The 67,797-nt window shown below is 64.1% G+C and overlaps 3 protein-coding genes across 3 annotated transcripts; 2 read left to right on the top strand and 1 right to left on the bottom strand.

The window, feature by feature from the left end:
- The first annotated feature begins 13,527 nt into the window (after positions 1 to 13,527).
- On the top strand, positions 13,528 to 23,033 carry CTSD (cathepsin D). The gene is made up of 9 exons (XM_046017341.1): positions 13,528 to 13,685; positions 15,585 to 15,744; positions 17,642 to 17,765; positions 18,194 to 18,312; positions 19,452 to 19,678; positions 21,251 to 21,373; positions 21,731 to 21,875; positions 21,965 to 22,063; positions 22,142 to 23,033. Exons 1-9 carry the CDS (start codon positions 13,618 to 13,620, stop codon positions 22,307 to 22,309), a joined length of 1,233 nt encoding a protein of 410 aa, XP_045873297.1. The 5' UTR covers positions 13,528 to 13,617; the 3' UTR covers positions 22,310 to 23,033.
- Positions 23,034 to 25,056: 2,023 nt separating this feature from the next.
- Positions 25,057 to 34,295, top strand: IFITM10 (interferon induced transmembrane protein 10). The gene is made up of 4 exons (XM_046014650.1): positions 25,057 to 25,164; positions 26,607 to 26,801; positions 27,677 to 28,129; positions 33,655 to 34,295. The coding sequence occupies exons 1-4, from the start codon at positions 25,057 to 25,059 to the stop codon at positions 33,802 to 33,804; spliced, it is 906 nt and encodes a 301-aa protein (XP_045870606.1). The 3' UTR covers positions 33,805 to 34,295.
- A 21,968-nt stretch (positions 34,296 to 56,263) lies between these two features.
- On the bottom strand, positions 56,264 to 57,569 carry LOC123948151 (basic proline-rich protein-like). Its single transcript, XM_046014649.1, has 3 exons — positions 57,501 to 57,569; positions 56,908 to 57,164; positions 56,264 to 56,555 (listed from the first exon to the last, which is right to left on the bottom strand). The coding sequence occupies exons 1-3, from the start codon at positions 57,567 to 57,569 to the stop codon at positions 56,264 to 56,266; spliced, it is 618 nt and encodes a 205-aa protein (XP_045870605.1).
- Positions 57,570 to 67,797: the final 10,228 nt, after the last annotated feature.

Here is a 67,797-nt window from a genome sequence, read left to right as displayed (position 1 = left end):
TCTGCGGCGAGTTGGAGGTTAGCGCGCCAGAGGGACGAGGAGCCTGACCCGCCCTGGCTGCCCTGCGGATGAGAGGACCGCCACGGTGGAAACGGGGAACCCCGGGCCCGCTGGGAGGGGGTCGCCTCAAGCAGGACCGTGTCCCCTTCCCTTGGCCAACATCCAGGCCCAACAGCACTCCAGCCGCCCCCACACAGCCTGGCGGTGGGGAGTCCAACGTGGGTCTCACTGGACTGAAATGGGGGCCCCAGGGCTGGCTCGCCTGCAGGCTCGGGCCACAACCCGTTCCCAGCCTGGGCCACCTTCTGGGGGCGCCGTACTCGGTGCCACAGGGTAGCGGCCAGTGTCCTCCGCCTCTCCCTGTCCCTGGCCCTCCTGCCTCCCTCTCATCGGGACCCTCGGGACTGCGGCGAGGACGCACCGAAGCCGTCCGGGACGCCCTCACTCAGGCTCACCTGCCAAGTTCCTCTGCCCCGGGAGCCACACCCTCTCGTCCTGGGGATTAGTGCGCCGCACCAGTCAGGGCTCTCCAGCGAGACCACCAACAGGACGTCTGTTTCCCCGTCTATCTGTCCCTCTATGTATCCACCATCTTACAAGGAATTGGGTCTCATGATTACGGAAGCTGCCAAGTCCCAAGAACTCCACGTCACCAAGCCGGTGCCCCAGGAGACCAGCGTTGCAGTTCCAGTCCGCAGGCAGGGAAAAGCCATCAGGCAGGAGTTCCCTCTTGCGCAGGGGACGGCCCGCCTTTTGACCTAGTCACACCTTCAACTGATTGGACAAGGCCCCCCCGCCCCGGGCAAACACATCTGCTTCCCTCAGTCCACCCACCACATGTGAATCTCACCCAGAAACACCTGCACAGACACACCCAGAATCACGTTTGACCTGACGTCTGGGCTCCCCGGCACCCGGCCCTGTTGACCCACATACCCGACCCTTCCAGACGTGGCATCTCTTGGGGGTCGGGCGCACCCGTCAGCCCAGCACAAGGACACAGGGACTGGGCTCAGGGATGGGGCGAAGCAGCGCTCTTGCTCTGTCCCCCAGGGCTGGACTCTGCGTGCTGTCGGGCAGGTCCCGAGACCGTCGGTGGTGGGGGCTGGGTGGCAGATGTCCGGGGTCCCAGCAGCTGGGAGGACAGGCGGGGCCACCCAGGAGGCCGTGGCCTGTCGGGGGGGAACTGCGGGCCCAGACGGGAGCCGCAGGGCTCATGGGTCGTGGCCTCTTTGAAGGGCCCTCCGGAGCCTCTGTCCGGCGGAAAGGCACAGGCCCCCAGGGTCAGGGCACTGGCTGCCTCCCCCAGGCAGCGCCACACGGCCGTGGATCGGGCAGGGCAGAGGGTGCCCTGGGGCCCAGACTGGTCTCCCACGATGGCTCCCCACTCCCCAAACACACACCCCGAGCGCAGACGCCGCCTGGGAAAGGGCAGGAAGTTGCTGGCTGCGCCTGCCGACCGCACGAAGGCCTCTCATCACGAGCTCAGAGGTCAGCAGGGCCCCGGGCCTTTCCAGCGGCCCCGTGCCAGGCACCCAGGGACCCCACAATCACCCCGGTGACCTGCCTCCTTCTCTCTACTCTCTCTTCCCCTGTAGGGCTCTCACTGGGGATGCTTCTCCCATGTCCCTGGCCTCACACTCACGTCCCTGCAGGCCGCGTCCTTCCAGGGACCACAAGAGAGCCGTTGCCCCTGCCCCTCCTCTGTCCCCTCCTCGCCGCCCTCCCTAGGGTTGGCGCCGTCCCCCTCCTCTTCCTGTCCCTGCCACACCAGGAGCAACTCCAGCACCTCATAGCGGCTCCCAGGCTCCATGGTGGGGGGCCCCTACCCCCCCAACATTGTGGGCCTTCCCACTTGCTGCCGTGTCCCTTGGTCAGGACGCTTGTCCCCAGTGGTCAGGAGGCTCACTTTCTCCCTGGGTCATCACCCTGACCTCCCATGTAAGTTGGGACAGGCCCCAGCTGGAGCCCTGTGCCCCTCCCTCCGTGGTTCCTGACGTCGCTGTCCCCTCCCGACTCAGTTGTTCATCCCTCGCACCCCTGCCCCAGCCCAGGCCATCCGGCAGGGAGGGCGCGTCCCCAGCCCCGCGTGGACGCCGCAGGCCATCTCTTCTCTGTGGCTGCCCCTGCGGAGATTCTCGGGCCCCAGGTCCTCCCAAGGACACTACCGTGGGGGACCCCCACAGCCCAGCCAAAGGGAGGAGGAGCAGATGCTCCCCGGGGACCCCCGGAGGCCTCTGTCCAGGGCCTGAGCCTCCTCTGAGAGCACCCCAGGGAGGGGCCACCGTCCTGGGAACCTCAGGGCAGACCGGTGAGTGGTGGGCTGGGGCCAGGAGAGGGGGTCTGCTTCCTGGCGGCATCGCCTGTAAACCGGCTCAGCCCCTGACTTCGGCCCTCCAGGCGCCTCGCAGTGCCACGTGACCCGCCCGTCCGGCCTCCGGATAGGCAGCCCCCCTCCCTCCATGCACCCTCCGTCCCAGCCCAGCCAGCGGGAGCCGCACAGAATTCACCTGCCTGCCCTCGCGGCCCCCCCTTCCAGCCCTGCTGCCCTTCCCTGGAGGCCAAACTCCCTGGCCTCTGAGCCCCCGAGTGCGGTCCCCACACTTCTCCCATGCTCGGGGTCCTCCCTTCAGCCTGCGGCCAGAGCCGACGAGAAGCCGGGATGCGGGCTGCGGGGCCACTGGCTCCAGGCCCTCCGAACGGCGTGGGTCAGCGGCTCGCGCCTCACAGAACCCGGAGGCAAGCAGACGAGCCGCAGTGACAGAAGACAGGGCTCGATTCCCGCCAGGCGCCTCCTGGGAGGACCGCGGACCGCCCCCTCGGACCCTCCCGAGCAGCAGCGACAACACCCACCCGCAGTTTTACGTGAGGAGAACCTGGGGCGGGGCTGCGGTCTGTGCAGGTGCGCGGTCGAGGGGCTGCGGTCTGTGCAGGTGGGCGGTCGAGGGCGGTCACTGCCTGGGGGGCAGTCGCACGGGTGTCCCGCTGACTCGGGTCGTCCTTGTGCTGGAGGGTGCGCTGTGGTTCCCATCAGGGCACGCTTCCCCAGGGGTCTCTGCCCGCGTTCCCGGATGGGCCTGAACGAGGAGCTTCATCAGCTAGAAAGTACAGGGCGGGGTGGGAAGGGAGGGGTCCCCGTCCTCGTTTGGACACAGCGGGGTGGGCCGCGCCTGGCGCCAGGGGCGGTCAGGGTCACGGTCCCATTTCCCAGATGGGAGGCCAAGGCTCAGCGAAGCGGAGGGTCTGCCTGAGCTCTTGCAGGGGTGGGGGTGGGGACGCGTGTGTCCCTGCAGCCGTAGCGGGCAGTGCGTGGGACAGCCCTGGGTCCCCTGCAGGGTGGGGGCTCACGTCCCTGTCCCTCCAGCACTGACCGTGGGGGCGGGGGCCCATCCTCCCGCAGCTTCTGGACCTTCTGGGCCAGTCTCCAGAACACCGTGCCCCCGCCCTGGCTGGGGGTTCACGGAGGAAGAATTGGCCCATTGTTCATGGGACACAGGGGCCACGTGCCCCCGCCCACCCTCCCTGCCCTTCTGAGTCACTGCTCCACAGGGACGGGGCGCTGCAGCCCCAGACCCGTCTGTCCGGCTGTTTGGGAAGGGCTGGGTGCCGGAGGGGAACCGGCATCCCCCGGAGCAGGAATCGACAGCCAGCCCTGGGAATAAGGCGGGCGGCCCTGCCGGCCGTGGGCAGAGGGCGGAGGGCTGCTGCGGCGATACCGTCTGTTTCCCGGTCAGGCCAGGGCAGAGCAGGTTCTCCCGGCTGTGGGAGCGAGCTGGGCTCCGGCCCCCGCCCACCTGCGCACCCACCAGGAGGTGGTCCCCTGTGGACACCCCCCAGTGCTCTGCTGCAAGGACATCTCTGGGAGGGCCACCCCCCACCGCACAGCCGGCCCAGCGTGACCTCCTCCGGAGAGAGTTCAGCGGCGGCCCACTGCCGGGGGGTAGTCTCTGACCCCGGGGACGGGGCTGGCTGCGGTGTTTGGGCAGCGCCCCCTCCCCCATGGCATCAGCCTCCAGCTGCCGGGGCACAAGTCACACCTTTGTTCTGTGGGACACTTGGAGGCCAAGGATACTTAGGGGAAGCCACAGGCATCGCCAGGTTCTTCCTGACACTCGCAAAGCCCACCCACCCAGTGCAGCCAACTTGGAACAGACGGTCCGGGCACCGCGGCCATCCCAGCTCAACCAGCCTGCCCGTCCCACACAGTCCAGGCCCCACGAAGCCCTCCTGCCCCCACCCGGACCCCATGCCCTCAACCCACCCAACCCATTCCCCACGGCCCCATCCCCACCTAGCCCAGCCCCAAGGCCCCAACCCACCCAACCCGGCCCCCGCCCATCCCATCCAACCTAATCTCTAAAGCCCCGTCCCATCCAGCCCCGCCCCACGGCCCACCTGCTCACAGCCCTGCTCCACCTCCCCAAGCCCAGCCCCCACCCGTCCCATCTCCACCCCTCAGCTCAGCCTCTCTCCGGCGTCCACCCTCCAGCGTCCACCCTCCAGGGTCCATCCTCCAGCGTCCACCCTCCAGCGTCCACCCTCCAGCGTCTACCCTCCAGGGTCCACCCTCCAGCGTCCACCCTCCCGCGTCCACCCTCCAGCGTCTACCCTCCAGGGTCCATCCTCCCGTGTCCACCCTCCCGCGTCCACCCTCCCGTGTCCACCCTCCAGCGTCCATCCTCTGGCCCCGGGCTCCGTCATGGACCGCTCCGATGCTCCAGGATTCAGGCTCTGTCCCTCCTCTCACCTGCACCTTTGCCAGACCTTTCCGGCCTGTGCCCCCAGCAGCCCCTGTCCCCGACAGCCTGCCCCCACAACTGTCCCTCCCCTGCCCAAGCTCTGACCTCACCCCTCACGCCCAAGTGCCTCAGGGACGCCGCTCCCCGCAGGTGCAGCCGCCAGCAGCCTACACTCTTTGGGCCCCAAACTGAGCCACTTGGCACCGTGGCGTTCCCCATTTTGACAGGTGTCCGCAGTGGGAGGGAATAAGGCCTCCCCAAAGCCATCTCCGTCCCAGTCCCCCGAGCCTGTGCACGCGGGACCTTACAGGGCAAAGGGGTCGATGACCTTGAGACCAGGACGTCTTGCATCACCTGGGCGGGTGCTTCTCAGGGGAAGGCGGTCATGGCGCAGGGAACCCACAAGGCTCCTGGCGGGGAGGGTGGAGGCGGAGCCAAGGAATGCGGCCCCCTCCCCCCCTCCCCCCTCCCCCGCGTTCCAGGAACCAGCCCTGCCGCACCTCCGTATCAACCCACGAGGCCGGCTTCGGATTCTGGGGCCTGGGGAGCTGGAAGAGAACACTCGCGCTGCCAGGAGTCACGCAAGCCGTGGTACCTTGCTGCAGGCCACAGGCCACTAACAGGCGGCTCTGTTTCTCCAGTGACTCACGCCACAACCAGGCTGACTTCCTTATTTTCAGGAGGGCCAGACGGGGAAACAGTGAACCCTGTCCTCCTCCTCTTCCTCACCTCCTAGCACCTGACTGGGGACCCCGACCTGCCTCCCGAGAGCCCCCGAGCCGCTGTCGCAACGCAGGCTGATCGCTGGCTCCTTCCACGTCCCCCGCTGCTCTCGATGGACCCTTGCCGGGAGACCGGGACCAGACTTCCAGTCATCTCCGTCCCTGCGGGGGGGGGCTCCCCCCTGCACACGCAGCCCGGTCACCGCCCTCAGCCTGGCTTGCTACGCATCTCAGGGGCACCCTCCCCAGGAAGGCTCGCCGGAACCCGCTCTCCAGAGAAACAAAACCAAGAGGACGTGTTTCTCTCACCGTCACAGGGCTGAGTCTGTGGCCTGCAGGCCGGAGACAGGGAAGAGCCCACATTGCTGCTCCGGACCGAGGTCATCTGCAGCCAGAATTCCCTCCTCCGGGGCGGGGGTGGGCAGCCTGGGTTCTGAAGGCCTTCGACTGATTGGATGCAGCCCACCCACATCGTGGAGGGTGATCTGCTTTACCCGATGTCTGATTGGAAATGTGAATCACCAAAAACACCTTCACGGGAATACGTGAAGTGATGTGGGCCAAAGCTCTGGGCACCGTGACCCGGCCGAGTTGATACCGGGTCGCCCCTTACAGCGTCCCATCAAGGGCAGGTCTCCTTTCTCCTCTGCCCGTGCCGACAGACGGTCTCCAGGCTGCTCTGCACATCCGCCCCCTGGTCTCCTTCCGTGGGTGGCAGGACGGTCTCCATCCTCACGCTCCCAGATTCACGCCCCAGCTTGTCGCCAAGTGGAGCTCAGAGAGCGCAGGGCTCGGACAGCCTCCCTGGCCGGCAGGTCCCAGGAGCAGGCTGCCTTATCTCTGCGCCGACAGGCAGAGCCCTGGATGAGCCCCAGGCAGCTCCACGTACGGAACCCCAAACCCACACCCCCCCTTGAACATCTTGGATCGCCCAACCCGGGTCGCCACCACGGCCCCACGTGGCCCTGCGCCCCAGCACACACCCCCACGCCCCGCCACAAGGCCCGTCCGGGAGCTGGGTCCGCAGGGGGGGTTCAACACCTGCAGACCCCATCCTCCCGTGGGGACGCAGCTTGTCTCCCCGGGGAGTCAGAGCTGGGCCGGCCGTGTCCTCCCGGGGCCTGGCCACAGCACGCACCTCCTTGGGCGCAGCTGACCGACCGGGTCCCGGTCACCCCTCTGACCCCACTTCACGCGTCCTTCCTGCCTCCCCGAGCCCCAGGGGGCTTCTCTCCATCCTTGGAACTCGTGGGCTCAGTCCCATCTTGGGATCTTTGCACATGCTGTCCCCAAGCCTGAAAGGCTCTCCTGCCTTCCCCAGCCTCCAACCCCAGCCCACTGCTGTTCCTGGGGCGGCTCCTGTCCATCAACCAGTACCTGCTGTGAAGACAGCCCCCCTCACCCTGGAGCAGGGGCCCCAACGGTCACGCAGCCCATGCCCGAGTCCATAACTAGGCCCTCTGTTGTTAAGGACTTGGTTTGGGTCTAGCTGCCCCAAGAAGCAGGTTTGCGGCGGTCCTGCTCAGCCCGTGTGTGCCGCAGTGTCTGGTTCGGTGGCTTTTGATAAAGAATAAAGAGAGGGGTCCCCAGCCAAGCCTGGGGACCAGAGAGTCAGCACACAGTCATTCCAGGTCAGGGACACGACAAGCCCTGTATGGGGCTGCTGAGGAAGGTCCCAGACCCGTGGGCCCCGGGGACCCTTCACCGCCCCAGGGCTGTGGTGATGGAGGAAGACCCCGACTCGGGACTCAACCCTGTCTGCTCCGAAGGGCTTGTGAGCCAGGGGGCCCTAACTGTGCCCGGCACTCCCCGTCCTTCTTCCTGGGCCCGGTACTCGCACCCCGACTGCTTCCACCTGGGCCTGGGCAGCCCCTCCCCCACCCTCCCTGTGCCAACCGCTCCCGCCCCCCCACCAGCTGTCCCAGGTCAGCTGACCTGCAGCGAATTTCCTCTCCTGGCCTCCCGCGCACCCTAGCAGGGCGAATAGCCTGGGCCGGTGGCTGGGGCCCCGGGCGCTGCACCCGCACCCTCCCTCTGAGGGCCGGGGTGACTCAGGCCCAGGAGGAGGGCGGGGCGGGAGGACAGCGGGGGCAGGCATGACTCAGCTTCTCAGTTGCTCTCTTGCGGCTCTGTGGGAGGGCCTGGCGAGAAACCACTTCCTGCCTCATCCTCTCCCTGGGGTTCTGCCCTTTGGCGAGTCCCCCTCAGCTCCGGGTCCCCCTCTGAGCTCCGCGCTCAGGACCTGCAGACCCTCCTTCCCCGCCTGGGGCGCCCGGGAAGCCGCAGGTGCAGCGCGCCAGGAGAGGGAGTGACAGACAGGGCAGCTTCCCTCTGGGGACTGTCGGGGTCTCAGGCTCCCAGCGACACCCAGGCCTGGGGCAGGGAGACCAGGGCAGTGCAGGGCCAGCTAGAAGCCCCCGGCCTCCTCCCCCTTGAACGGAGGGGTGGGGGCGGGGGAGAAGGGCCTCGGGCGCGATGCCCAGCTCCGTATTTGCGGGGTTCCTGGCGGGGCGCCCGGGGCTAATTCGTTCATTCTCAAGGCTGCGAGCCTACTCTTGTGTCCCAAATCCTCTATCCCTTCTAGGGTCTCGGGGACAAGCTTCTCCGGGCTTTGGGAAGCTTTCCCGTTTGGGGCTGTTGACGGTGCGGCATGTGTGTTCTTGTCCCTGACGGGGTGGCTGGGGGCATTTCAGGGGGTGTGTGCCTAGAAAACATGCCATTGGCCAAAGACAACTCGGGACTGGCTTTAGTGGACAGGCCACACGGTGAGGGTACCGAGGGCCATCCCGCAAGCTGGCAAGGGCCAAGTGCCCCGCGGTCCTGACCCCGGCTGCGGTTCTCCGGGGTCTCCTCCGTAGCCGTCCCCACAGGCGCGCAGGGTGCGGACCTGGGCTCGCGTCTGCACTTTGCTGCCGGGCGTGAGGACAAGCACGGGGTCATGGGCTTCCTCTGTGTGGGTGCAAAGTGCCTGTCGGCATGGGGATCGTTTCCTTCTCTGCTGGGTGGCCCGCCTGCTAGGCTCGCGGTCCCTGTGTTTCAGGCACTCGCAGCCGCCACTGCACTAGCAGGTGCAGTGAGGGTCCGCTTCCTCTCGCTGTGGCTTGGCTCCTCAGGCCTTCACAGGGTGTGTTTTAAGGACCCGAAGTGGCTAATTTTCGTGTAGTCTGATGGATCCGTTCCCCCCCAAGAGACACTGACGCTCCTCTTTTGCCATTAGGAGACTTTAATTTCTAGATCGGGTTTACGCTGACAGAAAGACTGGCTGATGGCAGATGTGTCCCAAACCCATCCTTCCTACCCGCACGGTTTCCGCACTGTGGACGTCTCTCCCGGGGGGTTGTTTAGGCCGACCCGCCCGTGCTGCTCCCCTGTTCACCGAGGTCCATCTCTGACGGCCGGGCTCACGCCCCGTGGCAGCTTGTGACAAGTGTAGGGAGTCCCGCATCCGCCTTCCAGTCCCACACGGCGTAGTTTCCCGGCCGCGAGATTCTGTCCTCCTCCTGTTCCTCTCTCCCCTTCCCTTCCGAACCCCCAGCAACCAGGGGTCTCGTTACTGTCTCTACAGTTTGCCTCTTCCGGGATGTCCCCACGTTCAAATCACACAGCATGGGGCTCCCTTCACGTGGTGACAGACACGTAAGTTGCCTCCGTGAAACTTCACGGCTTCATAGCTCACTCCTTTTCTGTGCCGAACGGACCACGGTTCACCCGTCCACCTGCCGAAGGGCCTCTCGGCGGCTTCTGAGTGCTGGCAATCACGAGGACACCTTCTAGAAACATCCACGTGCAGGTTTCCGTGGGGACATCAGTCCTCGATTCCTTCGGGTGTGTGCCATGGAGCGCGATGGCCCATCGCACGGACGCGGATGTTCCGGGCTGTGCCTCCCAGAGCCGCTGCAGCATCTCGCGTCCCCAGCAGCAGTGGACGGCCGTGTCCGGTTGCTTGTGTCCTCACCAGCATTTCGTGCTGTCCGGGGCTGGCCTGTGGCCTTCCTAGGAGGCGTGTAGTGTAGTTTGAGGTGCATTTCCTACGTGGCGGGAGCGTCTTCTTGTGTGCGGATGTATCGTCTGGACTTTTCTGAGGCCACGTGCCCGTTCAGGCCTTTGGCCCGTTTTTGAGTGGGCTGTTCGTTTTCTTATTACTGAGTTTGGAGAGTTCCTCACATACTGTGGAGATCGGTCCTGTACCAGACGTGTACCTCATAGCGGCCTTCTTCTACACGAAGGTCGTCTTATTCTCTTTTTACGTCTTTGTCGGGTTTGACATTCTTTGTGTTTCCTCCTTAAACAAATCTTCGTTGGTTAAATTCATGATTCCAAGATCAAGAAGACATATCGTTGCGTCTTCTTCCCCTGAGAGGAGTTCCCGCTGGCGTTCGGGTCTCTGACCCCCTGGAGTGGACGGCCATGTGTGGTGTGAGGGCGGGCTCGACATCCTCCGGTCCACCGGTCCGTTCGTGGAGAAGACTCTCCTTCTCTGCTGGTGTGACTCTCCGCTGTCCAAGACGTCTACTTGTCTTCGCTGGGTCAACACCACGCTGTCTTCATCACGGGGTCTACACCCGGGCCTGAAACTGCTCTCCTCAAGGTCAGGTTGCTGAATCCAGGGGCCGGTGTGCTGTCCCATCCTCCGCCCGCTCGGCGATGGGGGCACGTGGCACGCGGGCTGCAGTGTCCTCCAACGGCTCTCTGCTGGCTTCCAGGCACCCCCTCCTGGTCTCTCCTGCCCCGGCTGCTCAGGCTCAGTCTTCGTCGCTGCTCCGTCTCGATTCCCTCACCTCTCAGACTGGAGCAGCCCGGGGGCCTGCTGGGTCTCTGTCCACACTTAGCCCTGGCCACCTCCAACCTCAAGCCCCAGCTCCCGCAGCTGCCGCCCGTCAACAGCGCCCCTTGCATGTCCAAAGGGGCACGAGCTCAACCGGACGCATCCAAAACAGCTCCAAGTCCTCCTGCCAGGTCCCCTGCTCCTGCCTCCCTTCCGGGCTCTGCCAATAACACGCTATCCCTCTGCATATTTTGCCCAGAACCCAAGTCAGCATTGACCCCTCGATCACACACCACTTGTCCAGCCCATCGGGAAATCCTACCCCTGGCCTCAGAAATGGATCCTGAAACACTTCTCCCTGCCCCCTCCACCACCGCCCCGACCCACGCACTTCCCGCCTCCTGCCCCTCCCCCACCAGCCCCCACCCCGTCTCAGAACAGTGGCAGGGAGATGCTGGTCAGGGCCCGCCTCTGCATCAGCGCAGGACCCTAAGCTCACCCCCCTCAGAGGCACACCAGGGTCCTCCCAGTGGCTGCAAGCCTGAGTGCCCCAGCGGGCTGGCCCGTCTCTGACCCCTTCCCCGGTGCACTCAGCTGCTCTTCCTTCCCCAGTCTGCTGACCCGTCACCCGCTGACTCGGCTCACATGAGCTCCTCTCATTGCAATGTGCTCCTCCTTGTCCCTCTCGTCCTCCCTGTGCCCCAAGTCCCCTGCGCTGTCCCCAACATTTCCTTGGTGCCCAGAGCAGTGCCTGGCACACGATGGTGCTGGACGGTTGCACAGGAGAGAGACAAACGGGTGCACAGGGTCCCGGGGGCCTGACCCGTGAGGCGTGGGAGTAGAGGTCAGACGGATGTGGCTTCTAACCCACTGTCATCCTCTGACTCGCCCAGGCCTACCCTACCCGTCGGGGCCTTGGCTCTCCCTGCTAGAGAGTCCCGGGTTGGGCGGGACAGTCCCTAGACCCTGGCCCCCACCCACCAGGAGCCAGGGATGCCAGAGTCGTACTCTGGGCTCCGCTTTCCGGGACACTCCGCACCTGCTGAACAGACCTGGGGGTCCCGTTCCCCCCAGGTTTGCCCTGGGCACCTGGTCAGTGAGCACTGGAATGCCCTTAAGCCTGTAGTGCTGTGCTGGGCCCACTGCCTTTGGTCCATCAGGGGAGTACGTCTCCCTGGCCTTGCCTCACATTCGGCAGGGGCAGGGGCCTTTAGGGACCTTTGCACCTGACTGAGGCTAGCGGGATTCGGGGCACACCGGGCCCCAGGCAAGAGCAGCTGTGTAAGGTGGGACATGGCTCTGTCTGGAGCTGGCTGGAGGAGGCCCAGTAGCGCCCAGATATGCCCACCAGGGAGGGAGCCCCAAGTTGCCTTCTGGGGAGCAACTGCAGGGTCAGGGCCGACCTCTCCCACTCCCTTTCCACCCCAAACCTCTCCTGGGTATTGGTGAGGTAAGGAATCAGGGCATCACGGAAAGTCTTGGAGGGAAGGAGCGCAGAAGTCAGCCAGGAACCCTGAACACCACTCAGGACCAACGGACTTGGTGGGCGCAAGACTGGGTCTAGGGGGCCCGTGTATCTCTCCCACATACCACTGCCCAGGAGCGCCCCCCACCCCGTGCCAGGCCCTGCTCTGGGTGCTGGGGGGGGTCACGGGAACAGCGCAGAGACAATGTCCTCCCTCTGTATGGAGTAGCCGGACACACAGTCTCCCCAGGCTTTAGGCCACCAGCCATCACTTCTCTGCTCAGGGAAAGCCCAGGGTCTCCGCCTGGCTGGCACCTGCCCCAGCCGGACACAGCCAGCTGCCGTGGCACACTGCTGAGCCCTCTCGCCGTCCACACTGCGGCTGGCTTTGTAAGTGCCCCTGTGGACGAAGCAGGTGGCCCCCTCCGAGGCTGTTTTCTCACATCTGCATCTGAGCGTCACGGGACATACGTAGTCTTGCGGGCAGTGGGGACCCAGGGGGACACCAGCTGGGACCACCTTCGAGTGCGTGCGGTGTCCAGCCCATCGGAGCCCAGCTGCCCCGTCTGAGATAGCGGCCCACCAGCAGGGAGGTGATAATGCCCGGAGTGAGGGTCCCACTCTGGGGCCCGCACGGTGCGTGAGCAGATTCCGAAGGCAGGGGTGTTTGCCGACTTCCCTCCTGGCTCCAGTCTTCACAGCTGGAACCAAACCAGCTGAATCCAGTACAAATGTGGGCAACGGCCGGGTGTGGAGGCCGGGCAAGGCCGTGGTCCTTCATCTGTGGCCATCAGGCTGACCGGGGTGGGAGGGTGATGGCTGGGGTCAGGGTCCTGATTGATTTGGTCACAGAAAGGATGGGGATTCGTCCTGCCTGCCATGGGCCACAGAACCCGTTTGCCCGCCTTTAAGTGGGGTAGCCCACAGGACCACTTGAGAAAAAGTGCCGTATAAGCGAGTCCCTTGAGGAAATTTCCTCATTGTTCACATCCTGCTCAAATGTCACCTTCCCAGAGGGGCCTGCTCCCAGCGAGGGTCACTTTCTAGCACATTCTCAGCATGGACCCTCTGCAAAGTCACCTGCCCAAACTCCCTTCCTCTTTCATGCCTGCCCGGTCTCTGCGTGGAGAAGTGGACAGGGCCCTCCCCTCCGACAGCAAGCTGGCATGCTTTAGTGACTGGGGGAGGTGGGTGGTCCTGGAGGGCCGAGGGTCACTGTGGCCTCAGTAGGACTGACCACTGGCCCCAGGGAGGGACTCTCCCGAGGGTGTTGCAGACGACACCAATCGCTCAAGGTGAGAGACCCGGCTCCTTATGGGATCCCGCCGCCCAGCATCCTTGGCGATGGGCCTGGAGGGGACCGTGGGCCCCCAGAGGACAGAGGACCCCGGGTAGGGTCAGGCGGGTGCTGCTCTGGGGAGCTGGAAGGGGGGGCCTAGGAACACGTGGAGACAGGATGAGGTCTGCAGGACCCCGGGTCGAAGAAGAGTGGCTGGCGGGGGTGGAAGAGGCGGCCTGGGCGGAGGCCGGCGCCGCGGCAGGTGCAGTGGGGCGGGCGGGGGCGTGGGAAGGGCGGCGCGGCCTCGCGCGGTGCACAGCCCGCGGGTCGGGGGCTGCCCGGCTGCCGGCCTCCAGAGTCCCAAGCCCGGTCCCCCGCGGCCCCCGCCCGCGCCCCCCGCCCGCGCGCCCCTCGGGCTGCGGCGCTCCGGGATCCGGCCGGCCTGCGTGCGCGCCCCCGAGCGGCGGGCGCAGCCCCGCGGGGGGCCCGGCCCGGATGGCCCCGCCCCGGCCCCGCCCCGCGCACGCCGGCCGCGGCCCGCGTGACCCGCCGGTGCGAGCTGCGGTCAGCTGACTCGGCCGAGTGCGCCGTCATCCCGGCTATAAGCGCGCGGCCTCCCGGCGCTCGCTCCGACCGCCGCCGCCACCATGCCGCCCCCCAGCCTGCTGCTGCTCGTCCTCGGGCTGCTCGCTGCGCCTGCCGCCGCGCTCGTCCGGTGAGGCCCCGCGCGCCCCCGGCGCCCCCCGCGCGCCCGGCTCCGGAATGCGGCCCTGCGCCCGCGCCGCCTCCTGCGGGGCCCCCCCCGCACGCCCGCGCCGGGCCCCTTACTGCCCTGCCGCCCCGCGGTGGGCCGTGGGGGGCGGGCGGCTGCGCGAGCGAGGGCGGCTGGGGCCCGGGCCGGCCGAGCGCCCCCAGGACAGGTGCATCGCGGCCCCTGCGCTCGCGGCCGCGTGCGGAAGCCGGGACCCCCGCGTGCAGCCCGCACAGCCCCAGCGCGCGCTTGGCCGCCTCCTTTGCCGGCTGTGAACTGGGCGTGGTTGCCCGGTCTGTGCCGGGGGCTTTGCGGCGGGGGACCCAGTGGCGCGGGGAGCCCCCCAGCGTCTCAGAGACAGAAGGGAGGTAGCCCAAGGGGAGGGTCTGGGTGGCCAGGCTGCAGCAGCCTTCCCCACCGGCCCCTGCCCTCCTGAGGACCACACCTTCCTCAGGCCCGGGCCCTGTCCCCGGTACCAGGGGAGTCCATGCACCGCGGGGCCTGGATGCGGCTGAGCCAGGGCGAGGACCAGCACGGCCACCGCCCACCCTCCCACTCGTGCCAGGCAGCCTGCTTTCCCAGATGGGGGGGTGCAGAGGGCCAGCCCCTTCTGGTCCCGCACCCACCCTCCCCCCCCCCTTGGTGCCAGGCCTGGGAAGGCATCCTTGCACCTCTGCCATGGGCTTTTGCCCGTGGGCAGGTGGGTGAGGTCACAGAGCTGTGGGAGCTGGCCGCGGGCCGAGTGGGACTCACCCTCGCCAGAAGGCCATTCGGCGTAGGCTTTACCACGGGCTGTGGCTTGGGGGCACGTAGCCCCAAATGGAGTCTTTGTGGGGAGGCAGCTGTAGGGCTGTGCCTACCCCGGTACCACCCACAGGCCTCCCCGCGGGGATGGGTGGCTGTGGGGAGCGGAGGCTGCGGCCCTGCGGGCTGGGCAGCCGGACCAGAGCCCCTCACACCTCTTCCCCGTCCTGTGGGACTGATGGCACCTGTTTCCTGGGTTACTGGAGGGCGTGTCCGCTTCCCCCAGGCCAGAACCGTGGATCCTAACAGCCTACCACGTCTTGGGCAAGAGTCCCATCTTCCTGAAGCACGCCCTTGGTGTGCCAGGAAGGGCCAGCTGTGACCTTGAACTCCCAAATTGCCTGGGCTGGGAGGACCTGCCGTCCAAGGGTTGGAGTGTTTTCGGGGGTGCTTTCCTGTCCCCTGCACCGTCGGAGCTGGGAGCAAGCTGAAACCCAGCAGCAAGGGCCCAGGCCAGGGAGGGACCCACACACACAAGAACCGGCCACCTGACCTCAACCCCGTGTTCTCTGTCCAGGCAGACCGCCAAGACTGGGGGGGCTGGCTCTGAGGGAGCTGTGGGCATCCCAGGGGAAGGCAGACCCAGAGGCAGAGACCTCTACCACCCCAGGGCAGGCCGTGCCTTCCTGGGGACTGCACCATGATGGGGACAGAGGATGCATCGGCAGGAAATGAATTCACGACTGCGAGGACCCTGGAGGGAAACAGGGTCACATTGAAGGATGTCCAAGGAGGGCTTCTCAGAGGTGGTGCCTTTGAAGTCCCATCTGATGACCAGGCATAGCCTGCCCCAGAGGCCAGGCAGGGACGTGGGCACCACCTCTGCGTGGGGGCTGCGTGGAGAGCAGCAGGTTCGGAGGGCAGGTGAATGGGTCCCCTCAGAGGGCATGGGGCAGGTGTGACGGAGGGGCACCCATGCCCTAACGGACCCCACGGGCCACTGTCCCGGGAGGGACCGGAGGAGGCACAAACTGGGGACAAGGGATGGGGGAGAGTACGGAGCAGTCCGGGGGGAGGGGGAGGCGAGTCCTGATGAGCCTCTCTCCCTCCTCTTGACAGAATCCCGCTGCACAAGTTCACCTCTGTGCGCCGGACCATGTCAGAGTTGGGGGGCCCCGTGGAGGACCTGATCGCCAGTGGCCCCATTTCCAAATACTCCCAGGGGGCGCCCAGTGTGGCAGGGGGTCCCGTTCCGGAGGTGCTCAAGAACTACATGGACGTGAGTATGGGGTTTATCCTCTCGGGGCGCAGGCTGGGTGGACAGCAAGCCCGGGTTAGGACGGAGCGGGCTCTCTCGGAAAGCTCTGCGTGAGTGGGCAGGAAGCCCCTCTCCTCGGCGCCCTGTGGTTTTGCAGGAGTCCCCTGCTCCGTGGGGGGAGGGGCTTCTGCCCAGCCACGCCCTTCCCTGCTGGGTGCTCCTCCCACTACCCCTGCCCGGATGAGGACTCCCACCTGTGTCCCCATGAGGGGCCTGGCCCTGGGGGGAGGTGTGTGCAGGGAGGTGGGGGTGCCCTTGGCTTCTCCGTGACCTCTCCCCCCGCATCCCACTGACTGTCAAGGGCATCAGGAGCTGTCTTGTTTTTGAGGCCAGCCCGTGGGCATGGGGGACAGAGTCACTGGCTGCAGATAAGTGAGCTGGGCCCACGGCCATCAGCTGCACGTGGAGGAGCCCAAATCAGACTCAGGCCCCAAGGGGCTGCGGGGTCCTCGCGCTCGGGTCACCTGGGCCTGCCTGTCCAGGCCTAATTAATGGCTCTGGAGTTCTTTTGTTTCTGCCTGTCCTGCTGGAAGGCCTGGTGCTCCCCGTGATCCTCTCCTGCCTTCTTTCCTCCTTCCTCACTGGTCAGCAGCCAGTGCGGATCACACCCAGTGCTCCTCGAGGGGCAGACGGACTTGGAGTCGGGACATGCTGTGAGCCCCATACCGAGCCAGGGCTGGGTCGGCCTGGTCCCGGCGCGGGGGTCAGGTCCTGGGACCCCGCCTCCACCTCTGGGGCAGCCCAGGTGGCATCTTCCCGCGTGACCCGCCCCCGCGCCGTGGGCCTAGCTCCGTACTGCCGTCCGGACGCTGGTCCACCTGGGGTTGGGACATGTGGCCGTGCCCTCTGTCCTGTCTGGCCGGAGCACTGCCGTGCCAGGAAGCTGTGGCCTCACAGGCATGTGACTGGGCTGGGGGGGGGGCATCTGTCTCGGGGCCTGACCAACCAGTTCCTGATCCCCTGGTGCAAGCTCTTGTGTATACACACACACGCACGCACACGGAGATCTGCTGAGTCATCCCCAGCCCCCCAAATCTGGACACATTCCGGGTCATGAGGCAGCAGCTGCTGGTTCTCCCTGGAGCCAAGTGGCAGGAGACACAGTCCTGCCGGGACTGGAGCCGGAATCCCCTCCTGACCCAGGGCCCAGCCTCCGTCCCCGGAGAAGGGGCACCCAGGCAGGCAGGGCCCCGGGGGCCCCAAGCCCACATCTCCCATCCAAGCCTCTGTGTCTTCTGACCTGGGAGAGCCCCAGAGGCCGGGTTTCCCGTTGAGGGTCTGAGGGGCATTGCCCTCTTCATGCTCACCTGCACCATGGCTCCACCGCCCTGGGCTCCCACAGGCTGCCCTCCTGCCCCGTGTACCGGTGGAGAAACAGGCCGGGGTGGTGAAGGTAGGGAGGATCTGAGCCAACGCTCTGGTCTCCGGCTGTACCTCCTCCCTTGCTGTCCGCATGCCTCTGCCTAGGAGCCCACCAGGCTTGGTCCTGTGGAGCAAGGGCAGGAGGGGAACGAGGTCCCAGAGGCAAGCCCTGATGTGCCCCCCGTTGTGGGGAGGCAGGCGCCCCTGCTGAGGGCCTGGGACAGAGGGGTCTTCTGGGCAGGTCCTCCGGGGCCCCGGGTCAGCTGAGCCGCTGTGACCGCTGGTCTCCCCTTTCACATGGGGAGGTCGTCCCCCACCCTCTCGTGGTCAGGCAGGACCCGCAGCGCCCAGGGGCGTGAGGACCATGGGCGGCGGAGGGGCGGGAGCAGAGCCCGGGTGTCCGTCCTCCGGCCTGGGCCTCCCTCGCAGAGTCTGGCCCGCAGGCTAAGCAGGGGCGCCTGTGCCCATGGCCCTGACGGACCCCTCCCCCGCGCAGGCACAGTACTACGGGGAGATCGGCATCGGGACCCCCCCGCAGTGCTTCACGGTCGTCTTCGACACCGGCTCCTCCAACCTGTGGGTCCCGTCGGTCCACTGCAAGCTGCTGGACATCGCCTGCTGTGAGTCTCTGCGTGGCCTCGTGCAATGGGGGGTGCGCGCGGGAGGATGGGGCCCCCCACCCTGGGCGCCAGGGCCGCCCCGTCTCCCCTCCGGGATGGCAGCTGGAGCTGGAGCAAGCCGGGCCAGCCCTGGACCTTTGGTGGCCCTGCCTCGGCCCCTGTCGGCCGCTGACGCCTCTCAGCCACACCAGGCAGGCCTGGCCCCGCCGCCCTGCCCCAGGGCACCGCACTTTCCAGATGAACCCGTTCACTCCAGCCTAGCTTCCCGTCCAGGCTGGGACCGTGGTGGCAGAGGACGGGGCAGGCCAGGCCCGACCACAGCCGGCCGACACCGAGCCTGGGGTCACGGGTCTGGCGCGACACCAGGTGGATGTCCTGCTGGGGGGCTCCATGGCGGGGCGGGCTGACGGGCCTCTCTGCCGGCACAGGGATCCACCACAAGTACAACAGCGACAAGTCCAGCACGTACGTGAAGAACGGCACCACCTTCGACATCCATTACGGCTCCGGCAGCCTCTCCGGGTACCTGAGCCAGGACACCGTGTCGGTGAGTCCCCGCTGACACCGCCCCTGGGCCCCAGGGCGCTCTGGCCGCGCGGTGACAGCCCAGGGCAGGGCCTCTGAGGCGTGAGCAGGAGCGTGGTGCGGGGGGCTGGCTGGGCGGGGCTCGGGCAGCAGACCTGGTCCCGTGCGTTTCTGGGGGTACGTGCACCGCGACAGCCTGGAGGGCTGTAGGGAAGTGGGGCCACGAGGGCGTGGGTGCGAGAGCCATGGGCCGGGTCTGGGACCAGGACCCAGAAGTGATTGAAATGAGGCTCCTCCCGGGTGGGGGCCGACAGCTGGGTGGGGGAGCCGGTGGCAGACTCACTGCTGTTCCCATGCCTCGGCCTCTGGGCAGGGAGGGCAGAGATGTGCCGGGAGTCCCCGCAGAGGAACTGGAGGTCCTTTGGGGCACCATGCCTGCGGCAGAGAATCTTTGGGGTAAAGCAGGTGGGCAGGCCCTGCATGGATCTGCCCGCGCCTCTGTGAGAGCTCCTAGCGTGTGGCCACCAGAAGGTCTGGACTGAGAGTCCTGGGGGCAGAGGAGCGAAGCAGGCACAGCACAGCCCCCACCCCGCCGCCTCCAGCCCCGAGCCCCAGCAGGACCGGAAGGCGACGGGGCATGGTGGCTGCGGCCCTGCCTGCAGCGGGGCCGCCCCTCCCCGGATCCACCTGTCCTGTTGGGGTCTCCTGCTGATCTCTGGCCCAGAAGAGGATGTTGCCCAGCACACCGCCCTGTTCCCGCTGTCGGGGCGTCAGCCCCAAACAGCCGTTTTTCCCCACATCCTGCTCTGTATTTGTCTGCTGCCGCCTGGCCTGCGGAGGGGGAGGGGTGGTGTGGCCTTGAGTCTGCTGAGTTGGGTCACGGGGTTGGGTCATGGGGTTCCAGTAGCCCAAGTTCAGGAGCAGGCCTGGGTAGGGGTCAGAAGGTCAGAGCTGAGCCCAGAGCCCACCCATCTGTTAGCTCCATGGAAACTGTGTCCCTCTCCTCAGCTGTGTCCCCACCCAGTGTCGCCAGCCTTTCACTCTGGGCTTCGTGCAAGGTCGAGGGTGATGACGGGCTTGTGGCTGTGTGTGCGCACACGGGGCTGGGGGGTTGGGCTCCAAGGTTCCCGTGGCCCACTGACCATCCCCCTCGGCCCACAGGTGCCCTGTAAGTCGGGTCTGTCGAGCCTGGCTGGCGTCAAGGTGGAGAGGCAGACTTTCGGGGAAGCCATCAAGCAGCCGGGCATCACCTTCATCGCGGCCAAGTTCGACGGCATCCTGGGCATGGCCTACCCCCGCATCTCGGTCAACAACGTGCTTCCCGTCTTTGATAACCTGATGCAGCAGAAGCTGGTGGAGAAGAACATCTTCTCCTTCTACCTGAACAGGTGGGGTGGGAGGGGCTCGGGCCCTGTCTGCTCCCCATGCCTCACCCCTCCTCCTAGCTCCACGGGGCCCAACGCTGTGGGCTTGGGCTGCCCACCTCCCCGCCTCCCCTCTCGGCATGGGGCCGCGTGCAGCCTCTGACCAGGAAGGGGACTGGCCACTCCTTTACAGACGAGCGGGGAGCCCGCTGGACAGGCTGTGGGGCCGGGGCTTCCTGTCAGGAGCGGCTCGGGCTGTGGGCCCAGGATCTCGCTCAGTGGGCCTCCCTCCTGGAGAGCCAGACCCTGGTCAGGGCTCATGGTCAGTCAGCCCGGCCTTCCCTGGGGCTGCTGGTGGGCGATGTGGCCCTAGAGTCCCTGACAGCCCGAAGGACAGAGCCACAAGCTCCAATCTGCGGCCGGACCTCCAGAGGTGAGGGGCTTCCCAGAGGAGGTGACGGATGCTGCTAGAGGGAGCCACGGCCCCGGGTTGACGGTGGGGAGTGGCCCCCACCAGCAGCCCCTTGGCAGCCGCGCCGAGTGTCCCAGTGGCCTTGGCCCTGCATGGAAGGGTGGGTGACCTGTGTGCTGTGCCCTTGAGAAGGGGCCCCCGGTCTCCCTCAGGACAATGCCACAGGTCCCGATGAGGGTGTGCCGAGGATGGATGTGGGTGGCCACCGACCGCGGGTGCTCACCGCACCGCACACCCCCTCCTCACCCTCGGGGTCCGGCCGAGAGCCCGCCCAGAAGCCTCCCCTCTTGCCCCGCGCCTACCCTCAGCGTGGGGCCATCCTTAGTGGTAATTTGGCAGCCATGTGAGGCAGAGCCCCTGCCAGAGGCCAGGTGACCCCACGCTGCTGAATGGGGTAGGGTCTTTGCCATGAGCCCCGGGCTCAGGCTCAGGCCTCCGTGGGTGAGGGGTGGGGTGGCAGGTGGGCAGCGGATGGGAGCCAGCCGTCTGGTTTCCATGCTGGGATTCCGAGGTGAAGCCTGGGGGAGGGCGGGAGGACGGGGTTCGGCCTGGTGTTTCCGAGTGGGGCCCGGCCAGGAGGAAGGGGTGAGCTCCAGCGCTCAGTCTAGAGCTGTGCGGAGGCGGGGCTGGGGCCGGCAGTGCAGGCCCGTGCGGGAAAGCCGAGAGGCGAAGGGGAGCGGGAGCAGTTGGGTGAGGGCAGGGGCATCCTTGGGAGCCGTAGGTACAAAGGCCCTGGGGCAGGAACGAGCGGGCTCCACACTCCGTGCTGCCTGGTGCCGCCTCCCAGAAGCCTTCCCTGGTTGGTTTTTCTCAGGCAGCAGCAGCCGCCTTCCGTGGGCTCCTGGCTTTCACTTCCCCCTGACCGCTCGCCTGACGCGTCACCGGCCTTCCTCAGCGCGGCCGGGCCCCTCTGCAGGCCGCGGGGTGTGGGGTGGGAGCCCCCCAGGGAGTGCTGTCCCTTCTGTGCTCCCGCCGGCCTCCCCGCTCTGCGGCTCCGCCCGCCCCTCCTGGCTGGGTGCCGGCGGGAGCCTGTCTGTCAGCGGCCAGGCTGGACTCGCCGGCGGGGGTGCGCAGCCCCCGCCCCAGGAGCACGTGGGGCTGACCCCGACCCTCTCTTCCCCCAGGGACCCCGGTGCGCAGCCGGGCGGTGAGCTCATGCTGGGCGGCACAGACTCCAAGTACTACAGAGGTCCCCTGTCCTACCTCAACGTGACCCGCAAGGCCTATTGGCAGGTCCACATGGAGCAGTGAGTGCGGGGCGGGGCCTGAGCTCGGATCCGCAGGGGGCCTGGTGAATGGGGCCCTGCCCAGCCGCCGGCTCAGCCGGCCTCTGCGTAGCTACAGCCGTTGGGCCCCTGGCCCTGGGTGTCTGTTCCCACCTCCTGGTGCCCGGCTGTGCTCCTGCCCCCTGGGCTCTGACCCTCCTCCCGGGATCGGGAGGCCGGCAGTTAACCCGCCCTCGACCTCTTGAGCCCGCGCCGCCTCCCAGCCAGAGAGGGGAAGGCAGGGTCCCGGCAGGGCTGCAGTCCTGGAGGTAGGACTGTCCCCCGAGGCCGCCCCGAGCCCCAGCCCCGGCCGGCGTGCTCACGCCCCCTCCCCTGCAGGGTGGACGTGGGCAGCAGCCTGACCTTGTGCAAGGGGGGCTGCGAGGCCATCGTGGACACGGGCACCTCCCTCATCGTGGGCCCTGTGGACGAGGTGCGTGAGCTGCAGAAGGCCATCGGGGCTGTGCCGCTGATCCAGGGCGAGGTGAGCGGGCCGGGCCGCGTGGACGGGGTGCCCCCACTGCGCCCGCCACCCCCTCAGCGCCCCGAGCTGCTCCGTCTTCTCTCCCTCAGTACATGATCCCCTGTGAGAAGGTGTCCACCCTGCCCGAGGTCACCCTGCAGCTGGGCGGCAAACCCTACAAGCTGTCGTCCGAGGACTACACGCTCAAGGTTAGCGGGGGCCGGGCCGGGGCGGGACGGAGGGCCTCGGGGCTGCGGGCCGGGCGCTGACCAAAGTGGCGGGCGCAGGTGTCACAGGGCGGGAAGACCATCTGCTTGAGCGGCTTCATGGGCATGGACATCCCCCCGCCCGGCGGGCCGCTCTGGATCCTGGGGGACGTCTTCATCGGCCGCTACTACACCGTGTTCGACCGGGACCAGAACCGCGTGGGCCTGGCCGAGGCCACCAGGCTGTAGCTGTCCCCCCGCTGGGGAGGAAGGGGTCCGGCAGGAGGAGGCCGGCCGCCCCCGCCCTCCCGGCCACCCCTGCCGCACACACTCACGCTCAGACTCACACTCACAGCTCCGCAGGCGCCGGGCAGTCCGGCTGCTTTGTTCTGTGGTTTCCCCGGCCTTGGCGTGTCTGTCTAGTAGAGGGCGGGGTGCCGGGCAGCAGTCCCTAGGCTGACCCCGAGTCTGGAGCCGCGTCACTAACTGGGAAGCCCCAGCCTGGCGGGGCCGCCCGTCGTCTTGCACCCAGGACCCCCCTCCCCCTGCCCGGGTAGTTCTCCTCCCCCACCTGCTCCCAGCCCGTACCTCGGGGGCCTGGCCGCCCAGGCAGGACTTCTGGACTGAGCCCCCACCCCGGGCCAGGCTGTTCTCTGGGCTTCTCCTCCGCCTGGTCTGGGGTCCAGAGGGGGGCGCTGCTGGCCCGTCTTCCCATGTGGCCCATCGTGGAAGGGGCCCGCCGAGCCCTGAGGACCAGCAGGAAGGGGTTGGAAGGGTCGGGACTCAGGGACAAAAGGCAGCCTTGTGGCGCCTTTGGGGTCCTCCTGGGGCTCGACCCCATCTGGGAGGGCATTTGCTGGTGCCGGTTGGGGGAGGAGGGGGGGAGGGGGCCCGGTGCCACCTTCTCTGAGCTGTTCCCCTCTTGAGTGACCAGGAGCCAAAGTGAACGTGGAAATACAGTCGTCTGGCCTCTCTCTTCTGTGTCGGCGTGTTTTGTCGGGTGGGAAGGGCGGTTCTAAGTCTGGCCGTGGAAGGAGCTGGAGTGGCTGGTGTGAGGCCGTGGTTCCCAAGGGCTGACTCAACAGCCCGGCGGGTTGCGGGTGGGAGCTTTGGAGGTGCCCTGGCTCCCAGCCCCCCCGCCCTGCACGGAGGATCCTGGAGGCTCGAGCTTGCTGCCCAGCCCCGGCCGAGGCCTGGCGCGTCCTGAGGGCTGGGGCCTGGAGCTGCAGCATGTGGCCTTGGCAGGAGGCTTAGGGCGGGGCCGGGCGAGGTTGCCAGGGCCTGCTCTGGGCACGGGTCGAGGGGAGTGGCCCAGGTGAGTGTCTGCCGTGCTTCCCCGGACCACATTCCACCAGCAGCGGGGCCCGGTCTCCCCCAGCCCCCGGACACCCATGAGAGCCCAGGACACAAGCCGGCGCAGGGCTGATGGCAAGTGGGCAACCCTCCTCCCTTCTGGGCCTCCCAGCCACATCTGGACGCCGTCTCTGCGCGCAGCAAGCCGATGTTGGAGCAGGCCAGCCTGGGGGCCCGAGTCTCGGGGTTCGGGGTCCCAATTAGGAATTCGCTCAGGCTGCAGTGACCTCCCTGCAGACCTGGCCTCTTGGGGGTTCGCTGGGGGGGGCGTGGGCTCAGCCCAGAGGCAGCCGCACAGCCCGGAGGTTTGAAGGGATGAACAGGAGTTGGTGAGCCACTGGGACCATTCCCGCTGGGATCAGCGACTCTGGACACTTGCCTGGAGCCCCCCCCCCCCCCCCCGGCAGGTGTCAGGGAAATGGCAAATACGACAGATGTCAGTGTCCTGGGGCGTTCTCGGCCTTGAGTGCTCTGGCTGTCGTTGGCCTGGCCCTACAGGGGCAGGGACTGTACCCCAGAGCCAAGCCCTAGCTGGCACCTTCCACAGACATTCAACCAGATTTGCAAGGAGGCTTATGAGCACATGCCCTGTGTTCCCTGCACTGGAAACATGAGCAGGGAGCCGGCGGGGCTGCTGGAGAGACAGTGTCATCCAAGCCTTTGTGCCCTGGGACACCTGGAGTCCGCACCAGCCAGAGGGAGACGGCCCCGCCCCACCCCCACCCTAGCCCCTGCTGGCGGCCCTGGGACCTGCCTCTGCCTGCCAGGGCCTTGGAGGGCAGCTCCCACGCTGCTGGTCCTGCCATTGTGACCCTCAGCTCAGCACAGCAGGGTGGCCCTGTGCCCAGGCCGAGCCTCCAGCCCCCAGCCGGCCATGGGTCAGGCTGCCGATGCTCCGGCCCAGAGCCCAGGACCAGGATGACTGCCCTGGGCGGCTGGCTGGGATCCTCTGGACCCTAGTGTCTGACTCCTGGCTCAGATCCAGCTCTGTGACCCAACCCCAAGCCTCTAGTCCGACTCTAGAAGGTCGGAGACGACAGGGCGCTCCCCGCCAGGGTGCTGGCCCATCCCCAGGGGGAGCCCAGCTGAATGCCCGCCCCGCTCCTGGCTCCTGGCTGACTGGCCGTGCTCTGCACAGTCCAGCAGGCCCCGGTGGGCATTTCCTGCCTCTACCCTTGCCTGGAGGACGCCAGCCTGAGTAGAGCGTCTTCCCTCACCTCCCGGGTAGAGGCCAGCAGGCGCTAAGCCTCCCTCCCCTCACTCCTGCTGCTCTGGGTTCTGGGGCCCTAAGAGGCAGCCCCAAGGCTGCGTGGATCAGAGGGCCCTGCCCCCGCCCCAGGACCTGGGGCAGGTGTCCCTCCCCCGCTGTCTGCAGACTCGCGGACTCCTGTGTCCACCTGCCCCATTGGCCACTGCCTGCAGCAGCCTGGGCCGAGCCTGTGGCAGGTGGGCTGGGGGCGTGGTGTGCGCTCCTCACATCTGGCTCGTCCTGAGGCCTGGGGTCCAGGCCATGGGTGGCCGTTGGGAAGGGGGTGGCGGGTGCGGTGCAAGAGAGAACTGAATCCTGGCCCTCCCACCGTCCCATCCTCACTCATGCTTTGGGCTCTTGGACCGGGCCGGGCCCTGTCGAGGGCGTGGCCGGGATGGGGGTGCGGCCCTGGTTCTGGGGACCTCTCCTGCTCACAGGGGCTTTCATCAACCTCCTGGAGGTCCCTGGGGTTCCTGAAAGCCATGGAGGAGGCCGGACCAAGGTGGCGGGGGGCGGGGTTGGCAGGGAAGGGCTTGGGGAGGAGCTGGGGCCTGTCCCGCGAGGGGGTTCCCAGAAGGCCTCAGATCCGAGAGAGGTTTGGGGAGAGCAGGGCTGGGCAGAGGCCCGGGCAGAGGCAGCCGAGCACTGCCCCTGCGAAGACCCGGGCTTGAAGGAGAGGCTCCTGGAGACGGGAGAGGCAGGTCAGCTGGTCAGGGAGTAGCCAGGGCCTCTGAGGGGACACGGGCTTGGGGGAAGCTGGGGAAGGAAGTCTAGGGCCACCAATCAAAGGTGCAGCTTCTGGGGGGGGGCTTTGGAGGGTCTGGGGTCTGTGGAGGCTGGTGGGCTGGTGAAGAGGGCACTCGCACGGGGTGGGGAGGGGCTTCGGGAGAGGCAGAGAGGGTTAGGGCTTCCTTCTCCCTTGCCGATGGGACTCACTGGGACTTTTGCAGGAAGGAGAGGTCATCTGGGGACAAGTGTGAGAGCAAGAGGGTGTAGAGTGGCTGGAGGCTCCCGGAGGGGCTGCTAGAGGAAGGGGCATCTGCCGGGGGAGCGGCCCACGGGGGACAGGCAGGTCTGGCAGAGAGACATGGGCAGGTGAGTGGACTTGTTGGAGAACATCTGGCCCCCGGGCAGAGGGGGCCAAGCAGTGAGAGGTCAGGGCCTTCAAGACGGGACTCCGGGAGGGCCGCAAATTCAGGAGGTCGGGCTAAGGGGTCTGTCCTGGGGTGCGTAGGGTCAGATCTGGAGAAAGGGCAGGCGTTTCCGTGGGGTCAGAAAGGATGGGGCTGCTTGGGGGCCACCAAGGTTCAGGGACGGCTGGATTTGATAGCCTCTGGGGCCTCTGTTAGTGGCTGGACTGTGCAGAGCTGGGTGTGGGGTTGGGGCTCAGAGAGATGCTCCTTTTGGGGGCCTGGAGCCTGCAGGGCTGGGCTGGGATAGGGGCGCACAGGCATGGAGAGCAGTGGGGGCTGGGCTCGGTGCCCGGCTGTGCTGGGGAGGGGTCCAGTTGGGGTCCCTGGGCTCTGTGTGGGGTGGGGGCCCCGCCAGGCCAGCACTAGGTCTTGAAGAGGGATGAGGACTGAGATGTGGGGAGGGGATGGACTGGGCAGTGGGAGAAGGGGCCACGGAGGGGGAGGGGCTCAGACAGCCACCGGTCGCTCCGGTGGGCAGGGGAGGACGGCGGGAGGATGAAGGGGCTTCCTCCCAGAGAGACCGCGGGCAGAGAGGCTGGGGCCCGGCGAGGGGGGGCGGGCAGGGAGGCAGGGGAGGCTCAGCGTGGGGACACGGGGTGGCACCGTGGGAGGACCCATCCCGCAAGCCCCCGCCGGCTCTGTAGCCCCCCAGGGTCCGGCTTCCGGGCGCCCGCGGCCCCCACCCTGCAGGCGAGAGGAGGCGGGGAGGTGGCTGCGCCCGCCGGCGCCGTGAGTCAGGCTCGGGCTGCAGCCGCGCGGCCGGCCTGGCGCTGCGGAGGGAGCGCAGGAGCGGGGACAGCGGCGCCGCCAGCCCCGCGCGCTCCCCCCGCCGAGGCTGGGCCGCCGGGACGCGGAGCGCCGGGGCAGACAGCGAGCCGCGGGCCGGCGGAAGGACGCGCGCACAGCGGCGCAGGGGTTGGCCCGCCCGCCAAGGAGTCGCCAGCAGGTGAGGGCGCGGGGCGCGCCGTCCATGCGGCCGCAGCAGCCCTGGGCCGGGTAGCGGGGTGACGGCGGCAGAACCCCCGGGGTGGGGGGAGGGCACAGGGCGCGCGGACGCCTTGGTGCCTGCCCGGAGAAGTGCACGTTTCGCAGAGTGTCCTTGTGCGTCTGTCCGTGGCACGGGCTGGGGGGCTCCCCGAGTGCAAGCGCTTGGGGTCCCGGCAGCCGCTCCTGGCCAGCGGTTGGGGGCGGGGACGACGCGCATGGGTTTGGGGCGCCCGCAGTGGCCATTTCCACCCCGGGCGATTGCGCCCGAGCCTGCGTGGCTGTGTGTGTCCACGCTGCGCGTCACAGTGCGGAGCTGTTTACCTGGAAGCGTCTGAACGCAGCGGTGTGCCCGGGGTCTGGAGAGCCTTGGGGTCTGATGTGTCTGCCTTGTCAGCCTGCAGGTGCTCGGAGAGCTCTGCTCATCCTGCCAGACAGTGGCTGAGACGCCGTCATTGTGGGTTTGGTGTCCTGTGTGTGCCGGGGCGTTGGGGATGCTGGTGCTCTCTTTGTTGCACAGCCTGTCGGCTGCGGAGTTGCTGGGCTTGGGGGGGTGTTGCTGTTGTGTGTCAGTGGGTGAGTGTTTGTGCGCAGACGGCAAAGTGAGGAAAAGCCCCCGGTGCTCCTGCCAAAGCTGCTGGGAAGGGCTTTGGCATCAGGGTGGCTGGGGCGTGTGGGGGAGGCAGGTGGCAGGTGGGCAGCTGGCTGCCTCGGTGGGGATTTCCGTCTCCTTTGGGGCCGCTTGTGAGTCTGCAGGGGGAGATGCTGCAGGACACCCGGGCAAGCCCTGCAGGGCAGGCAGGACCCAGCTCGTTCTTCCTCTCCCCCTCCCTCCAGGCCCAGGGCCCCGGCCAGTGCCCAGCCCCGCTGGGAGCCCCGGCCAGCACCACGGACGGCACCCAGGAAGCCCGAGTCCCCCTGGACGGGGCCTTCTGGATTCCCAGGCCCCCGGCAGGCTCACCCAAGGGTTGCTTTGCCTGCGTGTCCAAGCCCCCGGCCCTGCAGGCTCCAGTGGCCCCGGCCCCTGAGCCCTCGGCGTCGCCCCCCATGGCGCCCACCCTGTTCCCCATGGAGTCCAAGAGCAGCAAGGCGGACAGCGTGCGGGCCTCGGGCGCCCCCCAGGCCTGCAAGCACCTCGCCGAGAAGAAGACCATGACAAACCCCACCACGGTCATCGAAGTCTACCCAGACACCACCGAGGTCAACGATTACTACCTGTGGTCCATCTTCAACTTCGTCTACCTCAACTTCTGCTGCCTGGGCTTCATCGCGCTGGCCTACTCCCTCAAAGTGAGCGGGGCAGGGGAGGGGGTCGGGGGGGGTAGGCAGGGGCACCTCCTGGGATCCAGAGATACAGGGCTGTCGGCTCTGAGCCGGTGGGGAGGGGCTGCCCTTCCCAGTCCTGAGCTGTGGAAGCTTCCAGTCTGCCTCGCTGGGCTCAGGGGCCCCAGGCCTGCATTCTCCACCCAGCCAGCTTCATCCTTGTGGAGCAGACCCGGGCTCAATGTCCCATCCTCCGGGCAGGGGACACCGAGCTGTCCCTGGGGAGGCGGGGAGGGAGCCAGCTCCCCGATAAAGACCCTTAGAGCCTTTCCCTGTTGACAGGAGGACAGCAAGGAGACCTTCCTCTCCAAGCCCCTCCCTGGGGCCCTGAAACCAGGCAGGCGTTCAGAAAGAGCCCACGGTACACAGGGTCTCGATCAAGTCACTGCTTTTTGCCTTCCCTCTCCTGCACGGTTTCCAGACAGTCTGTCCTGGTGGCCGGCGTGCCCAGGGAGAGAGAGCCTCAAGCATGTCCCGTACACCCCTGATGCCCCACCTGAAGTGGGTACAATTTGCAAAAGCCCCTCACCTCTGTGAGAGGAGCTGGCTGGGCCCTGAGCAGGGTGCCAGGAAGACGGGCCCCGCGTCCCCAGGGCAGGGCAGGAAGCAGTGGGCCAAGATTGCGGGAGAGAGGCTGTGACCCGCTCACGGCTGAAGCGGGAGCTCTGTGCAAATGTGTAAGGACTGAGGGCCGACCGCCAGGACCCACCTCCCTGTCACTCCGGAAGGGACCGGCTCATGTCTGGCCAGACTGTCACTGTCCCCAGATCGCGGGTCCAAGCCCAGGTGCGGGTCACTGGTGGCGGACGCCCAGTGAGGTAGGGGGGGAAGTGGGGGCCGGAGGGAGGGGAGGGTCCGGGCCAGGGAGGCAGGGGGAGGGTCCGGGCCAGGGATGCTGGCCCAGGAAGAAGGGCAGAAGCCTGGCCGGCTCTGCCTCTGTGCATCCTGGAGCCCCACCCCTCCCCTGGCCTCACAGCCCCAGCCACCTGGCTTTCCCCGCCTCCTGACTCAGCGGCAGCACCACCCGCCGCCAGGCGCACCTTCCCCTCCAAGCCTGTGCCCTGAGCTCTGGGCTCCGCCGCGTGGGGCCCGAGTGAATGTGTGTGAGTGTGCATGTATTCACAAGCACGTGTGCCCCTGTGGCGTGAGAGTGTGTACGGTGTGGACATGGAAGTGTAGTTGCCCGTGTGAACATGTGTGTGTGTCACGGGCTTGAGTGTGCGTGTCCGGTGCAGTGTGTGTGGTACACATGCGTGCGTGGGTGTGTGACTGCGTGTGCGTGCACGAGCGTGTGTGCCTGTGTGTGCTGTGGGGGCAGTGAAGGGAAGGGGGCCCTAGAAATGGGGGGTGGAGGCCCCAGACCACCCTCTGCTCTGGTTCCATGGGGGCGGCGTTGTGGGGGCAGCTGGCAGGGCTCTGCTTGCCCGGGGGCCCCTTGCCAGGCCCTGACGGCGGCCTGTAGACGCAGGTCTGGCGGCGTGGGCTCCTGCCCGGAAGCTGTCCCCTCCCCGCCTTGGCTTGGCTGTGGGCGCCGCCTGGCACGGGGCCGGCCCATCTGGTGCAGGTTGTAGGTAGGTCACAGATTTTTGAATGGGGCCGGATTTGCACCGGGGGGAGGGGTGGGTAGGAATTAGTGGTTTTGAGGGGCAGACGGGAGCCCTCAATGACTCCCCCCCAGGGCTGCTCCCCCGTGTCCTTCCTGGGGGACAGCCAGGGCAGGAAAAGCTTGAGGCTTGCCAGGGAAGGGGGTGTGAGGTGAGTTGTCTCTGGCCTGAGCAGCGGGCGTAGGGCGGGGACAGAACGGGCCGGCTCCGACGTCTGCTCCTGGGAACGCGTCCATCTGTCCATCCCGCTGCATGACCCCAGCCCGCGGCACCCCACCCCACATGTAGCTAGTCAGGGCCCCTTCCGAGGGCGCCTAACAGCTTGGGGCCGGAAGGCCTGGGCCTGATTCCCAGCCTGGTCCCTTGCGGGCAGTGGGCTCCTGACCGGCGCCTTGCCTGGGCTCCTTCCCTCATCCGCTCACAAAACAAACGGAAAAGGAGCAGCGTTCGAGTGAGCACACCCGGGCAGGGCCGAGGCTGGCATTTGGTGGCTGTGAAAAACCCTGTGTCCCTGTCCGCCTGCGACTGTCTGTCCACCCATCACACTGTCCGTCCGCCCTCTCCACCCACGTGGGCTGGGGCGGTTCGGGGCAGCTGGGCGTGCAGTGCGTGGACGGTGAAGCCTCGTGTCGCATAGCCTCGTGTCCGGGGAAGGCAGAGACGCAGGACGTCAGCTCTGCGCTCTTGCCGTTGGCACGAGCAGCTCGTAATGCCCCCGCCCCCGCCCCGTTAGCCCAGCGAAGGCCAGAGTCCTCATCTCACCATTCAAGGCTCTTCAAGATCCATCCCCCGCCATAGCTCATCCTTGCCGCCCGCACCCTGCCCCAGTCCCCTGGGGGCACACCTCGGTCAGCCCGTGCTGCTCCCTCAGCCTGAGGGCTTTCCATCCGCAAAGACTCTACTGACTCACTCTGGCTGAGCCCCCACTTCCCAGCAGAGACCCCCCTGCCGCGGGCACGGCCGCCCACCCCCCCAGAACCATCCCTTCATCGTGCTGTCGCTGGTGCCAAAGCAGGGTTGGCCACGGCAGGGGTCAGAGGTGCTGTATGAATGGCTGGAGGAACGGAGGACCCCCCGCAAGATGGAGGAAGTGCCCCGTGTTTCAGAAAAAGAGTATTTCATTCCTGATTTGGGACGAGTTTGGAGCCGGGTGTGGGAGACGGACGGGAGGGGGCATCATTTTCACTGGGCAAGGGGGTAAGGAGACAGGTGTTCCAGGACATGAGGGTGGGGCGATCTGGGAGGGGTGCAGGGCCCCCACCTTCTGTGGGGGACAGAAGATGGTCTTGGAAACCAGTCATGGCCATGCAGGGAGGATTTGAAAAATTGTGTGAGGAGTTTGGATTTCATTGTGTGGAAGACACAGAAGGGGAAGGTATGGCCAGAGCTATAAAACCTGCACCAGTGTGGAGGACAGGGACAAGAGAAGCCCAGGGGCAGAGCACAGTTAGGGTCCCAGTGTGGTGGCCAGGAAAGGAGAGCATGGCATGAGTTAGGGGAGGGATGGGGGGCAGGAGAGGAGGAGCAGATACAATGACACGATGTCTGCTCAATCTGACCTAAGAGATTATGGACTTCCTGGTAACAGCAAAGGAAAAGAGGTTGGTTAGAATGGGTGATACCATGCCAATTTTTGTATATACATATTTCCCACTTACTTGCTTTCTGAATATCAACATCATCCATGCACCCATCTAACTATCCACCCCCCCACCCAGCCACCTGCCTGTCCAACCACCCCACCGTATGTCCACCCACCCACCCATACCCACCCATCCAACAGTCCACTGCCCATCTATCCACCCACCCACTCATCCACCCATCGATCCAACCACTCAACCATCCACCCAGCCACCCACCCATCCACCCGTCCACCCATCAAACCATCCACCCACCCATTCACCTACCCATCCAACCATCCATTCACTCAACTACCTGTCCACCCACCCACCCAACCATCCACTCATCTAACTATCCACCCACCCACCCATCCCTGCCCATCCAACCATCCATTCATTCAACCATCCATCCACCCACCCATCTATAACCAATACATCCATGCATTCACCCACCCATCCACCCACCCACACATCCACCCACCCACCCATCCACCCACCTAACCATCCAACCACTCAACCATCCATCCATCCACCCAACCATCCATCCACCCATCCACCCAGCCACCCACCCATCCAACCATCCATTCATCTACTCACCCATCCACCCATCCAACAATCCAACCACCAAACCATCCACCCACCACCCATCCATCCATCTGCCTGTCCACCCATCCACCTACCCATCCAACCATCCATTCACTCAACCATCTGTCCATCCACCCATCCAGCCATCCAGTCATCTAACCAGCCACCCATCCATCCATCCACCTGCCCATCCATTCACCAACCCACCCACCTATCTACTCACTCATCCACCCACCCAACCACCCACTCATCCACCCACCCATCCATCCATCCATCCATCCACCCATCCACCCAACTATCCACCCACCCAGCCACTCAGCTACCCACCCATCCAGCCATTCAACCATCCACCCATCCATCCACCCATCCACCCACCCATCCAACCCCCACCCATCAAATCATCCACCCATTCACCCAGCCAACCACCCATCCGTCCGTGCATCCATCTATCCATCCATCCACCCACGATCCCTTATACATTGATCCACCATCTTTTATTGTCTTCAACACAACCATATAATCACCCAACCCTCCATTCATCTGTGTTTATATAAGTTCATTATGCTTCCTCCTTCCTTCCCTACTTCTCCCCATCTCATCCCACCATTTTATGTATCAATGCAGTTAACTACTAATCTAACCTCAACTTCTAAGTAACTTTTTCCTCTTACTTACCAGCTCCACCTGTCAGCCATCCATCCACCTCTGACCTAACACATCAGTACACCCATTCATCCTTCCAGCCCTGTGCCATCCCTTCTGCTCCTCTAGCTGAGCCGTGCACATCCATTCATCATGTACCTGTCTTCACCCTCATCCTTGCTCACTTGCCCTCTATTACCCCTTAAGTCATCTCCTCCATCCATGAGATCCTTGCACTATTATTTTCTATTCTCCCTCCTCCTCATCCATCCACATACGCAGCTACACTTCTCTGGACTTTGTGGAAGAAAAAAGTGCCAAAGAGAAGGAAATCCTAAGATTTACCCTGGGTGAGGGTGGCCTCCTCTTCAGGAACATCTCTTCCTAACCAGAGAATCTTGGAAGTGGTCCAGCTCTGCCCACAGTCACTGTCTTCCCAGGACTTCCTGGGCTCCGGCTACTCCCTGTATCTTAACGTCCCTTCCTAGAGACGGTAGGGACGACCACTTACTCTGTCTGTGCGTAGCACCCATTTTCAGGTAATCCCTATTAATTTTAGATTAGGGACCTCGTTCAGAATAGAGCACACTTACATCCTCCGTTGTCTGATCATAAAACTCTGAGACCAGCTTCCTTCTGAATCTTATGTGTTCACTTACGGATTCCAGCTTTACTGAGATACAGCTGACATGGGGCACTGCCTAAGTCCGATGCCTACAGCGTGGCGATTCGACGCGTGCCCCTGCCACGTGATGACAGCAGCGAGGCGGCTCGTGAGCTCGTCCATCACCACACGCTTTTACTGTTTTTGAGGTCTGTAGGTTTTGGGGGGTAAGAACACTTCAGATGTGCTCTCAGCAACACTCAGTCAAGTCATAGAGCATTGTCGACCATCCCATTATATTTTGAATAATTTCAGACCTACTGAAAAGTTGCAAAAAGAAATACAAAGAGTTCCTGTGTGCCCTTTACACAGAAGTCCCCGGTACTAGCCTTTTCCTTCTCTCTGGCCAATGGCCTCACCTCCTCCCTCTGGCCTCAGGTTCGGGACAAGAAGCTTCTCAATGACCTGAACGGAGCTGTGGAAGACGCCAAGACCGCCCGACTGTTCAACATCACCAGCTCCGCCCTGGCGGCGGCCTGCATCATCCTTGTCCTCATCTTCCTGCGGTACCCGCTCTCCGACTACTAGGGCCCCGGCGGGCCCCACCGGCCATGGAGACAGAGCACTGAGACGTGTTCGTTTTCACGCCTGCCATGACACGGGATGCTGTGTGGTTGGGGCAGAGCAGGGCACGTGCCCTGGAGCCCCCCTGAAGCTGTGACCTGGGCAGCGAGGCTGTCAGAAGCTCTGCGCACTACAGGGGTTGGGGCTCGGGCCGGCCCGCCCTCTCTGCCTCCTGACCCTCCGCCTCTGCCCGTGTCTGGGCTCTGTGGGCGTCTCCTTGTGCGGCTGCACCCTGGCTTCTACCGGCTGCCCTCCCTGGCCTCTTGTGCCCCTCCCCCGGCTCCTGGGGCCCCTCTGACCTGACATCTAGCAAGAAGGGCTTCTGGGGGAGCTTCCCAGTTTGGGGGGTGCTGCCAGCCTCTGGGGACTCACTCTGTCTTCCCTGACCCCACCCCTCCGAGCCGTGACCCTGCTCGAGCTCTGTGTCTGTGAACTGTCAATAAAGTACCTGTCAGGCCCCAGCCCGCCTCTGTCCCACGGCTGAGCGGGCACCGGGGTTGACGGCTTTGGGAACCCCACTCTGGCGCTGCCTGGTGGTCCAGGCCCCCAGGGCTGACTCTGCCGAGGACCTGGCAGTCTTCTGCCCACGAGGCCAGCGGACTGAGCTGGGCTTTGGCAGCGGTAGCCCCAAACACGAGCCCCCCGAGGGTTAGGCAGCGCGAACGCAGCCGCCCGCCTGGCTCTGTTAGAACAAAGAAAACCAGCGCCTCCCCCGGGAGGGACAGAGCCCCCGTGGCTCGGGGCTGGGCTGGTCTGGGAACCAGGTGGCGCTCCAGGCAGCTCAGGTGCAGAGAGGGAAGGAGGGCGGTCTGCAAACTCGACCCCCGGCCTACAGGTGTGCTCAGGAGGGCGGGGATCAGGCATGCTTTGTGGGTTTTGAGGATGGTGCTTTTGGAGCGTCAGGACCCCGTGGGGGGGACAAAGCGGGGCGCGTGGGCGTGTGGGCCAGGGCTGGGGGTGCTGGGGGAGGGTCTTTACTATGTCTCAGGGGCAAGGTTGAGGGTCTGGGGACGGGCTGGGTGTGCAGGTGAGGCGGGCAGGGAGGAGATGGGATCCCTGCAGGTCAGGCTGTGCATTAATACGGGGACCCCAGGAGGGCCCTGTGGGAGCAGAAAAGCCATCTGGGCTGAAGCCATGGGTTTGGAGGCTCTGCGGGGAGCCCGGGTGGCCCGAGTAGTGCCAGCCGCCGTGGAGCCTGAGGAACACCGCCACTTGCAGGACGGCTGACGGGAAGACGGGCATCCCCGGGGAAAGCCGAGCATGTGGGGTGCTGAGGGTGGAAAGGCCAGAGGTGCCGGCTGGGTGGAGGGGCCTGTGTGGGGGGAGGAAGCAAAGAAGGGGCCGAGAGCTGTGCTGGGAGGGATGGGGACGTGGCAGCGAGTGTCCATGAAGGGAGAAGAGAGGCAGGGGGTGCGCCAAGCCTGGGGTGCCAAGCTCGGGGTTGCTGGTAATGGAGAGTCACTGGGAGCAGGCCTGGTGACCACGGCGGTCGTGAGGTCCCGGGTGTCAGAGTTCAGAGGGTGCAGATGAGGCCATGTCTGGCGGCATCCAGACAACAGGGGAGCGACCCCTTCCCCCAGGACAGAGGCAGAGGCACTGTGGGGCCAAGAATTGGGGTTCCCTCCGATCTCCCTGGGAGAGGGGGCCGGCCAGGTGCAAGGCAGGGCTCAGTGGGTGGTGAGGTGTTTGGGGTCCTTTCTGGGCAAAGGAACTGGGCAGGGGGTGGGGTCCTGTGCCCTCAGTCTCTGGGGCGGGCAACGGTCAGCTGACAGTGTGCATCCCGGGGCCCCGTGGTTTTCCCACGCGGTGTCCTGCTGCGGCAGACTCACTGGGAGGAAGGCGTCGACAGGGCTGGAGAGCAGGACACCAGGCTGAGCCTCCGGGGAGGACAGGAGCGTGACGGACAATCCCCAAAAGGCCGGGCTTCTGGGACTTGAGTCCTGGCGGGTCCGCAGCTCGGCGTGCCGGGTCAGGCTGCACAGAGAGGCTGGTGTTTCTGTGAGGGCCGGTCCGGCAGGGGTCCCGGGAGCAGCAGATGTGGTCTGGAGACATGGTTCCCAGGTGAGAGGACCTGGATTGTAGGGAGGTGCATGGCTGAGTGGGCAGGACTCCAGCCCCTGGCCTGACCCAGAAGCCCAGGAGGAGGGGTGAGGTGGGACGGAGTACATGGCATGACCCCTGACCCCAGGCAGTGGCAGGTTAGGGGTGCGGAGCTGGGACCCCTGCATGAAGTTAAATGTGGCCACCCCGTGGAGGGGAGCAGGGAGGCTTGCAGATGGACCCCAGGAGGGTGGCTGGGGCTGGGGGTCTTCCAGAGCCTCCAAGGTCACGCCCAGGTGGGTTCCCGTCACTGCCCAGCAGCTTTCTGGAGGAGGTAGGGTCAGAATGCCAGGCGGAGGGCATTTGGGAAGCTGGGGACCACGTGAACCCAGGCCCTACCCTGCGGCCCCCGGGGCTTGATTATGCCTGGGGGGCTGAGAACATAGAGGTAAAATGTTCTTCACTCATTTTCCCTAAGTCTTTGCCGCCGGCGGCAGGCTGACCCCCTGGGACGGTCCCTGGAGGAAACGCACCCCCAGGAAGGAGGCCTTGGCTGGCTTTTCCCTGGGCCGCACTCCACCCAGCAAGGCTTTGGGGCTCTTGTTGCCAAAATGGCCTAGTGGCCTTGCAGACAGCAATGTTCGTGTCCTTCCCGGGGCCGAAGCCCGGAGGCACCGTCTCCCACACCCTTGGGCTCAGGAGAGGGGCTGGCCCACGCTTGGGAGTGCCTGTGACGGTGTCCGGTGGCCCCTCACCCCAGCAGGTGGGCGGGCACGGGGTCCAGCCTCGGTCTCTGGCCTCCAGGTCTGTGTCTTTGCCCCTCAGGGCTCCCCCCTGAGCTTCCAGCCCTCCCTGTGCCCTCCCCTCGCCCCACCCCGTCCCCACAACTCCCCTCCCCGCTTTCATTCAGTTTTGCTCAAGGTCGGGCCGGCAGTGGCCGCTGGAAAATACTTGTAGGAACGAGTGAGCTTCCTGTCCTCCCCCATGCACCCCTAGTTCCTGCGTCTTTGGGGGCACCTTTCCCTGCCCTCCCCCTCCCCCACGCTGTCCCGACGGGCCTACCACTGACCTCGTGACCTCCAGCCCACTGTCCAGCTTCAAAGGGTCGAGACCAAGTGACTGAAAGGAAAGTGTGTCTAAAGTCCAAGACAGGTCGTGTGCGTGAGGGTGAGCACGGGTGTGCGTGTGCGCGTGTGTGCTGAGGGGTGTTGTGTGGTTCACCCCCAGCCCCTCTTACCCAGCCTGACCATCTTCTCTGGACACCGAACCACACCACGCGCTCTCAGCTCCCCTCCTGCTCCCACAGACCAGAGACCCCGGCTCGGAGCGGGGGCACGGGGTGGGCAGGAGCCTGACAGCGACAAGCCATGGGGCCCGGGAGACAGTTCACGGGACTCTGGGAAAGCACTTAGCGCGCACCAGCGTCTGTGATGGAAGGACACGACAGGGCACGCGGCCCAGCACCAGATGCAGGACACGTGCAGGCCCGGGTGTGGGGAAGGGGGTCGGGCCCCGTCTCCCCAAGCCTTGCCAGGCTCCCCAAGCCCTGTCTGGACGCTCGACCTCCACGCAGGCTTCTAACCCAGTCTCATCGACCAGCCCCCCGGGACCCCCGCCCCCCCGCTGCTGCCCGCCTTCCCCGTCCACCGCTCCCTCCCAGGTTCGGAGAGCCGCCCTTGGTGCTTGCCACCTAGCAGGTGTCCCTCTTGCTGGGGACCGTCTCCAGGCTGCACAGGGACCACAGAACCTGAATTCCCGTAGCTTCGTCGTGAGTCCACACCCCCGGGCGCTCCCACAGTGGACGTCTGCAGAACTTCCTGGCGATTCTGCCTCTCATAGTCCCGGGATTGTAGAATCAGCTTATCAAGCAGGGGGGAAACCGCACTGCGATTCTGATCAAGCCCAGAGACACATTTGGGAGGAACGGACATGTTTATAAGACTGGGTTTTTCAAATCTGGAAGCGTGTCATCAAGTCTCACGCATTTAAGTCCTTAAAAAAAAAAAAAAGATTGATTTGTTTATGTATTTATTCAAGAGAGAAGGCCGGGGAGGCACAGATGGGGAGAGAGAAAGAGTGTCCAGCGGGCTCCCAGCTGAGCGTAGAGCCTGACGCAGGCTCCATCCCACGACCCCGAAATCAAGATCTGAGCCGAAACCAAGTCGGACGCTTAGCCGACTCTGTTAAGTGAGGAGCCCGCCCGGGAGCCCGCGCCCACCCGGGAGCCCGCGCCAGCCCGAGTCGCCCGGCCGCCCGCTCAAGCCCTTTGGAAGCTCTCCCCGGACACTCTAGCTGCCCGCGTGGAGGTCTTCCACAGAATTTATCAGATCGGTGCCGGATCTTTGACTTTTATGCCGTTGTAAGTCCCGCCGCGCGACATAGTCCCCCTCCCAGGCGCCTGGGCCGACGTAAAAGGCTCCATCCCGTATTCCGCGTCCTTCTAAGACGATCTTCGTTTTCGGGGCGCGTTTTTGGAACTTCTGCATTTCCCACGTGCCCAGCCCCGGCGTCGGCTCGCCTGCAAACCTGCAGATCCCACCACTCCCTTCAAATCCGCAGACGCCACGTCGTTTTCCTTACTTCCAGGGACTCCGTTCCACCGTGAAACAGGGGCCGTCCTCACCTCGCACATAAACCGCTCCGGGCTGCACGGTTCGGGATGACATTTGCTCTAGGCGTTTGTCGGCCGCCGCCGCGACATTAAGGAACTTCCCTGTTGCTCATAATATGCTAATATTGACATTTCTGCCGTAATGCCACGGACGGGAGAATCTTTGCAAATTCTGCAAAAGCATGGACACAAGTAAGGAGCGACAGGAACACGGGTGGGGGCAGACGGCTCAAACCCCGCGGACCTCTGTGACCAGCCCCGGCTGCACGCAGTCCCCCAGGGCGGGCGGCCAGTGCCCCTAGCGGCGCCCCTCCCCACGGCCACCATGCTTATTTCCACCTGTCCTTAAGGGCGTCGCTCCGGATTTCACCCAGTTTAATCACCTGACCCAGAGCAGAACCCTTTCCAGGCTTCCTGAGCACGAGGGGAGTGTCTTCTCCGCTCCCCCACCCGCACCGGGGCGTCTCCCACACAGGACGCCCTGGGCTCCCCTGACAGTCTTCATGGCCCCCAAGACTTCCTCTCTCGCCGTGACCACGGTAACCTCAATAATCTGACATCGTTAATATGCTGGGGAAAGCGGGTCTGCACACTCGGGGTCCTTGTTCCGGACCAAAAGCTCTTTACTTACCCATCGCTTCGGGGCTAACTCACGTCTTGTGCACACGCATCTTAGCAGAAATGGCTTGATTTTATTAACTGAGTCCCGAGTACGACTGAGTCGTTCTCTGTGCCTTTTCACGTGATTGCATGACTTCCCTCTTTTAGTAAGTTCACTTGCGAGGTACATCGTTTCATTCTCCCCAGTATTCAAACAACCCAGCAGGCCTGAAGTAAATCTGAAATGCTCCTTTTGTGGTCGTAGTTTAAAAACGCTGCTCTGTGTGGCGTGATTTTTCTTCTTCGCCTCTGAGTCCGGGAGTGTCCCGGCCTTGCCGCTTCCCTGCCCCACGCCGTCCTGGCCAGTCTTGGCATCAAGATGATGCTCATCTGGATTTCCATCAAGGGGTTTTATTTCTATTTCATATTCGGTGCATGAGCCGGTGAAGCCATGGGGCCCCGTCTTCTGCGCGGGGGGCGGGGGGGGTTGATTTCGTTTCAGTGTCTTTAGTAGTTCATGTTTTACTTGGTGCCCCGTTTCCTCATTCCCGCCTCTGGTCTCTCGCCACAAATCCCTAAGTCATTCACGCTCATGGTCTCTCACTTCTGCCCAGACACCAGCCACCGTCCGATCAGGGGCTCGGCCCCGTGAAGGCCGTTCCTGCTGCGGTTCGTGCAGCCACTTCCATTCCGCTCCGCACCCTCCGCTGCGCTGGTATTTCGTCGTTACGGGTGCAAAGACGCGTGTGCCTCGCTCAGCACGACCGTGTGGGGTCAGAGCGTGTGATGTCATACGATGTGACCTGGACGCCACACGGGGACGCGCCACGCCGCAGGGCGACAGGGGCCGGCTCCCCACCTCTGTCCCGCCTGTGGCAGAGCTCGGAACTGCCCCGTGCTCAGCGTCCGTCCCGCCGTCCCGCCGTGTCTCCGAGCCGCGAGTTCCAAGTTTCTGTCTGTTAAAGCAGTTTTGGTGTTTGGGATGATGACTTCGTCTTCTGGTTCGTCACCAACGGCAGGGTTTTGGCCGAAAGGTCGAGTCCTCTCGGGGTCAGGCGCGTTCAAGCCGGGGTTTCTGCGGCTCTCGTGAACTCGCCTCCCCCTCCAGGCTTCGACATGTTCTCGCTACACTTGATGGAAGCATCTGAAACGGCTATTTTGTGGGTAGAAGGAGCCAAACGTCACACCTTCAGCCTCAGACTGGACTGGGGACGTCAGGAGCTGTGGCCCCGCAACGGTGCTGCGTGCTCGTCCGTGCCGGGGAATGTTCTAGCTCCGTGTTCTCCGGGAGCCGAGTGCGAGGGCACAGGGTTTCGGTCCTCAGAAATGTCACCGTCGCTCTCCTGTTACTGTGTCCAAACATCCTTCAAAACACGCACCTGGGTGGCTCGGTGGGTTAAGGCCTCTGCCTTTGGCTCAGGTCATGATCCCAGGGTCCTGGGGTCGAGCCCCACATCGGGCTCTCTGCTCAGCCGGGAGCCTGCTTTCCCCCTCTCTCTGCCTGCCTGTGATCTCTGTCTGTCAAGTAAATAAATAGAATCTTTAAAAAACAAACAAACAAAAAAAAAAACATGCTCTTTGGCCGCACAGGAATCGGGCTTTCGGCATGACCTGAGGGTCGGATTTGGGTCTTCCGGACGCTCGCTGGCTTCGCGAAGGGGCAGCGGTCGGCTGGACGCAGCCGCGCCCTGAAGCCTCGCCCTGTTGGCCCTGACGCCGCCGAGGGGCTGGTGGGGCAGGTCCTTCCCGGGCATCCTCCTCTGCCGGAGATGCCGGAGACGTGCTTGGCCCCTCTGTGTCCGTAGCCCGGACTCGCCGGCGCCCTTCCTCCGCTCCTTCAGGGTCACATGCGCGCCCGTCCCACACTGTCTCGTCCCAGGGCTCCTCCACCTTCTCTCTCACGGTCGTTTCCCCAGGGACGTCCTCTGCTGGGATCCCCCTGGGGTCCATTCCCTGGAAGACCCAGACTCGCAGGAGGGCACTCAGAGGGTCTGAGAGGATGGGGGGGTCGGGGAGGGCGATGACTGAGGCACCCCCATTCTGGTTGCTGGATGGGGCATGGATGGCTCCGGAAATGCCCTGGAGACCCCGTTGTTAAGGGTTTCACAGGTGACGATGGGCAGAAGTCGCGCTGGAGGAGAGCCCAGGGCAGGTGTGATGATGCAGGTGTTTGGGGAGCTCAGGGGACAGGCCCCCAGGGACAGCAGAGTCGGCCGGCTACGTCCCGTCCAGTGACAAAGAACCAGGATGCGAGGGATCCTGAGAAGACAGATGGGACACATGGATGGATGCCTCTGAGGACGCGAACTCGGCAGCCACCTGCGGAGCTGGACTCCCCCTCAGGTAGGAGCCAGCCCTCCTGGACCCTGGAGGAGGCCATCGAGGCCCCTCCCACACTGGGCAATGCCTGTCCCTGCAAGTGTGTCCCCGTTTTGTCACCTGGCCGCCAGGTGACAGGGGCTGATTCTCACCTAATGCCGTCAGGGATGTGTGGGGACCGATAAGGCAGGGGAGACCGTACCCCCGTAGAATCACCCAACAAGCAGACATCCCGGCGGGGCCCAGGGGGTTGTCTTGGGATCGGACTTCTTTTTCCATAAAAAAATTAATATATGATTTACATACAGTAAAATCCACCGTTCTTTGAGTTTTGACACATCTACGGACACAGGACTCCCACCAGAACCAAGATACAGAGCAGATCCACATCACCAAAAAATCCCCTCGTGCCATTTTGCGGTCAAGGCGTCCCCCCACCCCAGGCTCTGGCAACCAGTGATGACTCTTCTGTCCTGAAAACCTTGCTTTTTCCAGAACACCATCAAAATGGCATCATGCAACCCATACCCTTTCTAGTCCGTCTGCTCTCGGTCTCGATAATGCCCCCGAGCCCCTCCTACCGTGGCACATGCCACGAACTGGTGTTGCCTGATGTGGCTGCCCCGCCGTGTGTCCACCCCCAGGCGGAGGGATGGTCCCACCGCCCCTGCCCGTCGGCGATCACAGATCAACACCTGCACGCGGGCTTTGAGCGGACATGGACTTCTCCCCTCGGATCAGTGTCTGCGAGCAGGGCGGCGTCACGATGCGTGTGTGTTCATTCTAGAAGGAGCCGTCCAGGGCATCCCGCAAGGCGCGGTCCCCACTGCGCCCCAGCCAGCGGCTCCATCCTCGCCCGAGCCGGCGTGGGCTGTTTTCATTCCAGCTGCTCGGCAAAGTCTGCAGACTGTCCCCTCCCGCGGCCCTCACGTGCGGGTCCCTCCTCGCTGGACACGTCGGGCCCCCTCCGCGTCCCTGGCCGGCCCCACGCTTTCATGCCGGTTGCTTCCTTCTTGCCGACGGTGGAGAACTTACGTCGTCGGGGTGCGGAGGCGTCCGTTCTCAGGCGTCTTCTCCCCCATGGCGTCTCCTTCTCCCCGTGGTGCCTTCAGAGCATGGGCTGCCTTCTGAGGCGGCCGGGTTCGCGTTTTCTGTTTGTGGACACCGTACCAGAGATGTTTTACCCAACCCGGGGTCATGAAGATTTTCTTCCACACTTTGCATTCCGACCCGGGCCCCGCGTGGAAGGGATTTTTGCATATGGCGCAGGACATGCCTCCAAGCCCTCGTTCGCGCGTGGACCTCCCTCCTCCCACGCCTTCTGCTGAGAACACCGTCCACTGTCCTTAGGTCCGGGAGCCCATCCTCAGACCCTCTGTTCGGGCTACCCTGCCTCCCCCGTGTGCCGTTCTGGCCTCAGCGCTGTGGACGCTGCGGGCCAGGCTGCTCCCTGTCGTGGGGACCGCCCCAGCACTGTGGGCTGTCCCTCTGGTCCCAGAGGCTGACGCCTGGGATGCAGGGGCGGTCAAGGCGGGGTCCCCCCGAGGCCTTGCTCCTCGTGTGCAGACGGCTGTGCTCTCCCGGGTCCTCACAGGGTCGTCCCTCCATGCGTGTCTGTGTCCTGATCCCCTCTTTCTGTAAGGACCCTGGTCACATGAGATCAGGGCCACCCTGGTGACTGTTTTAACCTGATTACCTCTCAAATGAGGCCATATTCTGAGACCACGGGGTTAGGGCTTCAACATGGGAATTTGGGGCCCAGTCCACAGCGATTGCCCCATCAGTGACTTCCCAAGAGTCCCCTGCACTGGGGGGACACGCCCCTGGCTCACGCCCAGCCGTCCCCTTGGGATGAGAGCCTGCGTGGGAGACAGAATCAGCCTGGCGGACGGGCTGCTCCCCGCCTGACCCTCAGCAGCGCCGGGGCTGGTACAGGCTTGTTCCTTCAGCAGGAGCATTTCTCCATGTTCCTGTCGTCTTGTGGTTTGGAGATGTTCCTGGATGCAGTTGGGTCAGTTAGCGTTAAAATTTAACTCTTTTTTTTTCACCAACCCCCCCCCCCAGCCCCATGCCACCACAAGAGTGAACCCTGGTGTAACTATGGGTTTCCGGTGAGGACGCCATGTCCATGCGGGTCCGTGGCGTACCTCGTGGTGGGGGCGTGGGAAGTGGGGGGCTTGTGTGGGAAGAAGGGTACATGGCCACGTATCCACTTTCCTCCCAATTTTGCTGCGAACTGAACAGTATTTTTTTTTAAATTTTTTTTAATACTGTTATTAACAGTATTTATTACTGTTTTAAAGTCTATTTTAAAGAAAGTCTATTTTAAAATAAATAACATCTATTTTTCAAAAAATAGCTCCCCTCAGGATACCTGGGTGGCTCAGAGGGTTGAGCCTCTGCCTTCAGCTCAGGTCATGGTCTCAGGGTCCTGGGATCGAGCCCCGCATCGGCTCTCTGCTCAGCGGGGAGCCTGCTTCCTCCTCTCTCTGCCTGCCTCTCTGCCTGCTTGTGATCTCTGCCTGTCAAATAAATAAATACAATCTTTAAAAAAAAGCTCCCCAAATGAAATATTTAGGTATAAATCCAGTTAAACACACTCAGAATCGGACACGCAGGAAACCAAAGATGCCCCACGAAGCGGCCGCGGGGACGCGCACGCGGTGGGAAGATCCAGCACCGGGAAGGTGTCCACGTGCCCCCCCTCGTCGGCAGATTTAGTGGGATTCCAGTAAAAACCTTAGCAGAATTCTCTGGTGGACAAAGACGAAATGAAGCCTGTTGGTGACACGTGGGGTGGGAAGCCGAAACAACTCTGAAAACGGAAATGACGTGGGAGGAAGGGGGTCCCCGTCTTTAAGCCGCATTAGCTACACGGGCCCTGGCCGGAGGCACGCAGGGCGGTGCAGGGGTGGGGGGTACCGGGTCCGGACACCCCGAAGTCGCCCGAGCTCCGATGGAGGCACAAAGGCAGCGCGCTGGGGGAGGGAACGGCTCGCAGCCACACTGCAGAGACCCGAACCCCGTGGTTGTACGAAATGAAGCCTCGGTCCCTCACGAACCCAAACGCACAGCACGTGCAGGGCGGAGCATTGGGAGCGAAGCCGCAGACGCTTCTGTGACCCCCAGTCGGACGCACAGGCCGAGAAGCAAGGAGCCGGCGGGAGTCGCTGTGCCCGGACGCTCGCGGGAAGGTAACGCCGTCTGGAGGGAAAGCTGACCTTGTGGGGGGTGGGTCACGTGACCTGTCCCTTTGCAAGGGACGTTTGTCTTCTTCAACGTCTTCACCGAACATCTAGCCTTTGGGGAGCTCATGGTTATCTTAAAAGGTCATTTAGTAATAAAGGGCCGGGGACGCTGCCCTCCGCAGGACATGACGGAGCACCGCCGATCGCCCCGGGGAGCAGCAAAAACCAGTCTCTGGCAATGGGTCCTTGTCATCTCAAATGAAGTGACTTTGTTAAAAAAAAATCTACTGAAAGCCGGTAAAACTGTGAGTCTGGGCTGTTTGAACCAAGACGGGCGCCTTCCCCACCCCCTCCCCCACCCCGCTCAGCTTCGCTCGGGACCCCGCCCCGTGGCGGTGGACGCGGTCGCCTCCGCACTTTGTCCGCACCCCTCACCCTGCCCCCGCCCCCGGTTTTCGAGGCTGCCTTCTGGGTGAGTGTGCCTGAGGGCTGGGGCACCCCCTCCGCCTCGGGTCCCACCTGTAAGACCTGAAGACGTCCCTTTGCTGGGGAGGGAGGGGACACGTTCTCACATCCTACCTCAGACTCACGGCAGAGAGGTTTCCTGCTGTCTCCTTTGGACAGTGGCTGGGGGTCCTAGCCCACCTGCCCTGGGCGTGCCGGCCGCGTGTAGGAGCCCACCGTGTGGGGCCATTGCCTCCGGCCCTCCTTCCGAAGTCTGGAGCGCGAGCCCGTGGGGGCCCCCGGAGAGCGCCCGCGGCCGCCTACAGCTGCACTGACCTTCAGTGGCGAACGGGCAGCACCCACGGGCACCTGGGAACGCAGGGGGCGGCCCTCCGGGGCTCAGGGCAGTGACTCCTGCGGTGCTGGAATGTTCCTGATCAGAGGCGGCTCTAGGAGGGCTTGGGAAAGCCCAGCGAGCTCTCCTGCACGGGGCCCAGTCTCCCGTGGCTTCACTTCCACACGGTGCGGCAGCAGCGCCCGCGCCCGGCCCGGGACCAGGCGGTCACTCTTCTCCGGCCCCGTTAGCTTCACAGTGACCGCCCCACTTTAACACGCTCGGCTAACGACTGAAAAGGATTTTGCTTATTACCCCGCAGCTACATTTCTTTAAACATTTAAGGATCCAGGATTTTTCGGGTTGTGCGTCTTCTGGTGTTTCGGGGGCACAGCCTGAAAGAACTGGGTCTTCCCCGAGACGGCAGCAGGTCCCCCGCCCCCGCCCCCCTGCTCTGCTCCGCAGACTTCCCAGGCTGCGCCCTCTGGCCGGGGGGCAGGGCAAGGAAGACTGAGGGCTGGGAGGTGGCGCACCTGCCCTCTCCCGCGCACCTGCCCTCTCCCACGCCCCCACAGAGACTTTGATGTTGAGGCTGACGCCTCTCCCCGGGGCTCTGCGAAGCTCACGGACATCTTCCCCTGGCCGAGCACCCCAGCCGGCCAGCGTGGTCCCACCACGCAGGTACACCTGCTGAGGGGAAGTGTCTGAGTCTTCCCACGGGACGGGCATCCTTCCCGGCTCCGGCTAGTTGAACTCTGGCTTCCCCGTCCTGGATGGCATCCCAAGGAAGAGGCTCAGGCTGGCCACACACGTCTGCGGGCAGCGTCCCTGCGGCCACCGGGCAGAGTGCTGGGCTGTGTCCTCCAGAGCAATGGAGCCAACAGGATGTGCAGATGGAGAAAGACGCTTATTCTAAAGACGCCCAAAGTCTGGGCGGGGAGACCAGGCCCGGAGACCCAGGTGAGAAGCCGGTACGAGCACGAAGGCATTCTGCTAGCAGACCAGCAGGAGCCAAAGTTGCTGATGGAACCCGGAGGCTGTCCACTGGCAGGATTCCCCGTTGCTTGGGGAAATCTGTCTTCTGTGCGACGCAAGCCTTCAACTGATTAGACAAGGCCCACCCACACCGAGGCCCATCGTCTGCTTTACTCAAAGTCCACGGATTGAAATAGCATCTCATCCAAAAACACTCGCACGGACGCTTCCGGAATAATGTTTGACCAAAATATCTGGGCGCCATGGCCCAGCCAAGCAGGCACATAAAATTAAGCGTCACACTCGGTCATGTGTAAGTCACGTCCTTGCTCTGTCTCAGACCAGTCACGCGTTGCGGGGACGTGGACTTCAGGTCCGTTGTCCTGCGTGTGAATTCTTCCAGCTCTCGACTTGCAGAAGTGCTGCTCTTCCGAATCAGGCCTGGGACTTGGTCCCTCGAGTCTCGCTGAAGCAGGCCTGGCGACCCCATGCCCAGTGGGGCGCCCTCTGCTCCGGGGCCAGCACCCCGTGTGACTCCTCACTGCGCCATGTCATGAGGGTGATGCTCTGTAAGCCTCTCTGCTCCCTCTCCTCGGCGATAAGGCCTGCGTGGCGCCTCTTTCCCTTTCTGTCCTGGCTGCTAGGGAGAGCGCAGCCAGAACCGGGCTCCTTGGCCGTCGTCTCGCTGGACCCGGGACCATGGCGTCCTGGAGCTCTCTGGCCGTACTCTTGCAGAACGTCTGAGATAACCTACACCCTCTGGTGCCTCCGCTAGCACCGCAGCAGGCCTTGGGCACGGAGTGACACAGCTTAGAACCAGGCCGACTGGCTCTGTGGCTTCAGGAAAATTCCTTTATGTCTGGTTGCCTGGTGTTTTAATGATACATCTGGGACACAGTACGCAAACATTTCCCTCCGGCTCGGCGCGCAACGCTCAGTAAGTCGGCTCTCACTGGGCCCGGCCCAGGACACGCAGAAGTCGGCCACGTGTCGCTTGACCGCGGTTCTCCAGTGAAGGGAGAGGCTGCATCCGGTTCAGATGAAGCGGGCACCTCTGGCCGGCACAGAGCACGCCCGGCCGAGGACAGCCAGGCAGAAAGATGCAGCGTGTCTGATGCCCAAGCCTGGTCCGGGAGACGTGGGGCAGCTGTTGCCTTCCAGCACGGACGGTGTGCCCTGGCCACGTCGCCTCTGCCCTCCCGCATCTTGCATAAATCAAAGCCCTTGCACCGGCGAGAGCTTCTGTCCTGGTCACGAGCAGGACGAGCCGCCGGAGGGAGGGGTTGGCAGGGACGCTGTGCCACCTGCCCCCTGGACCTCCCCCAGGTGTGTGCCCGCTCCATGCCAGGCTCAGCCCCAGAAGTGCAGAAACAGCAGCACCAACCTTGCTGGAGAACGGTGGGCCACCCCCTTCCGGAGCAGGGACTGGGGCCGAAGGCCTGTTTCCCTTTCTGCTGTGTACCTCGGGCGGAGCGAGAGCCCGAGGCAGAGCAGGTGCAAGACAATGGACGAGCAGAGTCCGACTACGAGGACGAAGTTAGGGAAAGAACCACCATGAGAGCAAAGGCTGACAGGTGCAGAGCATTTTATTTAAAGGGATTGAAGACCCAGTTGGACCCTAAGAGTCTCAGCTAGAGTTTGCGCCCCTAGTTCTGATCTTGGCTGCAGGACTGGCTCCGTGGGGACCATGACAGGAAGGGACAAAGAGTGAGGGTCAGCAGGAGCCAGCAGACACGGAGGTTAGTGCTCGTGGAGGTAATTTAGGGGGTACGTGTTGGATGCCAGGAGGGATGGGGTGAGGAGGACGAGGTCCTCCCAATAAGTAACTGCAAAGGGGGTCACAGGACAAACCAAGGACTATGACAGGGTCATTTCTGTCCTTAGGACTCAGAGAAAACGGTCCCTGGGTCAAGAGCAGCCCAGAGAGGAAATGAGGAAGGAAGACTTCCTGGGGACCCTGAGCTCACCTGAGTCTGTGGTCACCATCTCAGATCTTGCACTGGCAGCAGATGGGGACGCAGCAGCTGGACTGGGAGCAGCCACAGGAGCCACAGCCCCCACACGAGCCACAGCCCCCCTTGAAGCCCCCACACGAGCCACAGCTGGAGCAGGAACAGGCTGGCACACAGCAGCACACAGGCTTGCAGCAGCAGACGGGCACACAGCAGCCGGAGCCGCAGCCCCCACAGCCGGAGCCGCAGCCCCCGCAGCCGGAGCCGCAGCCCCCGGAACAGCCACAGCAGCCCATGGTTCTGGTGGGCTGAGGGTGGAGCAGGTCAGAGGAGCAGGTGCAGAGGACAGGTGCTCAGGTGTGGGGCCTCCTGGGCCGGGACCCTTTATACACCTGCTCAGGGGCAGCTGAGATGCTGGGCACACGGTCACTTCCTGGTCCCTGTTGTGCCACACCCCAGGGAAATCGTATTTGTTTGTTTGTTTTTAATCTTAAAATAACCTCAGTGCTGTGGTAGTTGTGCACTTGTCCTTCAGTCCACCGTTTCCCCTCATGTGCTCCCTGACAGACGAGAAAGCCGTCCGTCTCTGTGTCAGCGGACGGTGATGGGAGCAGGGCTCTTGGTTCTGAGGCCGTGCTCATCTCAGCTACCCGTGTCGGTCTCCTGTGGCTCCAGAGCAGGCGGCCACAGGTGGAGGGTTGACAGCAGACATTCCTGCTCCCGCAGTCTGGAGGCTGGAGGTCCGAGATGGAGTCCGCGGGGTCGTGGGCTCCCTGAAGGCTCTGGGGGAGGATCGTTGCTGCCTCTTCCGGCTCCTGGGGGCTGCTGGCATCCTTGACGCTCCCTGCATCGTGCTGGAGCCTGACCCTTCTTCACGTGGCCGTCCTCCCTGCGCGTCGGCACCTCACCTCTCCTCTTTGCTCTTACAAGGACACCGGCCATTCAGCTAGGTCCTCACCTTGTCCAGGACATCTTCAGCTTGGCTCCGCCTGCAATGACCTGATTTCCCAATAAGGGTGTATTCTGAAGTTCCAGGAGGACACGGTTCCACCCGCTGCACCGTCTCATCACGTTCCTGACGTCGCCCCGATGCTGCCCTGACCGTGAAAGCCCAGGGAGTGTCCACAGAAGGCACAGGGGGATGGAGTCCAGGGAAATACTCTGGAACGGTCAGTCCCGTCTGCCCGTCACCTGTGGGAAGAACAGGACTCAAGGTCAGGACAGGACACAGGACTAGGAAAGGACTCGGGATCAGGGCAGAATTCAGAATCAGAATGGGACTCAGGGTCAGGACCAGATTCAGGGTCAGGACGGGGCCTGGGATCAGGATAGGACCCGGAATTGGAACGGAATTCAGTGTCAGGACAGGGCCGGGGACCACGGCAGGACCAGCTGACTCAGGAATCGCTTGTTTAGGGCTCAGAGGCGGTACTGCAAGATCAGACACGCTCCAAGTGGGCCGGAGCACGGGGAAGCAGCGGCAGCCTGCCACGGCGCCCAGCAGCTGAGGGGCCCCTGCTCCTGTCAGACTGGACTGGCAAGGGGGACCCACACTGGGGACGAGGCCCTGCCCCCACCCCAGGAGCAGGACCGTGGCCATGAGCACAGGAATGCCACCCTGGGCAGCCCAACATGACTGCCGGACACGCTGTCCCTGACGGCGTCCTTCAGAAGCTGAGGGGCAGAGGTGTGCCGGTGAGGTGTCCTTGGAGGCCAGCGACAGGGGAGAAGGGCAGAGGGCAGACGTGGACGGTCCCCGCACCGATGGGGGCACAGACTCAGGACCAGCTTCCAAGTTCACGGGACATCTGCAAAAGGAAACTGCAGAGCCCTGGGTCGGAACACAGGGAAGAAATTCAAGAGCAGATGGACGCCTGGGGGCCTCTGTCACCGGGCGTCTGCCTTCGGCTCGGGTCATGGTCCCAGGGTCCTGGGATCGAGCCCCGCATCGGGCTCCCTGCTTGGTGGGGAGCCTGCTTCTCCTCTCCCACTCCCCCTGCTTGTGTTCCCGCTCTCGCTGCGTCTCTGTCAAATGAACAAAATCTTTGAAGATGTCAGGAGCGGCAGCCACCTCCCTCCTGTCGGGACAGCCGCTGTCCGAAAGCCAAGAGACGACATGTGCCGGCGAGGGCGTGCAGGAGGCGGGCTCACGTGTGGCTGGTGGGGCTGCAAACCGGGGGCGAGCCCAGGACAGCCCTACGACCCGGGTCCTCTTCTGGGTATGCCCCTGCAGGGACGGACACCTCCTCCCTCTCACAGCGAGGTCTGCGGCGCCCTTCACTGCAGCATCGCTCACAGTAGCCAAGACTCGGACACACCGACGGGCCCGTTGGCGGACGGAAGTAAAGGAAGGTGATGTGCACACAGGGAAGGTCACTCGCCTTTAACGAAGGAAGGAATTCTGGCCCGTGTTATAACGCGGATAAGCTGGAGGACATCGTGCTGAGATGAGCCAGAGGAAGACAAACGCCTCATGGTATCACTTCCGCGAGGGGGAGAGGTCGGGGAGACAGAGAAATGCAGGATCCAGGGGTGCAGGAGAGCTGAGACCCGCCCGCATCCACCCGCCCCCAGCATTGGTGTCTGCAAGCCCCGCCCCACGCCCCACCCCTTTCCACAGCCTCTCAGGATGTCCTGTGGGGCGACGGGCCTCATGGCTGGAACCACAGTCCCTGGTAGAACCACAGACAGTAAAATCTCCACCTCCACTCGCTCTTGCCATAGGACCCGAGGAACCCTGGACCCTCTCTGGGCCTCTCTTTGTCCGCAAGGTGGGGCTCGGTGAGGGAGGGGGAGTTTGCCAGGTGCCAGTGAATGAAACGAAAATAAAGCCGCAGGCCTCAGGCTCCCAGCAGGAGTGCAGGTGTCCGCTTACCCTGCTCTCCGTGGACTCTGGGGTCCATGGTCTGGCATGGTCCCTGTCCCTCCCCAGCACAACCTGCACCCCCCACAGCACAACCCAGCCCCCCAGCATCCCCCAGAGCACTGCCCAGTCCCCGAACGCCCCCCAGAGCACTGCCCTGTCCCCGAACGCCCCCCTAGAGCACTGCCCAGTCCCCAGTCCCCACCAAGCTCCCCTGGCACAGCCGCCCCCCATTCCCCCCGAATCCTCAGCAGGCCTGAGAGTTGGGGGCAGGGGGCTTGGAGGAACACGGGGGTGGGAAGAAGCGGTGGGAGCAGAAGGCGCGCCAGCTGGCCCCCTGGCGCCCGTGAGGCCGGGCCTGCGCACACCCTGGGAGGGGGAGCAGGCTTGCCAGGGGCTCAGAGGCCACGACAGCCTGGAGCTGCCCATCCTCCACCCTGGGGAGGGCTTGGGGTCGCCCCACTGGGTCCCTCCGCTTTCCTGCTGAGCTGGGTATTGAGGCCTCCTGACCTTGCTGTGCTCCCCCAGGGCTGACTGTGCTCCCCAGGCAGGGACGGGGCAGGGGAGTGTGGTGAGAGTGAGGCCCCACTGCGGGTCAGGCAGCCGGCTCCTTGGGCAGGTGCCCTGGGCGGTCTGGGGGGCTGGCCGCCCTCTGGGTCACCACAGCACCCGCCGCCCTTCCGGGGCTCCCCTGGGTCCCCTGGGCACTGGCCGCGGGCCCGGGTACAAGCCTTTACCCATCTCTGGGTGCCCCCCCAGCCCCGTCCCTGCCCTCTTGTTCTGTCGGGTGCCCACACCCAAGTTCCCCATCCCCATCACTCAGGGGCTGTGTCCTGGGTAGACGCTGGTCCCCACTGGGACTGTCGCCAAGTTACCTCCTTGTCTCCTCTAAAGTCACAGGCGGCATCGCGGCCCCCCCCCCCCCGCCCCGCCCCGCAGGTGCAGGCCCGGCTCCGCGCGCTCCGGACAGCGCCACCTGGTGGCAGCATCTGCACATGCGCGTCCCGGCGCGGCCGGCAGCTCCTCTCCCTGCACCCGCTCTGCCTGGGGAGGGTGACCTCTGGGGTCTGCGGCCTGCGGGAGTGCCCCTGCCTCCCAAGGAGCCGCGTCCCCGGGTGGCCCGGAGGGACGACGGACGGGCCTGGAGGCTCTCCTCTGCTGGCCGGTCGGGGCGGGACGCACGGAACCGAAACCGCGCAGACGCGTGCTGGGAGGTTTCCCTCTTCCCGGTCACAACGCCTTCGAGGCTGCTTGAGAAATGAACTCACATCCTTAAATGTGGTTTCCGGGGCTCCCCTGTCTGGGGCCCCCGCCGAGCCGCAGCCAGAGGTCTGGGCGAGGTCAGCGAGGACGACTACGAGCAAGTGTGGGTCGTGCCCGCCCGTCGGGGACGCTCAGTGTGGGAGGCAGCGGCTGCGTGAGAGGCGGGTCCTCGAGGCCCCCAGGGTGGTGGGACAGTGTGTCCGTGGCCTCCCGGGTGGGGGTCGTGAGGGGCTGGCTGCGATCTCAACCCTGAGCCTCCCTCCAGCCCCTGCCCCTGTGGGGTGGGCTTCCCTGCTTCCCACCAGCCATGGGGCCCCTGCCAGGGTCCTGCCTGTAAGGGCGTGGGTGTCAGTCCCCTCCTCTCCACCCCTCCGCCATCAACTTAGTGGGCCACAGCCGACTTGGGGAAAGGCCCTGGGGAGGAGGGGTCTCCCTCCCCGCCTCGTCTCTCCCTCCCGAGCTTTCCGACGGACTGGAGAATTTACTCTTTCCGCGGCCGACAGCCACGCAGTCAGACCTCGTGGACGACCCTGGCGGCCTGCTCGGATGGAGAAAGGGCCCTTCCCAAGCCGGGTGACGCTGATGAGGGCCCGAGCCTCTGGCTTCGGTGGCTGATGGACGACACAGGATGGACGGCCTCCTCTCGGGGCTGCTGTGGGGAGTTCCCAGTCACGAAGGCACCTACCAGCCGCACCGAGGCTCTTCGCAAGGTGGCGGCCGCGTGACGTCCGCTGCTGTTCTGCGTCCCTTCTTCCCAGGCCCTGGTCCCTACAAGGCCCGCCGCAGCCCCCCTCCCCGGACAGCGCCTCCGGTGCCGGCTGCGTGGTCGCTGAGACCCCAAAGACAGGCCCTACCCTCTGGCCACTGCTCTCCATCCTGGAGGTCGGAGCCCGAGGTCAGGGTGTCAGGGCAGGGAGGCTCCGGAGGGGGCCCTCTCCACCTTCTAGGGTCCTCCCCGAGGAGAGGCGGTGGTCTCTGCTTCTGCGGGACACTAATTCGATGGCAGGACCCAACCTCCTGACCTCATCTACCCCAAATTACCTCCCAGAGGCCCCACGTCCCGACATCCTGTGGGTGATGGGGGAGGGCACAGTTCCGTCCACAGCGAACCCCCCAGATCAGGACAGCTGGCCCCACTCCACGCAGCAGGGGCCCAGACCATGCGCGAGAGCCGGGGCCAGCCCCTCGCTCCTCTGCGTGCACCACGCCCCCTCCGCCAGGGTGGAAACCGTGTTTCTCTGCAGCTCCCATCCCGGGCTCTGCACACAGTGGGTGCCACATAAATGCAGGAAGTGAGTGGGTGAACAACAGAGGGACAAGTTCAATGGACATGATATCTGTGGCCAAAGCCAGGAGACAAATTATCTGCTCCCAACACCTACCCACACTGCGCCTGGGGCTCTGCCCTGAGGCCCGATTCTGCCCTGGCGTCGGGACCCTTGGAAGCCCCACAACCACGGCCCAGGACGGGCACACCTGGGCCTGGGCACTGTGGGCCTGGGAAGGCAGGGTCAGATTCTCCACCCCTCGGTCCTTAGCCAGCTCCACTCCTTGGCAGGCCTAGAGCCGGGCTGGGGCCACCAAGGAGGGGGGACACTAGGACAGGACCTGGCAGTGGTCACGATGTCCTGAGCTGATTGGCGGTTTGCTCTTGGGCCCCGGCAGGGCAGGGGCCACCGGAGAGGGGGACGCACAGGGCTTCCAGCCCGGCCGCAGCCGTCGGCCCTCCACATCCAGAATCACAGCATCCTGCCCGCCCAAGGACTGGTTTTCCTCTAGAACCTTCTCTGGGATGAAGCCACCCGTTCTTGACACCGATGAGCCTTAGTGTTACCGACGGCCGCCGACAGCCAGTGCGGGCCACGGTGGGTCAGCGGGGCGGGGGGCTGCAGGACGCGTGTGCTCCGGAATGACCGAATGAGCGGGGACAGGCCGGAAGGGGCAATGACAGGATTCAGCCACCGCACGACCGCGCGCACCGTGTCCCCCCATCAGCGCCGGTGACCCGTGGTGTTTATCGTCCCCCGCCCGCCCGTCCGCGTGGCGCTGAGAAAAGACATGGGCTTCCTCTTGTGACTTCACGCACGGAGGCACGGTCGGCTCCCGTCCCCCCGAGCACGTGCCGCTCTGTCATTGAGGAGAGCAAACACGGGCTCTGAGAAACCGCCCGAGCTGGGCTCGCAGCCGCCAGGTCCCGGTGCGGGAAAACGCCAGCTCGGCGCGACGTCCACGCTTGCCGCCCTTCCTGCGGAGAGCTTGGGAATTCCAGCGCCAGGGCCACCGGAAAGGAGCAAGAGGGAACGTCCAACCCCACCCCCGCCTGGAGCGGGAGACCTCGAACCTGGTCAGAGAAAGCAGCCGCAGGAGAGAAGGCGCTGAGACTATGTCCAGCTCGTGCACGTCCCGTGCTTTCCCACGGCAGAGAGGGGCATTCTGACCTGCCCGGGTCGCGATTGTTTGCGAAGGGGCAGCTAGAACCACACACCCCGAGGGACGGGGGCGGCGGCCGGACAGGACTGGGGTCTGGGTCACGGCTACCCCAGGGCAGAGCCTTAGACCCGTGGGGCCGGGACCCAGGGGCAGCCGGGCTCAGGCACTGTCTACTGTCCCCTGAGCCGTGGCGGCCGACGGGCTGACGTGTCCGGGTCTCTGGACGGGGGCTGCAGACAGCCAGGGTCCGGGAGGCCGGGTGTCCCCGCCGACCGCTGAGCGCTGGAATTGGAGGTGGGGGTGTCCGTGCCCGACAGGACAGAGTGGACGACGCTGCCTGCCTGACCTGCTGCCGTGAGCTGGCGTGTGGGGGTGCCCGGCAGAGGACGGCGTGCTCCCCGACCTGGGTGTTCCGTGGGGCGCGAGGCCTTCAGTAGACGGTCACAGGGCGGGGGGCTGCAGCTCAGACAAGCTCCGTGGGGAGCACGGTGACCCGGTCCAGCCACAGCTGGGTGTCCCAGAAGGTGCTGGAAGGACCGTGGGTCTGAAGCACCGGTGGGGTCACGCCCCCGGGCATGGGACCGCGTGGGCGTGTCCAGCCGCCTGAGGACAGAGAGCCCAGGACGTCCCTTTCGGCAGCGTGTGGGGCCGGAGGGGTCACCTGGTCCAGAGTGGGGGTCTGCAGAGGGAGCACCGGCCCCCAGAGTGTGAGGAGGGGCCGAGTCCGGAGAGCCCCGGCGTCCAGGCACCTGCGGTCATGCTGCCCGGCATCCAGGGTGAGAGGGACGCGAGGCCCAGGGGAGGCAGCCCACAGCCCGGGGACCCTGGTCAGGGAGGGCAGAATGCGTGTCCCGAGGACCACAGAGGACCAGCTGACCGCGGGAGGGGCCGCGCTCCCAGGGGACAGAGGAGGAAGGGGGCAATTGTCACAGGGAGGGGACAGAGGCGGGACGTGGACCGCAGGAGAGGTGCGGTCCAGCCCCCGGAGAAGGAGGGCCTGAGGTCGGCCTCTGGGGCCAGGTGCAGCCAGGGGACGCCTGGCCCGAGGGTGGGTCCCGGGAGCCTGGGGACAGCTGCAGGGGTCTCTCGCTGCACCCGCAGCCCAGCGGCCCCCGGAGCAGCCCGGCAGCCCGTGGTTCTAGCAGCCCGAGGGCAGAGCGGCTCGGACCGGCAGGTGCGGGGGAGAGAGGTCAGGGCCTGCCGTAGGGGACAGGAGCCCCTCAGCCCTCCGTGGCCTTCCCAGGGCCCCGTCTGTGACCCCCGGCTGCTCCTCTCGGGCGGCCCCGACCCCCATACGCCCATGCGGTCGCTGTCACTGGTGTGGACCCTGGGTCCCCAGTGCACGGGGCCCTCGCTCCGCCTGTGGACAACCCCGGGTCCCGCTGCCCACTCCGGCCTCTGCTCTCAGGACGCCCCGGAGGCTTCGGCCACCGTGGCCAGCATCCTGCCATGACGCTGGCCACGGGGGCCGGTGAAGGCCGCCCGGCCTCCTGCTGGGGCCTGCTCCCCGGGCTGCCGGCCTGCTCCCTGGGCTGCCGGCCGGCCGGGTTGGCTCCCCACCTGCACGGCCGGCCCGGGCTGCGGCTGACCACCCGGGTGGCCGGGCCGGGGGCTGATGCGTCCCCCAGATGGGGCCGTTTTCGGGGATGGCGAGCCCCGCGTGATGGCGCAGACGGTCCCCGGGGACCCCGCAGACCTGCAGAACATTACCCCAAATGAAAGGGAAGGAGAGGGAGAGACAGACGCGGTGTCCTGTAAACAGTCTGATTCCTCGATGTAAACCAGATTCGGGCCCGGGACGTCAGGTTAGCATCTGTGCCAGAGCCCGGGCCCCCACCCCCGGGGAGGCCCGGCGGTCTGCATCGCCTACTCTGGGACACGTCAGAGTGACCGCCGAGACGTTTCGTAATTAGGCAAAATTGGTCTTGCATTCCTTCCCTAAATCCCCCAGATCTCCGCAATTTCAGGTCTTCTCAAAAACGAAAACATTTGGTAATTCAATGACACGAGTGAAAAAAGCATAGGATGTTCTCTCAACTGGAAAATACCAATTAAGGAAGCAGTTCTGACTTTCCACCCGCCTCGGGCCGAGCGGGGAGCTGCTCTCCGGGGAGAGGGACCTGCGGGGACCGGGGCCCCGCGAGGGCCGAGGCCGGGGGGCTGCCGCGGGCGGCTTCACCGAGAGCGCTGCCCCGCGGCCGGGCTCCGAGGGGGGCGGGGGGCGGCTGCGGGGACTCAGGGGAGGGTGCGGGGGGGCCCTGCTGTCTGAGGTGGGCATGTGGGGAGGGGCCGAGACGGCCTCCCGCTGTGTGGCAGCACCAAGGACAGTGTCTGGGCCCTGGGCAGCCGCGGGGGGTGGTCGGTTTCCCTGCAGCCTGGCCCTGTCCCCCACCTGTCCTGGCTCTTGCGGGACCCCGGGCCCCTCTGTGGAGGGCAGGGCGCTGAGTGGGACGCAGCCGCAAATGGGAAGTCAGCGACTGCTGTAAGAGGTCATGTCAGCCCGTCTGGTGCCCGTCACACCGGCAGGTCTGGTCACGTCATCTGTTTGACAGAACGGGTCGGAGCCTTCGGACGTCCTTCAGCCCCGGCCGCTGGCTCTGGGTTACCTTCCCTGGGGTTTTCTTGTCGGTTAAGTTCTCACCTGCCCATTGCTGCTGCTCCTGCTCTCACAGCGAAGGAGAACGCGGTATGTTCTCTTCTTCATACTCATCGTCAGAAGAAACCTCTTTACTTTGAGATAGTTAGAGATTCACAGGAATTTCCGACACAGGGACACCCATGTTCCGTTCAGCCATCCCCTCCGGGGACATCCCAGCCAGCTACCAGGTCCCGGCAGGACACCGGCCCTGCCATGGCCTCGTGCGGCACGTGGCGGCTCAGTGACATGACCGTCCATCCCGCCACAGTCACGGTCCCCTTGCCCCCCGTGACCTGCCTCCCGTGGCTAAAATGGTGTCATCCTGAGAATGAGGCGTATGCAGAACCACAGGGCTCACAGCCTCGCAAGCTTGGGGTCTCTTCGCGGAGCAGATGGTCGTGAGGTCCTTCAAGGTCGTGGGTGTCACCTGTGGTATGTGTGACACATGTGTCTCACGGTCTCCAGGGCAGCGTGTGTCCAGCCGTCCCCTGTGCAGGAGGCTTGTTTCCAGGCTATACGGAAGCTGAGATGAGCCGTCCCGTGCGGTTTCCTGTTTGTGAGCTCGGGTGTGCGTTTCTCGGGGTACGTGTCCGGGAGCAGAACTGCCGGGCCATCTGGTGAGCGTAGGCTTCGTTTTTTAAGAAACTGTCAAACGACCCTGCGGAGCGGCGGTCGTGTTCCGCAGTCCCAGCAGCTGCCTGCGGTCGCCATCCCCCGGTTGCCGGTGGCTGCGCGGGCCCATGTCCCGACTCCGTCTCTGAGCGGCTCTGACGGCCCATCAGCGGCGACTCATGGCACTGCCGATCCCGCCCGTCCCCCGGGGGCCACCGTCGTGCACGTCCATGTGTCTACTCGCCCTCGATTTCAAGTCTCCCGCGAACGTCCTCGTCCTGTCTCGTTCCCGCCTGGGCCTGAGCGTCCTTTCTGCGTCCCGGGTGCGCGTTGGTGTCGCAGGTGTGGCCTGTGAGCACTTTCTCCCGGCCGCGGGCTGCTCGCGGGGGCTCCGGCAGGACAAAAGTTCTCTCTCCGTTTCATTCCGGTGCATTAACGAACGTTGTTCTCTCTGCAGGACAAAAGTTTTTAATTCCGACGAAGTCTAACTCACGGATTTAAAAAAAATTGTAACGGATCCTGCTTCTGGGGTTACGTTTAAGAGCTCTGCCCAGGGCCGGGTCCTGAAGATTTTCTCCTATTTTTTTTCAAAGCCTTTTATTTTGTGTTTAAATTTATGATCCACTTTGAGTTCACTTTTTTTACAAGATGGCGTGAGGTTCGGGTCAGGGGTCTTTTCCTCCCCTCCACGGACGTCTCTCCAGCTGTCTGCCACGTGGTCGGCCGCGCCTGCGGGTCCGTCCGCGGGCTCCATCCCGCCTCTCCCCGACTTACACGCGGCCACTGCCGCTTTCCAGAGCGCTGGAGCTCAGCAGCCACTCATTCCTCCCACCTGAGTCTCCTTAAAAAAAAGTTGAGTTAACCTGGCCTCTTCGTCCTCTATGCGTATCAGAATCGGTTTAACCTGGCCTCTTCGTCCTCTATGCGTATCAGAATCGGTTTTCCTCTTTCCACGAAAAGATTTTCCTTGTGCTTTGATAGGAACTGGGTTAATTCCGCACGGGTCAAGGGCGGAAAAATCCTGACAACCATTTCCCACGTTCACCAGCGTAATGAGGCACACGGGGTCGCCCGCGCAGTCCCCGGAAACCCGCTCCCCCGTGCTCGGCACGTTTTCCTGTGCAGCGCCGGTCTCTGATTTAGGGATTTGTGTAGCCAATGTCGCGATTGGGGATATCAACATTTTCCTTGTTACATTCGCTAGAAATGTTTTCCTCTGGTCTGCGCGGCCGCGGCCGAGAGATGTTCACGGAGGAAGAGCCGAGCCCGCGGACCCCGGCATCCGTGCTTGTCTTGCCGTCCCCTCCCGTGACCTACAGGAGATGTCATAGTTTAGTGTGTCTGTGCAGGTTCCGGTTGCCTTCAGCTTCCTGCCGTGTGTCCATCAGGACCCAGACATCTTGCCCCCGATGAGTTAGTGATCATGGCGATGGCCTTGCCGTTGTGGCCACGGGTTGTCCTGCCAACTGGAGCACGACTCGTCTGTCCGTCATCCGTCCGTCCATCCCCTGGTTCTGCGCTGCCTCGCTTGCCTCTGACCCTGAGTCGGCGCGCTCGCTGCCTGACCGTGGGCCGCCGTCCTTCGCGCTCGTGTCTGTTTGGAAAATTATTCTTGTTATTCTTTCTTTTCATGTTGCTTTCAAAACTGCCCAGGCTTCTCCGAGGACAGCTCTTCGCTGAGACTCTGAGGGAAACTTGGTCACATGGACATTATCCTTTAAGTGGGATGGAGTGAAATCTGTAGATTCACACTTGCAGAACTCAAGTGCATAGTCTTTCCAAGCATACAACCAACGATTTCTCACCCTTGATTTAAATTTGTGGCGAGTCGACTCCTAAGACTTTTTTTTAATTAATTTTTTTCAACTATTTTACTTTTTCTCTTGGGATTCCCTACATCTTACGAATGGGGAAAGCCGCACGTTTTCTACACACACACACAAAAGGCTGCTGGTTTGTGGTGTTGAGTGCTACACGGGGTGTTTGCTCGCCGTAGCGTCCCTGCCCTTAGACGTCCCGCGCCCGGTCACCCCTGTCCTGTCACCATGCTGCGGCAGCAAATAAAATAATAAAAACTGCTTTCTTCAAACATTTCCCGTTTATCTGAGGGCCGGTGGCCATCTCTGGTGGACATCTCTCAGAAGACAAAGATACTGGCGACCATTCAGGCTTCCCCCTTACTTCTAAAAACCGAACCTCGAGCTCGGAGTGTTTGGACGTGGAACTTTGTCGAACTTACAAGCTTCTGCAGCTGAGGCTCGAGACACTCACAGATCCACGGTTCGGGACGTTTTGGGATTACCCAAGCAGGTTGTTTTCCGTCTATCTTCCTGGAATAACTCGTACTTGGCTCGGGGCCCAGAACGTAATAGATGCTCAATAAATAATCCATTGCATAAAGGAGTGAATGACCAGCACGGACATGGAGGCCACCCCACTCCGTGGCCTGGGCGTGGTGGGCTCGCTGATGGGGGTGGCGGACACTGAGGAGCCCCGGCTGGTGCCCAGGCCCCGCGCGGAAGCCCGAGGCCGTGACCGCTGCCAGAGATGCAGCCCAGACGCAGGAGCCGTGCAGCCAGACGCGACCCCCACCCCGAGGCCCCACCGCAGGCGACACAGCCTTGCTCTGGCCCGCCGGCGCCTTGGTCTCTGCCATGCATCACGGGCCGCTGGTGACTTATGAAGTGACAGCGAGGCAGGTCCAAAGACGCCCAGATGGCAGGAAGCCTGTCGTCAGGCGGCCGCATGGGCATGTGCACACGGCGAGGCTCTCCCACAGGGACGTGACAACAAGGGACGGGCCCGCGGCAGGACCCGGGTGGGGGAAGCAGGACACACGCGCTCACAGGGGAGGAATTCCAGCAGGTAAATGAAAACACACAGAGAACGGTCGCGTGGAAACAATGCAGGAATCCCCAGCAGCTCGGGCAGGACGAGGGCAAGAGCCTGTGCACGGGATCCCCGCGGCAGAGGACGGTGCAAAATGCAGCACGAAGGGGATCCGCACGAGCCTCGCAGACGTGCGGTCGTGGCTTTACGAAGAAAAGAGAAAAAAAAAGTGCAAGAAAAAAGTGCGTGGAAGGACAGTGGCCACGGTTCCCCCAAAGTCGTGAAAGAACCACAGATTCCTGAACTGCAGAGAGCCCTCGGCGGGACACGCGTGTGCACACCTGTCCCAGGTGACCCGCCAGGCCGGCAAGGCGGTGGGCACCCGCGTCCCCAGACCGAGGGCCACTGAATGTCGTTGCATTAGCAACAAACACTCTAGACACGAAATTAAGAAACGGTCCCGTTCGTGATGGCGATACAGAGTACAATCCTTAAGGATTCCAGCAGCATCGTCGGGGCCAGGCCACGTGCTGGCTTCCCTGGCGTGGCCGGCGGCACGAGGGCGGCTCAGCACGTGGGGCGCCCGCCGTGCTCCTGGGCAACGGGAGTTCACCCCAGAAAGGACTCATAAGTTCAAAGCCCTGTCGCAGTCCCAGCAGGCCTATGTGCAAATGTTCGTTCCTAAACCGACCCTCGTGTGGACAGGCAAACTGAATTCTGAAGAACAATAATTCTGAAGAACAAAGAGAGCGGGACGTTCCCTTCCCGGTCTCGGAACTGGCTGTGTGGCCACGGCCACTGAGACGGCCGTGCCGGCCGCTGGTAGACGCAGCGGCGGAGCGCGGCGGGACGGGGAATCCAGAAATTACCCTTGCGTTTACTGCCCGTGAGCGCTCACCCCAAGCGCAAAGGCAATTCGACAGGGAAAAAATTGCCTTTTCACCGCCGCCGCGCGGGCATCTTGATGTGCCCGTGCAAAGGAGCGCGCTGGGAGCCCTCCCTCGGGCGGGCCACGGGGCTGAGCGCCGGGCGGGGCTCACTGTGAGCGCCGAGAGTGAGACCGGCGGGCGGAGACGCAGGGGAGCCGTTCGCAGCCTCGGTCTGGGCGCGATTCCGCAGATACAACAGCCAAGTGTCATGTGTAACAGAAAACACGGACAAGTTAAAGTTCTGTTATGGTTACAGAGACGCCACTCCGGAAGGAACGAGATAAGCCCCGGGCTGGGAGGCAACACTTGCCAATCGTGCAGCCGACCCGGGACTGAGTCCAGGACGCGCGTGTACGCGCACACGTAAATTGATAGGAGCGGCGCGCACGAGCTAATTAGGAACCGGCGAAGTGACCGGGCAGGCAGCCCCCGTCTCCGGACTCGGGATGAATTTATTCGATGCCACGTTTATTTACTTAACGTCGTACATTCCCCAGCGAGGACGGGCCCGGCGTGCCGCATTCCGGTCATTCTGAAGTGTGCTGCTTTCAGCAACGTTGCTTTTAATGATCCGGATTTTCGCCTCTGAGTGCCTCTTTAACCCCGAGTTTACAAACAGAGTCATTTAGCGACCGCTTTTCTGACTCGGTTTCTCACGCTTCGGCCTCGGGGTTGCAGGACACGTGCCCTGCGTGCTGACCCCCGGACTCAGAAACCCCGCTCGGGGCTTGTTCCCGGGACCGCTGCCCGGCCCGTCCTCGGAGCCGCGCAGACCTCCTGCTGCCGGGCAAGCCCGCCGCGGCTCTCGCACATCGCCCAGCGCGGGATCCTTTCATTTAACCCATTACCTCCGCCGGGTTAACGCGCCCCTGTGGTGGCTTCTCCAGACCAGGACCGGCTCCCGCCCTCCGCGGTCCTGTCGGCCGCTGGGCTGTGTCCGTGCCCTGCTCTGTACTCAGTACCGCGGAGGACGGACAAACCAAGTTCGGTCCCGCAGGCTCAGCACGTATACGTTGTCTGTTCTCACGGTGGTTACACTTAACTTTTAATCTGAACCAAACAGCGTCCCCGTCTTCAAGGTAACAGAACCCGCGCGTTTGCCAACTCTCATCCTCATCCCACACGCGACTATTGCTCAGAAAATGCAAGAACATAATTCGTCTCACTTGGTTCTTACCTTTTCCCCCCTAAACATAGTGAAGAAAAGATGTTTGATCATCCCATTTTGTTGTTCTGGATATTTTTCTTTAACCATTTCGTGTTTTTGCCGAGCGGTTTCTCAGGATAATTCTCCAGACTCCGTGTTTGTCTGAGAACGTTTCTTGACACCCTCACGCTATTATCCACTCACATTTCCAAGTATTTTTGTCTGGAAATGATATTTTCTGTTGAACGTTCCTTTGGGCCAGCCTGGCACTCGCTGCCTGACAGTGACTCCCCCCCGGGGACAACCCGTCTTCGTCTCGGCTGGGTCCGCGCGCAGTCGGCACATGGCGGGCAGCACGTTTCTTCTCCGGCCCTTTCAACAGAAGGGTCTTCCTTCCCTCCTTCCTTCCTTCCTCTTCCTTCCCTCCTTCCTTCCTTCCTTCCTTCCTCTCTCCCTCTTTCTTTCTTTCTCTCAATAAAGTCTTTCTTTAGCTCTGGGAGAACTTCTCTCCCTGATTTTTTTCTCCCCCAGAGTATTTTCACTCTGGTTCAGATTCCCATCGTTTGCGAGGTGGGCTTCTGGTCATACCACTTCTTTTTCCTTTTGTATTTTCATCCCTCAGCACTTCCCCGCTCATTTTGGAGAGGATCCTCCCCGTGTCGCCCGCCCCACTCCCGAACATGGCCCCTGCGGCCCATGAGTACACGTCGGGGGAGACCAGTGGGACACGCCCGGACACAGGAGGGGATCTCTGTGTGTTAGCTTGGATAAAACAGCAGCGAGAAGACAGGTCTCTGGGTTTAGAGAAAGACTTTATTTAGAGATGCTGTGGCATTGGTTTTACATACAAGGTGGGGGCCAACTGGTAGAAGGAGGTGGGGGACACTTGAATACACGGGTTCACACCTCCCGGCTACGGGCATCTCTGGCCAGAGCTCAGACCTTGCACTGGCAGCAGACGGGGACGCAGCAGCAGGACTAGGAGCAGCAGGGTTTGCAGCAGCAGGGGACACAGCAGCAGGGGACACAGCAGCAGGACTGGCAGCAGGATGACCCACAGCCTGAAGAGCAGCAGCAGGGTTTGCAGCAGCTGGACTGGGAGCAGCCACAGGAGCCACAGCCCCCACAGGAGCCACAGCCCCCTTTGGAGCCCCCACACGAGCCACAGCCCCCCTTGGAGCCCCCACACGAGCCACAGCCCCCCTTAGAGCCCCCACACGAGCCACAGCTGGAGCAGGAACAGGCTGGCACACAGCAGCACACGGGCTTGCAGCAGCAGACGGGCACACAGCAGCCAGATCCGCAGCCCCCACAGCCGGAGCCGCAGCCCCCACAGCTGGAGCCGCAGCCCCCACAGCCGGAGCCGCAGCCCCCACAGCCAGAGCCACAGCCCCCACAGCCGGAGCCACAGCCCCCGGAACAGCCACAGCAGCTCATGGTTCTAGTGGGTTGAGGCTGGAGCAGGTCAGAGGCGCAGGTGCAGAGGACAGGTGCTCAGGTGTGGGGCCTCCTGGGCCGGGAGCCTTTATACACCTGCCGGGGTCTCTGGGCACCTGCTCACTTCCTTGTGTCTGTTTATGCCGTCACCCAGAGAAATTTGTTTGTTTATTTTAGTATTAAAATAATGACATTAGTCACTACCATTAGGTCACGCTTATCATGTTTACTGTTTTGCAATCAAGTAAAAGTAAACCTAGGAAGTATGGGGCTCAGGTCACCCCAGCTCTACGGCAGCAGACACGGGTCTAGGGACCCTCTCCCTCTCCTCCAGCTCTGGCCCTGCCCGACCTCCAGCTCTCCCTGGGGGAACCTGCGGGGCAGGGGGACGTTGAGGCCGGACGCAGGGGTGTGGAAGTGAGCTGCCGCACAAGATTCTGCTCTTGGGGGGCAGAGAGGCACAGGCTGGGGTCTGGGGTGGACTCCAGTGCTGGGCTCAGGAGTCTTCAGCCCTGCCGGGGGACCTCCTGTCGGCGGAGGATTTGAGAAGCTGATGGGAGCACGGCCATGCCGCGTCGTTGGGGCAAGGGGAGACTTGGGAGCACAACAGCCTCCGTCTGAGGCCACAACACAGCTCGGACGGTGCCACTGGACGTCTGGTTCAGAAGACGCGGCCTGTCACCACGGAGATGGGAACCCAGTGACCTGATTCCGTTCCCTGCACGTGTGTGCTGCCCAAGGGCTGCTGGTATGAAGCCCTTCTCTTGTTTAGCCTCTAGAACCAGAGAGGCCTCCGCGGTCAGCAGGCATAAGTGGGTAAGTCCATCCTGTTGTAAGTCGGAAACGGGCCTCAGCAATCATTTCATAACTACGGGCACGAGTGACTCCTGGAACTCTTGCACGGGACACAGGTGGTAAGGGATGGGCTCTCTGGGAGGCCTGCGGTCAGGACGGTGTCCAGGAGGCCCGGGCTGGGCTCGGCTGCATGCACACGCCTCCCCACCCACAGGGCCTCGTCTCTGTTCCCCCACCCGCAGCCCGACCTGCCCCGACTGCCCCACAGCATCTGCCCACAGGCCCTGGGCAGGTTCCCCTGCTGCCGGAGAAGGGCTGCGGGTCCGCCCACAGGGCACAGCGAGGGCCAGGGGGAGTGGCTTTGTGTCCCAGCACTGGTCATTTGAAGAATCACCAAATGAAGACCTGCCCTTGCCCACAGCAGCACCAGCAGCAGCGGCGTCTGGAGCCACTCCCCCTCCCCGAGAGTGTGGGGCCCGGTGCAGCGGGGCAGGTGCAAAGGGTGCCCGACAGACACTGAGGGCCTCAGTATTCTCGGAGTGCATCCGGGAAAAATCCCAGAAAGCTGGCAGCTCCGAGTCAGGAGCACTTAGTTTCCTGTCCCCTAAGACGCGGTGGCTTGAGTCCCCTTGGGAGCACCGGCCGAGCCAGTCTGGGGAAATCGGTGCGTGGAGCCTACAATCACAAGATGGGGAGGCGCGTCCATGCTTCTCCTGGATGCAGACGATCCCGGAGAGGAACGCTGAGCTCGGTGCGGTGATGCCGATTTCTGCACGTGTGGGCACTCCCACCTGCTTTCGCCGGGACCCCGCGGCAATGCGTGGCGTTCCCCAGCAGGACGCCCACGAGCCCACGTCAGACACGGGGCCAGGAGTCGAGACGAGCCCCTCCTCCCTCCCACTGAGCTTCTCCTCCTGGTCCTCACCTCCTGCCCCAGGATCGGCCTCTTCCCGGGAGGACTGGCGTGGGGAGGTGCCCCTCGGGACGCTAACCCAGAACACAAGGCGGATTTCGGGGGCTCTGGGCATGCAAGGCGCCCAGCAGCGTGTCCAGGACAGCGGCGACCAGCGGTCCCCCGAGGCTCCGGCCTTCAGGTTCTGGGGGGTGCGCAGCCCACCCTGCCGCGGGCTCTACCCGGATCCCTCATCTCTCAGAATTCGAGAAAGTCGCCGACACTGAGCCTTCCCCTCCTGGTCTATCAGTAAAGGAAAGAGAGAATCCGGAGGGCGCGGTCACGGCACTGCAGAGGGGAGCGGGGCATCTTACGAAAAACTTTATGTCAGTGAATTTGACGGTTTCAGTGTCAGGGACAAATGTCCTAAAAGACACAAAACCCATCGAAGCTCTCCATGGGCGAAACGGATAAGGGCAACGGCCCGGTGTCCGCTCAGGAAATGGTGTTTGTCGCCACACGTCTCCTGACGGGGAGAAGCAGGGGCCGGGTGACCCCCAGCCGGGGCTCAGCCCCTTCAGCAGAGACGAGGTGCAGCCTCCCCACGGCTCGCCCAGGGAAGGCGAGAGCAGTTCTGGGAGCTGGAATCGCCCTCGTACCCAGAGCAGAGGGACCACAGACACGGACGCTCTGGCTTCAGCAGGTGGAACCCAGGACGCATCTTCAGGGATGTGGCCGCACGGGAGCCCCGCTCATTGTCACTGGGACTGTAAGACGGTGCGGGGAGTTTGGAAACCAGTTTGGCAGCCCCCTGTGCCTGGCAGTCCCGGTCCTGTACACACCGAGAGACCCAAGACCGCGTCCGAGTGTTCACAGCCACGTTGTTCCTAACAACCAAACCACGGGAACCGCCGAACACCCAGCAGCTGGCGGACGCACGAGCCAGACGCGCTCTGTCCACGCAGTGAATATCCCTCAGCCGCCAGAGGAGCGACAGCCTGAGCCCTGAGGGTCACAGCCTGGATGGACCTTGAAGACATCGCTCAGTGAGAGACGCCAGATGCGGAGGCCCCAGATTTTACCCCCGCCGAGCGCCCAGAGTCTGCTGGTGCGTGGGGACCGGAAGCAGACCGGTGGGGCTTAGCCAGCGGGGTCATCAGGTGGGAGCCGCAGGGAGTGCTGGCCCAGGAGGTCGGGAGAATGTTCCAGAATTGCATCATGAGATGGGGACCGGTGCACTGCCTGCAATCACACCGAAAACCTCCGCCTGCCGCCGCCGGTGGGTCCGCGCCTGGTACGGGGAGCGGACCTCCACAGAGCTGTTAATGCCAAGTGCGTCTCTGTACTCCGCCGGTTCGCGACGGAAACGCTGACCAAAAAACAAGTAAAATTAGCGGAAAATCTGAAGTCTTGAGAATGAGTCAGACAAAAGGTGTGCGAGACCCGTTCAGTAAGAAACGGAAGGTCACGGAAGGCTCTGCGGACAGAACGGGACGTCGACTCAAGTGCCCCGAGGCGCACATCTTGTCCCTGGTCACAACCCGACGCGGCGCCGGCGGCCGGCCGGCAGGAGCTCTGTGTCTCCGTGGAACTCTGCCGCTGCTTGCGCGGTCCCCGGAGGTCACAGGCACGCGATGGACCTAGAGAGAAAAAAGCACT

Source organism: Meles meles, chromosome 8, assembly GCF_922984935.1.
Source record: "Meles meles chromosome 8, mMelMel3.1 paternal haplotype, whole genome shotgun sequence".
Classification (NCBI taxonomy): domain Eukaryota; kingdom Metazoa; phylum Chordata; class Mammalia; order Carnivora; family Mustelidae; genus Meles; species Meles meles.
Note: the sequence above shows the minus strand (reverse complement) of the source record. Positions and strands in the feature narration are given on the sequence as shown.

Bases quoted from the DNA above. Each gene is read 5' to 3' on its own strand.
- CTSD (XM_046017341.1), top strand. From the start codon at position 13,618: ATGCCGCCCCCCAGCCTGCTGCTGCTCGTCCTCGGGCTGCTCGCTGCG. The intron at 13,686-15,584 runs GTGAGGCCCCGC...TCCTCTTGACAG, and splicing joins CCTGCCGCCGCGCTCGTCCG to AATCCCGCTGCACAAGTTCA. The intron at 21,876-21,964 runs GTGAGCGGGCCG...TCTCTCCCTCAG, and splicing joins TGCCGCTGATCCAGGGCGAG to TACATGATCCCCTGTGAGAA.
- LOC123948151 (XM_046014649.1), bottom strand. From the start codon at position 57,569: ATGAGTATGAAGAAGAGAACATACCGCGTTCTCCTTCGCTGTGAGAGC. The intron at 57,165-57,500 runs GTGAGAACTTAA...GCTGCCACACAG, and splicing joins GGAGCAGCAGCAATGGGCAG to CGGGAGGCCGTCTCGGCCCC. The intron at 56,556-56,907 runs GTATTTTCCAGT...AATGTTCTGCAG, and splicing joins CAGAACTGCTTCCTTAATTG to GTCTGCGGGGTCCCCGGGGA.
- IFITM10 (XM_046014650.1), top strand. From the start codon at position 25,057: ATGGGGGTGCGGCCCTGGTTCTGGGGACCTCTCCTGCTCACAGGGGCT. The intron at 25,165-26,606 runs GTGGCGGGGGGC...CTCGGGCTGCAG, and splicing joins ATGGAGGAGGCCGGACCAAG to CCGCGCGGCCGGCCTGGCGC. The intron at 26,802-27,676 runs GTGAGGGCGCGG...CCCTCCCTCCAG, and splicing joins CGCCAAGGAGTCGCCAGCAG to GCCCAGGGCCCCGGCCAGTG.